General features: G+C 35.7%; 1 protein-coding gene and 2 non-coding genes across 3 annotated transcripts; 2 read left to right on the forward strand and 1 right to left on the reverse strand.

The window, feature by feature from the left end:
* Nucleotides 1-511: 511 nt before the first annotated feature.
* Trnai-aau (transfer RNA isoleucine (anticodon AAU)) lies at nt 512-585 on the reverse strand. The gene has a single exon. It is a non-coding gene; the product is annotated as a tRNA-Ile (tRNA).
* Nucleotides 586-12778: 12193 nt separating this feature from the next.
* On the forward strand, nt 12779-12852 carry Trnai-aau (transfer RNA isoleucine (anticodon AAU)). The gene has a single exon. It is a non-coding gene; the product is annotated as a tRNA-Ile (tRNA).
* A 34196-nt stretch (nt 12853-47048) lies between these two features.
* Nucleotides 47049-54380, forward strand: LOC145771059 (uncharacterized). Its single transcript, XM_082582803.1, has 7 exons — nt 47049-47235; nt 47585-47629; nt 48083-48280; nt 48421-48609; nt 49764-49904; nt 52801-52967; nt 54240-54380. Exons 1-7 carry the CDS (start codon nt 47049-47051, stop codon nt 54378-54380), a joined length of 1068 nt encoding a protein of 355 aa, XP_082438929.1.
* Nucleotides 54381-72089: the final 17709 nt, after the last annotated feature.

A 72089-nucleotide genomic window follows, 5' to 3' on the forward strand; every position in this document is an offset into this window, starting at 1 on the left:
AAAAAGTTGATTTTGATTAGACGTTGAATCAGTGCAGAAAGAAGGTTAGAAAGAAAAACAGTTTTGGTTTAACGGATTACATTCAAATTACGTATGAGCGTTTGTAAATGACCTGATTTTAATTATTTTTCATCTTTGCAGGAAATAATCTATTGTTAAGTTGCGGGAAATGTAGGGCCTATTAATAATCCTTATATTTGATTTTAACACGAAAAATTAACATCAACACTCCAAAGCGAAATGCGAAATGTTATATATGGACTACGCTACTCTACAATGCAGAAACATGGACACTGTCATCACAAATGGTTAAACAAGGAGGCTGCTCCGCCAGACCGACACTGATTGCAATAGCGAACAGCTCATCTTAAATTGGATACAAAATATAGCCTAATTCGAGGAAATTCTGAAGTTCGTTCAAACGCCAATGAAACTAGATTTTTTTTTTCATTTAGCTACTTCTTCTACTGAAAGAAATATACAAAGACTTTTTAAATCAAAATAAAATACATGGTCAGTACGGGGATCGAACCCGCGACATTCGCGTTATTAGCACGACGCTCTAACCAACTGAGCTAACCGACCAGTTTTTTACTGGAAATCTTGTTGTTTAATAAAACCTATGTGCTGACGGACAATAGGTCTATTGGTTCGATTCCAGGTCTTTCCGAACACTGTGTTGCATTCTTATGGGGAGTGGATCTTTCGAGTTTCATAACTTGTCATTGATTGGTGGGATCTTTTGGTGATTTTATTGGTATATGAGGTTTCACTGTTGTTTGGAATGTTTAGGTTGATTGAACATTTCGTTGTACTTTGATGAATCTTTTAATCAGTGGAATTGTTTTAGTTCATTGTAAGGCAAAACCCATGACTTGACCGAAAAAACTTAATAAATACTGCATTTAATTATCTTGAACACTAATAAATACTGTATTTAATCATCTTGAACACTAATAAATATTGCATTTTATCATCCTTTCAGTTAATGTTGGTTTCAGTAAACCTTTATTTCACCAGGTCTTCGTTTCGCTGTAACAGCGGCTTCAGCTAAAACTTTATGGTAAGGTTTGATAAATGTAACTAGCCTGGAGTAATAGCTTGGTCAAAACAACATAACTTTAGGCTTATCATGCAGGAATAAATTTTACACTTTTATTGTAGATGATGCTAATACCAGCTAAACAATCAACATTTCTTTTAAACAACGAGAACACCCAAATGAACAGCTATAGAACAAATTGTTGCAACGTATACTTCTACAATCTGAGGACTGGAAAAAAATCAACAAACCTAGCGCAATCTACATCACAAATTGTTACCTCAAGACAAGCATAAAAAAATACAAACTCCAGCAGAATGAGAGCACAAATTTTGCAACACGTAATGACACCTGCTGATAAAAACACACAAACAAATATCCAAACACAGATTTTAACGTTACAAATTTTGCAACACGTAATGACACCTGCTGATAAAAACATACAAACAAATCTCCAAACACAGATTTTAACGTTACAAATTATACAACAGAAACTTGTGATATTTTGTTATAGTTTTTTAAGCTTGTAAAAATAAAATTGCAATTTGTTGAAAATATTTTTTAAGTTTGTAAAAGAAAACTTAAGTTTGTCACTTAACATAATTTTGCATGTGTATGTTTTCATGTGTTAAACTTTCAGATTATAATTTGTTAAAACTGTTTTTTTATGTTCAGTTTGTAAGTTATGGAACTTATAAGTTTGTAGTTTGTTAAAACTATTTTTTTAAGTTGTAAATTATGGAACTTAAACGTTTGTTAAAACTAATTTTCAGTTGTAAATTATGGAACATAAAGTTTGCATCTCGTTAGTTAATGTTTTTTTTTTAAATTTATCAATCATACAAACTGAAAGTTTGTAGCTTGTTAAAAATATTTTTGGTTGTTGGTTTGTGTAATTAAAAGTTTGTGATTTGTTAAAACTATTTTTCAGTTTAATAAAAGTTGAGTTTGTGATTAATTTTCGTGTTTATGTTATTAGAATAAAACTTTTAGTTTACGATTTGTCAAAACTACTTTTTAGTTTGTAAAACAAAACTTAACTATTTTTTTTTTATTTAAAATAATTTTTCATGTTTATGTTATTAGAATAAAACTTTTAGTTTACGATTTGTCAAAACTACTTTTTAGTTTGTAAAACAAAACTTAACTATTTTTTTTTTATTTAAAATAATTTTTCATGTTTATGTTATTAGAATAAAACTTTTAGTTTACGATTTGTAAAAACTACTTTCTAGTTTGTAAAATAAAACTTAACTATTTTTTTATTTAAATTAATTTTTCGTGTGTATCTTATTAGAATAAAACTTTATGATTTGTTAAAATTATTTTTTTTTTAGTTTTGTAAGTTGCAGAACTAACATTTTTAATTTCTTATTTTTTTTTTCGTGCTAATGTTTTAAAAAAGTTTTAGTTTACAGTTTGTTGAAATAATTTTGTTTTCAGTTTTAAATTATGGAACTTAAAAGTTTGTAGTTTGTTAAAAGTATTTTTTAGTTGTTGGTTTTTGCAATGAAAAGTTTATGATTTATTAAATGTTTTTTTTTTCAGTTTTGTAAGTTACAGAACTAACATTTTTAATTTCTTAAAATTTTTATCGTGTTAATGTTTTAAAAAGTTTTAGTGTACAGTTTGTTGAAATAATTTTTTTTTATTTCTCTCAAGAATAATACATCCGCTTATTTACTCTTTTCTTTTTAAGATAAAGTATTTCCAGCAACCATAAGCTTACTCCCAGCAACCTTAAGCGTATTTCCAGCAACTTAAAGCACACTTATGATTTGCAAACTCTTAAATTGTTTTTATAATCTTAATCTAAAAATCATAAAACACTTTGGATGTGTCTCATGAGACTTTTAAATGACAACACTGTTTACTTAGGGTTTCACCTCCATTCGGTTCTGAAGGTTTTGTTGTTGAGCTGTTGGATCCGTGATCGATCCCACGCTTACATTTTTAAAACGGATTAGTGTCTTGTTTATACTATGGTCACAAGTATTTTTTTTTTCACATTTTCAACCCCTGTTATTTTTGTTAAACACACGCATGGTTTACTTTGTAGATGATAAAATTTTATAATAGTAGCCTAGTTTTATGAAGCATATTACTTTAAGTGATTTATATTTTCTACCTGCTACAACTACAATTTAATTTCACATTCATTCTTAGCGATTTAGAGATTACTTATGTATATTCTTTCTATTCCATAAGTACAATTCATCTGTAAAGATAATAATTACCTATAACTAACTGTTTTGAAATAACAACACATTATTTTTGAATGGTGGTAAGTTGTATTGCATAAATCAGTCTTAATGCTGTTTTATTAAAAACGTCTTTGGTAGGCTTCATATGCGTTGCATTTTACAAACTCCAGAACCACTCCACAAGATTGTTTAAGAAACAGAAGAAGTCACGGAGTTGCATTGTTTTGATGAAATGCTTTGACGGGTAAAAATTTTGTAGTAGGCTATTGACGTAAATTTACCATTCAAGGGTTGGTAGTTTATAAGTTTATAACACAAGATTCACTTTAGTTATAACTTAAGATTCACTTTAGTTTCCTTGTTGACTTGCATAAGTAACTAATCAATGTTGTTTTATGAACTTTCATGACAGGTTGCTGTTTCGTTAGGGTTCTTCAGTTTTATAACGCTCAGTGCTTAAACTGTTTTGTAATTATATCTTACCTAATATGTAACCTCTAACAAATATACCAAACTATTTTATCACATTGAAAGATGTTTTTCTAGTAACCCATTGTTTTATACGTTCTATATGCCTCTAACTTTATGTAATGATTTTTCCACATCTACTTATAACCTAATTTCAGTGAGGTAGGTACATTTAAGCCAACAACTTTCTATGAGTATCAATCCACAACTAAATTTTTTCACTTCAATTCATTGCTGGGTGAAAGCACACAAGCAGATCTCGGAAACAAAAGATTATTTTATACCAGTCCTAATACATTGTCTTGTATTACATCCAAACTTCAAAATTTATCTGTTACACTGATTGATTTGTATAAAAACGAACCCATAGTTCCTTAATTCCTATCAAATTCGTCTAACGAAGTGGATCTTACAACTTAATCGCTTCCCTTAATTGGATGACACCCTTTAATAAACTGCTAGCATCTCCTGTTTGAAAAGCTTAGGCACCTGCTATAGCACATAATTTCATGATCACGAGTTTTCACAGTTGAATTATGACTTTAAACGTCTTTGTTTTATCACAGTCAAAACATTTTTTAAATGAAATTGCAATAAACTGTTTTATGTTGTTTAAAACAGACGTAATATAACAATTTTTAGTTTGGTCATGCGTACTGAACACTAAGTTAAGGTGTTGATCTTAAGAACCAATGAACTAAAGTCCGCGTGGGATCGAAATCCCACATCTAGTATTTCGATTTTTGGGTTAATGTTTAGCACTTAATTCTGTTTGTTTTGTTTCTTAACCTCACGTCAGTTGCTTGTACACACGGTTGTGGTTTTTCTTAATCACAACAAGATTCATTTTTTCACATAAAAAACATAGACATCTAAAAATTTGCCAATAAGTCCCTTTTGTTTGCTCAGATTCCGACATAAATAGATGAAAAATCGCTTTACCTTTGATCTATTTTACTATTTTCTGACAAACAATCAGGTTTTAGCAACACTTTTGCAACAACTTATTAGGTTTTTACGTGTTTTCTAGCTACAATCTACTTATCACGAGTTTACTTATAATAAAAACGGTGGATAAAAATAAAGAAACTCAAGTTAGAATGATGTAACCTTCGTGATTTGCGATAATTTTGTGCCTACAAAATGTCAATTTTGAAACTGAATCAAAGTTAAACACATATAACGAATAACATTTTACTTGTTTGTATACAGAAATACCAAAAGTATTAATTATTTCCAACCATATAACGCCATCCATTCGTTTAGAATCGACATAACCCATTTTTTTAAAACAAGTTTGAACACGATTTATATGAAATTAGCGGTTTATTTTAAATCGATTACAATATCGTTTCAAATTGATTTTGTGGCAAAAATGTTTATTTATTTACATCACGTAAAAGTACGATTTTTTTTTTTTTTCATTGTGATATTGTTTGGTAAATTTTTGTTAATATCTCCGCCTCTTGTGTAACTTTAAGTGTTTTACAAGATCTAAACAAAAATCAAGCAGTCTGATGCATTTCATGGTAACTTTTGAACAGGTCTAAACCGGTTTTGATGAAAATATGCTTGAAAACACATGATGATGCTTTATTAAATGATCCACGTTTATCACCACGAGCCAAACCAGTTGCAATAATTTTGTTTCACAACATCAAAAAACTTTGTGTTCGTAGATTTTAACAATTGTTTGGTCTGTAATCGACTTTACCGGTTTGTTTACCATCAACTTACGTTTAAACATAAAAAAATTACTTGAACGCTCTACTTGGATACATAGTACCATAGCATTTACGCGTGATGGTTACTTTTAACAACTGCAAACCAATGACGCCAATTTATTCAACAGACCCATTAAGCAAAGATTTGTTTATCATTATCCGCAACTATTTCTATTGTCTTTTCACCACTGAATCAGCTCCTCAGACTTTCTTTTGTCGTATGTTGTGTAATGTTCATTTCTTAAAAATATGTTATTTGAACAATTTTCCGCTTTTATGCTTATCCTCATCTCAAACAGATTGCTTGTGAAGACCGTATATTTTAATAGTTTCCATATTTTAGTAAAGATTTCCATGTTTCATTTAACTCTTTTATCTTACCCCTACATCTAAACTTATTGTTTGGTTCCTCTTGAACTGTCTTTTGGTCACATGTTCCTTGTGCTTCATCTTTATTACCTTATCTCACTTAGAATACACTGGTTTGTGGTTAGTCTATGTAATTCCGACATATACACTTGGTACTAATTATTACTTCCAGACAGTAGATTCATCCTCTTTATCTTCAATTAATCTTACAGTACAACGGCTTTAATCTCTTCCAAACTCCTCTTCTTTAGTCTTTCTCTGATCTTATTGGCTCAAAACGTAATAAGTTTACCAACTAGTCTTTCTGTTTTTACATATTCATGGTATTTTACCGCCACTCGTGTGTTTTTCAGATATAAATCCAAAGGTAAAGCTTTAATTTTGTGTAACATTTTCAAAATAACGTCAAACGATTTTTTAAGACATGTACAAAATATCATAAAATTGTGTTTGAACCTAGAAACAAATAGAAAAAAAAAATGTATATCTACGTAATACTTTTCACTAAACACAGATGCAAAATTGTTAAATCACTCAGTTTTGATGATCACTGTCTGTTACACAACAACAATCTATCTTTTGCTTGAGTAAACGTTTTTTTCTTTTCTTTTAGATAAGTCACAATATCTGTACACACCTTTCCACAGTGATTGTCTACCAAAGTGGTGCTCCTTCCACAACACTTGTTCGAAATGTTTGTGGTGACGTACTTGTATTTAATATGATTGTGATATGCTAACTGTAAGCTATCAAACAAAATCTAAGACACTGTAAAATATATACCAAAAAGCATTTGTCAAGAAAAACTAGAATATACTATAATAGAAAACTACTTTAACATATTCTATATAATTTTTAATAGGTATAATATGATATATATATATATATATAATAAAAAATATAATAGAGAGGTATAATTTTATAGGATAATCTAGTTATAATATGTTTTTCTGCAAATACTCTTTGGTATATATTTTACAGTGTCTTAGATTTTGTTTGATAGCTTACAGTTAGCATATCACAATCATATTAAATACAAGTACGTCACCACAAACATTTCGAACAAGTGTTGTGGAAGGAGCACCACTTTGGTAGACAATCACTGTGGAAAGGTGTGTACAGATATTGTGACTTATCTAAAAGAAAAGAAAAAAACGTTTACTCAAGCAAAAGATAGATTGTTGTTGTGTAACAGACAGTGATCATCAAAACTGAGTGATTTAACAATTTTGCATCTGTGTTTAGTGAAAAGTATTACGTAGATATACATTTTTTTTTTCTATTTGTTTCTAGGTTCAAACACAATTTTATGATATTTTGTACATGTCTTAAAAAATCGTTTGACGTTATTTTGAAAATGTTACACAAAATTAAAGCTTTACCTTTGGATTTATATCTGAAAAACACACGAGTGGCGGTAAAATACCATGAATATGTAAAAACAGAAAGACTAGTTGGTAAACTTATTACGTTTTGAGCCAATAAGATCAGAGAAAGACTAAAGAAGAGGAGTTTGGAAGAGATTAAAGCCGTTGTACTGTAAGATTAATTGAAGATAAAGAGGATGAATCTACTGTCTGGAAGTAATAATTAGTACCAAGTGTATATGTCGGAATTACATAGACTAACCACAAACCAGTGTATTCTAAGTGAGATAAGGTAATAAAGATGAAGCACAAGGAACATGTGACCAAAAGACAGTTCAAGAGGAACCAAACAATAAGTTTAGATGTAGGGGTAAGATAAAAGAGTTAAATGAAACATGGAAATCTTTACTAAAATATGGAAACTATTAAAATATACGGTCTTCACAAGCAATCTGTTTGAGATGAGGATAAGCATAAAAGCGGAAAATTGTTCAAATAACATATTTTTAAGAAATGAACATTACACAACATACGACAAAAGAAAGTCTGAGGAGCTGATTCAATGGTGAAAAGACAATAGAAATAGTTGCGGATAATGATAAACAAATCTTTGCTTAATGGGTCTGTTGAATAAATTGGCGTCATTGGTTTGCAGTTGTTAAAAGTAACCATCACGCGTAAATGCTATGGTACTATGTATCCAAGTAGAGCGTTCAAGTAATTTTTTTATGTTTAAACGTAAGTTGATGGTAAACAAACCGGTAAAGTCGATTACAGACCAAACAATTGTTAAAATCTACGAACACAAAGTTTTTTGATGTTGTGAAACAAAATTATTGCAACTGGTTTGGCTCGTGGTGATAAACGTGGATCATTTAATAAAGCATCATCATGTGTTTTCAAGCATATTTTCATCAAAACCGGTTTAGACCTGTTCAAAAGTTACCATGAAATGCATCAGACTGCTTGATTTTTGTTTAGATCTTGTAAAACACTTAAAGTTACACAAGAGGCGGAGATATTAACAAAAATTTACCAAACAATATCACAATGAAAAAAAAAAAAAATCGTACTTTTACGTGATGTAAATAAATAAACATTTTTGCCACAAAATCAATTTGAAACGATATTGTAATCGATTTAAAATAAACCGCTAATTTCATATAAATCGTGTTCAAACTTGTTTTAAAAAAATGGGTTATGTCGATTCTAAACGAATGGATGGCGTTATATGGTTGGAAATAATTAATACTTTTGGTATTTCTGTATACAAACAAGTAAAATGTTATTCGTTATATGTGTTTAACTTTGATTCAGTTTCAAAATTGACATTTTGTAGGCACAAAATTATCGCAAATCACGAAGGTTACATCATTCTAACTTGAGTTTCTTTATTTTTATCCACCGTTTTTATTATAAGTAAACTCGTGATAAGTAGATTGTAGCTAGAAAACACGTAAAAACCTAATAAGTTGTTGCAAAAGTGTTGCTAAAACCTGATTGTTTGTCAGAAAATAGTAAAATAGATCAAAGGTAAAGCGATTTTTCATCTATTTATGTCGGAATCTGAGCAAACAAAAGGGACTTATTGGCAAATTTTTAGATGTCTATGTTTTTTATGTGAAAAAATGAATCTTGTTGTGATTAAGAAAAACCACAACCGTGTGTACAAGCAACTGACGTGAGGTTAAGAAACAAAACAAACAGAATTAAGTGCTAAACATTAACCCAAAAATCGAAATACTAGATGTGGGATTTCGATCCCACGCGGACTTTAGTTCATTGGTTCTTAAGATCAACACCTTAACTTAGTGTTCAGTACGCATGACCAAACTAAAAATTGTTATATTACGTCTGTTTTAAACAACATAAAACAGTTTATTGCAATTTCATTTAAAAAATGTTTTGACTGTGATAAAACAAAGACGTTTAAAGTCATAATTCAACTGTGAAAACTCGTGATCATGAAATTATGTGCTATAGCAGGTGCCTAAGCTTTTCAAACAGGAGATGCTAGCAGTTTATTAAAGGGTGTCATCCAATTAAGGGAAGCGATTAAGTTGTAAGATCCACTTCGTTAGACGAATTTGATAGGAATTAAGGAACTATGGGTTCGTTTTTATACAAATCAATCAGTGTAACAGATAAATTTTGAAGTTTGGATGTAATACAAGACAATGTATTAGGACTGGTATAAAATAATCTTTTGTTTCCGAGATCTGCTTGTGTGCTTTCACCCAGCAATGAATTGAAGTGAAAAAATTTAGTTGTGGATTGATACTCATAGAAAGTTGTTGGCTTAAATGTACCTACCTCACTGAAATTAGGTTATAAGTAGATGTGGAAAAATCATTACATAAAGTTAGAGGCATATAGAACGTATAAAACAATGGGTTACTAGAAAAACATCTTTCAATGTGATAAAATAGTTTGGTATATTTGTTAGAGGTTACATATTAGGTAAGATATAATTACAAAACAGTTTAAGCACTGAGCGTTATAAAACTGAAGAACCCTAACGAAACAGCAACCTGTCATGAAAGTTCATAAAACAACATTGATTAGTTACTTATGCAAGTCAACAAGGAAACTAAAGTGAATCTTAAGTTATAACTAAAGTGAATCTTGTGTTATAAACTTATAAACTACCAACCCTTGAATGGTAAATTTACGTCAATAGCCTACTACAAAATTTTTACCCGTCAAAGCATTTCATCAAAACAATGCAACTCCGTGACTTCTTCTGTTTCTTAAACAATCTTGTGGAGTGGTTCTGGAGTTTGTAAAATGCAACGCATATGAAGCCTACCAAAGACGTTTTTAATAAAACAGCATTAAGACTGATTTATGCAATACAACTTACCACCATTCAAAAATAATGTGTTGTTATTTCAAAACAGTTAGTTATAGGTAATTATTATCTTTACAGATGAATTGTACTTATGGAATAGAAAGAATATACATAAGTAATCTCTAAATCGCTAAGAATGAATGTGAAATTAAATTGTAGTTGTAGCAGGTAGAAAATATAAATCACTTAAAGTAATATGCTTCATAAAACTAGGCTACTAGTATAAAATTTTATCATCTACAAAGTAAACCATGCGTGTGTTTAACAAAAATAACAGGGGTTGAAAATGTGAAAAAAAAAATACTTGTGACCATAGTATAAACAAGACACTAATCCGTTTTAAAAATGTAAGCGTGGGATCGATCACGGATCCAACAGCTCAACAACAAAACCTTCAGAACCGAATGGAGGTGAAACCCTAAGTAAACAGTGTTGTCATTTAAAAGTCTCATGAGACACATCCAAAGTGTTTTATGATTTTTAGATTAAGATTATAAAAACAATTTAAGAGTTTGCAAATCATAAGTGTGCTTTAAGTTGCTGGAAATACGCTTAAGGTTGCTGGGAGTAAGCTTATGGTTGCTGGAAATACTTTATCTTAAAAAGAAAAGAGTAAATAAGCGGATGTATTATTCTTGAGAGAAATAAAAAAAAATTATTTCAACAAACTGTACACTAAAACTTTTTAAAACATTAACACGATAAAAATTTTAAGAAATTAAAAATGTTAGTTCTGTAACTTACAAAACTGAAAAAAAAAAAAATTTAATAAATCATAAACTTTTCATTGCAAAAACCAACAACTAAAAAATACTTTTAACAAACTACAAACTTTTAAGTTCCATAATTTAAAACTGAAAACAAAATTATTTCAACAAACTGTAAACTAAAACTTTTTTAAAACATTAGCACGAAAAAAAAATAAGAAATTAAAAATGTTAGTTCTGCAACTTACAAAACTAAAAAAAAAATAATTTTAACAAATCATAAAGTTTTATTCTAATAAGATACACACGAAAAATTAATTTAAATAAAAAAATAGTTAAGTTTTATTTTACAAACTAGAAAGTAGTTTTTACAAATCGTAAACTAAAAGTTTTATTCTAATAACATAAACATGAAAAATTATTTTAAATAAAAAAAAAATAGTTAAGTTTTGTTTTACAAACTAAAAAGTAGTTTTGACAAATCGTAAACTAAAAGTTTTATTCTAATAACATAAACATGAAAAATTATTTTAAATAAAAAAAAAATAGTTAAGTTTTGTTTTACAAACTAAAAAGTAGTTTTGACAAATCGTAAACTAAAAGTTTTATTCTAATAACATAAACACGAAAATTAATCACAAACTCAACTTTTATTAAACTGAAAAATAGTTTTAACAAATCACAAACTTTTAATTACACAAACCAACAACCAAAAATATTTTTAACAAGCTACAAACTTTCAGTTTGTATGATTGATAAATTTAAAAAAAAAACATTAACTAACGAGATGCAAACTTTATGTTCCATAATTTACAACTGAAAATTAGTTTTAACAAACGTTTAAGTTCCATAATTTACAACTTAAAAAAATAGTTTTAACAAACTACAAACTTATAAGTTCCATAACTTACAAACTGAACATAAAAAAACAGTTTTAACAAATTATAATCTGAAAGTTTAACACATGTAAACATACACATGCAAAATTATGTTAAGTGACAAACTTAAGTTTTCTTTTACAAACTTAAAAAATATTTTCAACAAATTGCAATTTTATTTTTACAAGCTTAAAAAACTATAACAAAATATCACAAGTTTCTGTTGTATAATTTGTAACGTTAAAATCTGTGTTTGGAGATTTGTTTGTATGTTTTTATCAGCAGGTGTCATTACGTGTTGCAAAATTTGTAACGTTAAAATCTGTGTTTGGATATTTGTTTGTGTGTTTTTATCAGCAGGTGTCATTACGTGTTGCAAAATTTGTGCTCTCATTCTGCTGGAGTTTGTATTTTTTTATGCTTGTCTTGAGGTAACAATTTGTGATGTAGATTGCGCTAGGTTTGTTGATTTTTTTCCAGTCCTCAGATTGTAGAAGTATACGTTGCAACAATTTGTTCTATAGCTGTTCATTTGGGTGTTCTCGTTGTTTAAAAGAAATGTTGATTGTTTAGCTGGTATTAGCATCATCTAAAATAAAAGTGTAAAATTTATTCCTGCATGATAAGCCTAAAGTTATGTTGTTTTGACCAAGCTATTACTCCAGGCTAGTTACATTTATCAAACCTTACCATAAAGTTTTAGCTGAAGCCGCTGTTACAGCGAAACGAAGACCTGGTGAAATAAAGGTTTACTGAAACCAACATTAACTGAAAAGATGATAAAATGCAATATTTATTAGTGTTCAAGATGATTAAATACAGTATTTATTAGTGTTCAAGATAATTAAATGCAGTATTTATTAAGTTTTTTCGGTCAAGTCATGGGTTTTGCCTTACAATGAACTAAAACAATTCCACTGATTAAAAGATTCATCAAAGTACAACGAAATGTTCAATCAACCTAAACATTCCAAACAACAGTGAAACCTCATATACCAATAAAATCACCAAAAGATCCCACCAATCAATGACAAGTTATGAAACTCGAAAGATCCACTCCCCATAAGAATGCAACACAGTGTTCGGAAAGACCTGGAATCGAACCAATAGACCTATTGTCCGTCAGCACATAGGTTTTATTAAACAACAAGATTTCCAGTAAAAAACTGGTCGGTTAGCTCAGTTGGTTAGAGCGTCGTGCTAATAACGCGAATGTCGCGGGTTCGATCCCCGTACTGACCATGTATTTTATTTTGATTTAAAAAGTCTTTGTATATTTCTTTCAGCAGAAGAAGTAGCTAAATGAAAAAAAAAATCTAGTTTCATTGGCGTTTGAACAAACTTCAGAATTTCCTCGAACTAGGCTATATTTTGTATCCAATTTAAGATGAGCTGTTCGCTATTGCAATCAGTGTCGGTCTGGCGGAGCAGCCTCCTTGTTTAACCATTTGTGATGACAGTGTCCATGTTTCTGCATTGTAGAGTAGCGTAGTCCATATATAACATTTCGCATTTCGCTTTGGAGTGTTGATGTTAATTTTTCGTGTTAAAATCAAATATAAGGATTATTAATAGGCCCTACATTTCCCGCAACTTAACAATAGATTATTTCCTGCAAAGATGAAAAATAATTAAAATCAGGTCATTTACAAACGCTCATACGTAATTTGAATGTAATCCGTTAAACCAAAACTGTTTTTCTTTCTAACCTTCTTTCTGCACTGATTCAACGTCTAATCAAAATCAACTTTTTAATACAAACCACTCAACTAAAACCGCTATTCTTTCAAAATCGCTATTCTTTCTAACCTTCTTGACGTTTTTATACCAATTCAACATCTAATTAAAATCAACTTTGGGGCTATGTTTCAGCTTTAATTATTCCATATCCAACTCAATATTAAACTTTGCTAACATATTTCAGTACAAATTATCACATCTAAACTTTACTAACATACTCTGACAATCTAACAACACAAGAAAAACTAGATAATGTTAACTGACTAAGAGTGCATTGTACCAGCTGCTTGCTAGGCTAGTTTATAAAAGTCTACTTCAGGAAGCAGGCTGAGTTCGTGCATCCACAACAAAACTGCTTATGATAGACAAATCTCTGTTTAGTGGACTTTAGACCTACTGGGTTATGAGAGTTTTACGCCTAACCACCACCAGCTGTGTAGAACAAAACGGTTTCATTAATATCACTCTTAACAGATTCGAAAAATAAGAAAGGTACTCATTTCAAAAACAATTATTATTTATCATATTTAAAAAAATACTTTCATAGAATGATGTCACGCGCCGAAATCAGATGGTGATACCCTACCTGTGGTGATACCCGGGGATACCACTTTCGTCAATACCCTTGGGTCTACCTTTGGTGCTACCACATCCGGTGATACACGGGGCAATGGACAGCCATCTCCAACTACTGCTGTCATCATTATATTGAATAAATTTCAAGAAATAAGAGAAGAAAAGTATGCTGGGATAGCGAAGGTGGATCTGAAGACACATCACTTGATCCATCGAGCAGATTCAAGTAAACTCATATTTGCCAATCATTGACCAAATTATTTTGTGTATGAAATCCCGAATTGCTGCATACGCTCGTCTTCAAATAAGATTTTAGTTTCTGGCGGAATTAAACACCATGTCTAACTGTAAAACTGAAGAGAGTGCTAAAACATTGCTTCACATATCCAGATGATCTAGAAGAATCACTGCCTGAAGAGATGATTCATTTTTCTGCACTGCTAAAACAACACCATTTTAACAACGAATGCAGCAAAGTAACTCAAATGTTTATTAGCTTCATCAATGAAAATAAGTTTATGTATGCATTTCCTAACGTAGCCTATTTGTTGTAGGCTACTAAGAATGTATCTTTTAATTGTCTGATGATTTCTAATTGTTCAGGCGAGCGCTCATTTTCAGTGCTTAAAAAAGTAAAGAATCAATTATGCGTTCACCCATGGGCCAGAAAAAGTTGCATTCCTTAGCTCTACTCTACATTGAAAACGAAATTTTGGAAATAATAGACACCAATGATGTTATTAACAGCTTTGCTTTGTCTAAATCCAGAAAACATGTGTTTTGAATGTGTTTAAATAAGTATATACTATACTTCGGGTATATTTTTTGTTATTTCATTTTAATTGTGATTGGTACAATGAGGGGAATGAAATATAGGCCTCAGATTACCATATAGCCCCAGGTCCCTCAAAACCTTAATCCGGCCCTGATCAAAGTCTACATCGATGGAATCCAAACGGCGTCGCTTCCTTGCCGGTGTTGATCCTTGCTGGCTTTCGTGCTCGTTTCTTGACGACGTTTGTTGAGAATGTTCTGCATGATGGCAAATGCTGATGTTGGCAAATGTTGATGTGTTTTCTTGGCAGTAGGTTTGCTGTTGATTTGAAACTAGAAAGGCATCAGAATTTTTCTGAGCAATATCTAATGAGCGAGCTTGATTAAAAATAGCATCGAGGGTTATCGCCTCTTCTCTAATATTTTCCAAGAGTCTTTGACGTATTGATGCAGACAATATCCCTGATATAAAAGCGTCACGAATCGCTTCATTACGGCAAACTTCCGCTGTTACGGCTTTATAATTGCAATCTCGAGACAGCCGCTTCAAGTTTAATACGTAATCATCTAATGACTGTTCTGCCTGTTGTTTGCACGTCATTAGCAAATGTCTGGCAAATATGAGATTATTTGATTTCACGTACAATCTTTCTAAAGTTCTTATTGCAAGGTCATAAGTATTACATTCACTGATGTAATCGTAAACATCCTTATCAACGTGGGCGATCAAAAATCGCAGTTTAACGTCATCACTAGGGCAACCAAAAGTCAATAAAGTCAAAATTTTTCTGCCTTGTTCAAAGTTTATAAAACGTCCATAAACTAAATTTCAGGCTGACACGAAGAGAGGTTTCAAAGTTATTAAGTAAAAAAAAAGTCAAATTTTATGGTTAGGTCAAAATTTTCTATTAACGTAGTTTTTGTTATCTCTATTGATATTTTATTAAAGCTATACAGATACTGATTTTTTGTTGCAATTTCTGTTGCTATTCTGACGTAATGATCTATTTGTTGCAATTTCTGAGGTAATAATCTTGCTTCGTCCACTACTGAATTGAACATTAAGTAGGCTAGGCGTGGAATGCAGATAACGTGGCCTTTGTTCTTGGTTAGGTGAATGCTCAAACCAGTATAAGTTTACAACTGTTTATTGAGTTTTAGCTTCCAGATGTTCTCAAATTTGTCTTTAGCTAGAAGTACAGTAGAATTCGCCTATAGTGACTTTGGCTATAGTGACACCTCGCCTATAGTGAATTTGGCTATAGTGACACTTCGCCTATAGTGACACCTGTTGCAAAGTCCCGTTTGCATACGCAAAAGTTGAGTAGCATTTGGCTATAGTGACACTTCGGTTATGGTGACACTTTTTCCGCGGTCCCTTCAGGGGTGTCACTATAGGCGAATTCTACTGTATAATACTGCAAAAGCCTTTCAGTAATTTCGGGATATTTAAAGACATACTCCATATTTATCGTTTGCCGTTTTTCGAGTTACTTTCATTACCTCTTCGTTAGCTGTGGTGTCGTTGAGTTTTCCACATTTTTCTTTTATTTTATTACAAAAAAAAGATATCCTTACCTAACGGTTTGATTTCTAATATGCTTTGTATTTCGCATTGGAGTTGCAAACGCATAAAGTTATTTGTCAAAATTAGGTCAAAATTTGTAAATTATAAAGTCAAAATTTCAAGTTTTTAGGTCAAAAAATTGGTTGCCCTAGTCATCACTGATCTCTGGTTCAGCTGGAAATGCTGCAAGAAAATTTGCGAATGTTCGATGCCAATGTTTCCACTCTTTGCTAGCTTGACTAGAGTTGGGATCAGCGCTGAACAAACTGGGCTTTATAAACTTGCTATCCATCTTCAATTAGTTTGTTAAATTTTCGTGAACTTATACATACTTTATTACGCAAGCTTATATTAGCTTTAACAAACTAAATGGAACATCTAAATAAATATAAACAAATGAATTAAGCTTAGTACTTCAGACAATAAGATTATCAACCTGAGCCACACCTCAACATAACAAGCAAGTAAACAGAGTGGGGGCGCCAACTGAACAGTTGCGTTGGCCAAAGGCATTATGCGTGGAACGCGGCCGGAGTTTCTACTGTAGCATACAACGCAAATTACACGACAAACAGCCAAACTCGACTGCAAGCTTTCTCAAAAGTTTCTTTCTTTCTTTCTCTCTCTCCCTCTCTCTTTCTCTCTCTCTTTCTCTCTCTCTCTACCACGCACGAAAGTAGCCACCTGGCTTAACTCGCACTCGAACTGTGTTCCCGTTAATAGTAAACTGAAAACCGGTGATGCCAGGTTGGTTTTTGAAAACAAGCAAGTGAATCTAAAAAACAAGCCCAAAAAAGCCAAATCAACACAAAACAAGCCCAATAATTTGCAACCAAACTGTAGCTACAGTTTACAGTGTTGCCTTTACCAAACTGTACTGTGCCAATATCGGCTGTACTGTGCCAACACCTTACCAAACTGTACTGTACCATTGCAACACCGGATTGCCATTATAAACTGTAGGCCTACAGGTTTGCCTTTACCACACAGTACTGTGCCAACACCGGATTACCCTTACACAAACTGTACACTTTGCCGTTACACAAACTGTACTGTGTCAGTAGGCTACCGGATTGCCCTTACACAAACTGTACAGTTTTGTCATTACCAAACTGTACTGTGCCAATACCAGATTGCCTTTAGCCAGACAAACACTACAGTTTTGCCATTACCAAACTGTACTGTGCCAATACTGGATTGCCCTTACACAAACTGTACAGTTTTGCCATTACCAAACTGTACTGTGCCAATACCAGATTGCCCTTACACAAACTGTACAGTTTTGCCTTTACCACACAGTACTGTGCCAGTACTGAATTGCCCTTACACAAACTGTACAGTTTTGCCATTACCAAACAGTACTGTGCCAACATCGGATTGCCCTTACACAAACTGTACAGTTTTGCCATTACCAAACTGTACTATGCCAGTACTGGATTGCCCTTACACAAACTGTACAGTTTTGCCATTACCAAACTGTACTGTGCCAATACCGGATTGCCCTTACACAAACTGTACAGTTTTGCCATTACCAAACTGTACTGTGCCAGTACTGGATTGCCCTTACATATACTGTACAGTTTTGCCATTACCAAACTGTACTGTGCCAATACCGGATTGCCTTTACACAAACTGTACAGTTTTGCCGTTACCAAACTGTACTGTGCCAATACCGCATTGCCCTTACACAAACGGTACAGTTTTGCCCTTACAACATTGTATCGGCCCAATACAGGCTTTGTATCAGACAAACTGTACCAATTTGCCGATACAATACTGTACGTTCCCGGTATTGGCCAGATACAGTGCAAACGTTACCGATACACCCGATACACGCCGACACAAATATAGTATTGGCCCAATACTGTGATGTTTGCTGGGTAGTGGTACGCGTGCCACAGGTTGGGCACCCCTGAGGTAGGATGTATTGCGCCTGCGTAGTCGAGTAGAAAGAGTCCTGCATGGCGGTCAGAAAAGCATCGGTTGCACTTGCATTAGGGTGGATCAAAAAATCCAAAAGTTTTATTTTTTTAAGCTAGTATGTCAAAAAGGTGCGACATACCCATAATAACATACATGCAAATTTTTTTTTAGTTTTGACAATTTTTTGATCGCCGCGCAAGGTTTTAATTTCCCTATTATCGGGTTCGAGAAAGTCTCCCACAAAATTTAATGTTATAATAAGCGAATTGTGTTTAAACAGATGCAGTTGGCCGTTTTATCACCATAGCTAAAATACTTGGTTGTGTATCTCAGTAATTAGCTGATGCAGCATTTGATTCTTCAAAAGAATTCTAGATATAATTATAAAAGAAGCTTTACAGTACAATTATTGGAATTTGATTGCACTGCAGGTTTCACAAGGTTTAATAAAAGTTATCTGCGCTTCTTACAGATTAAAAGACAGTTAACTTACACTAGTACCGGTAACCCAACTGGGCGATGGCCTAGGTTTATATTACTTGGTGCTTCCCTTCATCTATCTTCACCATTCAGCATATCAGTTTGACAGCACTGGTGAATGTAGCATTGATCTGGTCATGCGAAACCCAGGATGCTTGAACCACTCAGACACTCACGATGGCTGACAACAGCTAATTATTAAAACCCTTAGATTATATGTAGCGATAACAATCCGTATGAGAAACTGCAAACATTGGTTATGTTCAGTATCCGTGTTTATGCTCCAATGTTGTTCGCAATAAAATCACACTCATCTTGCAAAGATGGAGCTAGACACATTCACAAAATGATAACCACATCACGATATCTTAGTCAGAAGCACAAGAAAATTATCGACCCAGTTATACACCGCAACCCATAAGTTACTTTGCTCATCCGGAAAATGTAATTTTGGCTATGATAACTTACCATCTTCCATCGACCACATGTTCGAGAACTAGAGGCCTGCGTAAAGTGATGAAAGCTAGAGCTGCAAAACCAGTGGAAAAATACGAAAATTTAAAGTTCCCGCAAAGCTTAATTTTGATGTGCCAGTGAAATACTTCGAATTGATTAACTGGACAAATCTTCCTATCACGGAGCCTCCTGTAATTAAAACAATGGCGGATGCTGAGCTCCGGCTATTCATCATGATGGATGTAACTCTCACTGTATTTTTTCCCAAATTTCCATGTCACACGCAGGCTGTTGAATGGCTCATGAAGCTAGTTACCGACGCATCTAAAGCAGTTTGTGGACCGAAATATCGAGACGCCTTCATTCGTGCCCGAATTGCTTCTCGTCAGTTAATGCCAACATTTGAGTCTAAACGTGACTTTACTCACTTCAATTTGTAACTGTTTATTATATTGCTTGCAGTCTTTGTATGCATGAGCGCATAAATTAATTGGAAGTGACTTTACGAGTTAGCCACCTGTCAAATCTGTCATATAATGTTTAAGCTTGTGAGTCTATACTCGGCCATCTGATGGTGAATGTTAATAGGCGTTTACCTGTTGGAACCGCGGGTGGTCCATCCGCCAAGTCACTTCAAAATTAATATGCTGAAAAAGGGTGAAGTCAAAAACTCTTAATTACACACATTTTCATTGTATTTGGTGTTAGCCTATATTAGAATCTTTTGCCATGTTTACATAGCTAGTTAAAATCGAAAAAAAAATTGCCATGCAGTTCTTATATGTATGAGTGCCTAAATTTGTATGTCGTGGGGGGAGATCAAAAACTTGTTTAAACCTCTTCAATTTTTTTACATTGTGTTTTGGTGATATATTGGCAACTTTTGCCATATCTAGCTAATTAAAATTGAGAACAATTTTTTTTTGCCATTTTTGATCCACCCTAACTTGCATACATTGCAAATGCAATTTAATATAATTTTACCTAACATTAAATGCATTTATACAAGAAGCATCATTAGCGTGTTTAAATGCGTAGATTGGTGTTATTTGTATCAGTGTTATTGATACACTGCTGTAATTGTAATGTATGTAACCTAATGGTAATTGTAGCCTACTGCATGTAGCCTACTGTCCCAAAAAACTACTTTATTTGGTCTACACCTGGACCAGAAAAAGTTGTTGTCTGGGGTGTATCCAATATCTTGAAGAGCGGTAAAACAGTCAATGAGCAACGTTCTACGATTTAACTATAGCCAGACATAATTAGATCAAAATAGAATGAAAGCCAGTCATACTGCAACTAAACACCTGATGTAAATTATTGCAAACTAATCTGCAAGCACCGCCTGAATAAACCATGACCTATTGACAGGTTTTGCTTTGCAGTTGTTGGAGAATGGTTGCAAGTGGATTTTTTGATCCCGACTGGAGTAGTTGGAGTAATAACTCAAGGATACCCGACTGGACCTAACTGGATAAGTGGATTCAAAATATCATATGGAAATTCGACAGATCAAATGCAAGTGATTCAAGCTTCCACAGGAGGCGATAAAGTAAGTTAATCCTTTAACTACCGCGGGATCTTTAAAGAGCACAAGCCTCTCCCCCAAAAATATACACTGTTTGCAATCACCATAACTCTGGTCTGTGTTTGCCAAACTGCCTGGGTTTTGGGTTCTAGACCTGCTTTATTAGAAAGAGGAACTTGTATTGTTTAAAAGATGAAAAAAATTAGGCCTATTAGGTTTGTATTTGAACTTTTCTGCAATTTTTAATCATTTATAGGAAATTTGTATTTTTTTGAAGAGTGAAGTATATTCGGTTCTTTTTTCTCATAACGCAATAACATCGCTGCTACAACGTTTGTGTGGAAAGCCTGACACTTGCCCGAAAACTAGCGGTGAAATTTACCGCAGTTTGAAGTTTTCGTTTCATCTGTCCAAACGGGGCAATAATAATTATAATAATCGTGTTTTATTTGCGCCCATTGCGATAACATACAGTACACTGCGATCACAGATGCGATACAACAGACGACAGGAAGTAACGAAGTGACATATAGTCTTCGAGTCAGCTGCTCCCCTTATTTTGGCTTTGCCATTAAGTGTCTTTGCCAAGACACAGCCGCGTGCTCTGGAGCGGTGTCGAACCCACGTCCTTTCGAACGTCGCGCAGACGTTCTCACCACTCGACAACGTTCTACTGACGGAAACGAAAAGAAACAAAAAACTGACGGAAACTGAAACTGACCGAAACGAAATAGAAAAAACGCAAATTTTTGTAGTTTGTTAGAAATTTTAAGCGTTTTTAAGGCATTTTTAAGAAAAAATAGACGAAACTGTAAAAATATTTCAAAAGGCTGTAAAAAACGCAACAAATTTCATGTTTTTCTTTTTTTCCTTTCAGTTATCGTTCTCAAGATACAGCAACAAAATCAAAATCAATCCAAAATGCCAAGATTTTTTTGGTGGATTTTTTTAAAATTTAGTTTGAGCAAGGCTTTGATTTTGAACTGCTGTATTTTGAGAACGGAAACTGCTAGAAAAAAAATCAAAACATGAAAGTTGGTGCATTTTCAACAGTCTTTTACAGTATGTTTACAAATTTTGTGCATTTTTTTTTGAAAATGCCTTAAATCACTAAAATTTCTGACAAACTACAAAAAATTTGTGTTTTTTTTTACTTTTTTCGCTTCCGTTTAGATATCGGGAAAAAATCTTCAAACTGCGATAAACTTTACCGGTAGATGTCAGGCAAGTGCTACACTTGCAGCACAAAGGTTGTCACGGAGATATTGACGCGATATGCGAGGAAAGAACTGGATAAGCTTCACTTTGCACAAAAAATGACAGTTTTTTACAAAAAATGACAATTCTTTGTAAACAATTAAATATTGCAGATGAAATTTAAATACAAACCTAGTAATTTCTTTCAACTTTTAGACAATACAAGTCTTCCTCTTTCTAAAACAGTCAGACTCATGCAGTTTGGCAAACAAAAAGACCAGATTTATCTAATTATCAAATGACGTCAAAAATGACGTCACAATGCACGAGTATACTCGGGTTGGCGGGAGAAGTGTTAAAGGAAAACATCGAAAACAGTGGCAGTTAGGGTGAAAATCCTTAATTTTGAATTATGACTAAAGCGTTGTGTTTTGTATCATCAACAAATACTTTAAACTATCAACGAGAAGGATTGAAATTCCAGATAACAGTACATGCACCTCTACCAATATATCTTTGAATTATCAATTAAAATAGTCTCCCATGTTCTAACGGTAAATTTTGGAAACTGTTTGAAATGTAGGCTACTGTTAGTTCGCGCATGCCCAGGGTTGGCACAGTTAATACAGAAACATGACTGCAATTCTTAAAAGATAAATGCCACTTTTAAAGTATCGTAATAACTTTAACAAAAACAAAGTAAAAAAATACCAAACTAAAAGGTGACGCAATAATTTTGCAATATTAAAAACTTACCTTGCAATGTCAATGCAAAATGACTATTCTCAATATATCATTGGTTGAAACTATTTGAAATTTCTTTACACTTATATAACATGACGTGTAAAATTTCGTAAAGCCTTTAAAATTCGTTAATTATCCTGTTAGGATGTTTGCCACCACATCCTTTCATCTTCTGATTTTAACACCCTCATAAAAATCAATCTGTAGCGCGTGTTTACTTGGATTTTGTGATGAATTTATGAACAGCGTTTTTACATTGAAACTTTCCATTTGCATTAAACGTTGTTTTTGAAGAATTTTGAAGCGAATCGTGCAGATGGGAATACTCACGTGACAAATCGGTTTCCTGCTTCTGTGACCGGAAGATACTTTCGCCTCATTGTTGGTTCTTACCGCGGTGCCCTCCACTTAAGGATGGAGTATCTGCTGTGCTAAAGCAATTTATGTGACTGAACATAAAAGATGATGAATAATAAATGATTTTAACACCCTCATAAAAATCAATCTGTTGCACGTGTTTACTTGGATTTTGTGATGGATTTATTAACTGCGTTTTTACATTGAAACTTTCTATTTGCACTAAACGTTGTTTTTGAAGACTTTTGGAGCGAATCCTGCAGATGAAAGTGGAAGTACTCACGTGACAAATCGGTTTCCTGCTCCTGTGACCGGAAGATACTTTCGCCTCATTGTTGGTTCTTACCGCGGTGCCCCCGACTTAAGGATGGAGTATCTGCTTTGCTAAAGCAATTTATGCTGCTGAATGTAGCAGATGGTGGATGGTACATCTGTTATCTGATTGTAAAATTGCAAAAAAACAGTTTTGTGCAAAGTTATTTTTCATGTCAATAAAGTCTAGGTGTAATCATAAAAATTAATTCTGAATAAACGATGCAAAAGATTTGTTTGTTGTGCAAATTGGTTGCGTTGGGCTGTCAATCTTGAAGAATTAAACTATTTTGCCAAATTAGAATAAGCTATCGTAAATTTTCCAACAAAAATTAAACTAGCTATCAACGTAATGCATTGCGACCTAAATCAAACATAAAAATAAAAATCAACAGTTAATTCGAAATACAGTAGCAGTGTCGATGCTTTTAGTTCTATACAAACTGTTACTTAACAAAAGCAAACATTTGTTTATCCTCATCGCTACTTGGACTGTTCGAAACAAAAATGTTTTAAAACGCCTTTCTTCGTTTCTGCGCAAAACGATTGAGCTTGTGAAGTGGAATAATAACAATATTCTTGGGCTTGTGGAAGTGACAAAAATGTCAATGCATTTAATTAAAATTAGAAGTTCACGTCGAATGATTGTGTGAAATATAGCCCCGATAGCTCAGTTGGTTAGTGCGTTACTTCGAATCTCGCATCTTCGGGGTTTGCGCTTGAGCAACGCACGTTAAGGACTGCTTTCCATTCAGCGGAATCTAATGGATGGAATAATTCTCGACAACAACACTTCAACAATCGGAAACTTCACTCTGTCAATCTCAGTGACCGGGCCTGCGTCAGTGATTCAAAGCCTCTACATTTATGCGAAACTGCCAGGATTAAGCTCTGCAAGAAGCTTTCTCAGTCCGAGGATGAAGATTCAGTCAATCAAATGTCACAATTTTTTCCTTTATGTGTGGAGAAGTTGAAGGCATTTTTTTAATTGAAATTTTAAATCACTTTATTTGATTTCATCGCTGAAACTTCCTTCTTGGTTTTACTTCATCATCATCATTACGTTCCTTCCTCATATTGAGGGTTGGATACAATGCGCCATTGTTCTCGACCATTCTGCACTTTCATAAGTTAATTTTGTCCATTTAATGATGTTCGAAGTCCAAATCATTTTTAGTCTGCCTTTGTTTCTTTACTGTTTTTCTTTCCTTCTATTGGTGATCTTTGTAAAAAGTTTTGCCTTATTGTGTGTCCGAAATACTTCAATTTTTTTCTTTTGACTAATTGTAAGCAAATCATGCTTGAATTGAATTTGGATAATACTTCATCGTTAGTGATCTTTTGTTTCCATGAAATTTTTAACATTTGCCTATATGACCAGAGCTCAGACCAGTTTTGCTTCATATCAAGTATTTAGTGAAATATTTTGTTTTTTTCTAAGCATTTTCGTTTCGTCGTCAGCTCGAAACGAAAGCGGAATTCATGAAAATGTTTGACTTCAGAAAATACGTTACCATCCGATTTTAAGCTATGCACTTCCGAGAATAGTTAACACATAGGCTTACTGCAACCATCCAAACAAACATATTTCCAACATATTGCGAAAAATTGACGCAAAAGCCTGTCGCCCTACTTTGCCTCTATGCCGTTTTTAATTATTGTTCTTGTACGAGTTTCGTTCCATTTAATTCAAAAACACAACTTCGTTTTAGAACAATCCTAACATGTAGTGTTGCAGTTGTAGAACAACGCAATCGTCGTAATTTTGTAGTTACTTAAATTACACAACAAATGAATCATTTGCAATGAAAAGTTATTACAGTCAGTCATTTATTTTTGTTTGAATACCAAAACGAAACATACATAAAAAATTTAGCAGTCTAACAAGCGATGACCAAGCAAGTTCGATGCTACACAAAAATTTAATTTGCTGATTTGGGCAGTAGCTGAAATGTGCATGCTGAGTTGTTGCATGCCGAGTGGTCCGACTAGCGAAATTTTTTCGAGTGACAAAAAAGAGTCATGAAACTATGCAACTGATGACAGATTCGTTCATTTCACGGGGTTTGTTTTTGGCTCGTAATATTGCGTCATAATCAATAACCCTATCAGTAGCGACACGGAGTTTTATGAGGACGCCCACTCTAGTAGTGAAGTATTTCTCAGAAGGAAATGTGCTAGAAATTTGAAATTTGTTGACTTTTAGTTTTTGTTCTTTGCGAATTTTCTAAACTTACCCTGGTCATTTTGCTACCTTCCTACCCTTCACAATATGCATTACGTCTCAGGTGGCTAGACATTTTCGTGCAATGCTAGAAATAATGGAAAAATTCCACGCGGCATTACTTATATAGTAATGAGGCGCTTCTGTCTAGTTTACGATTTACTGCACCGAGGAGTATTTAAAGTCGAAAGAGTGACGTCCTCTCTGCAGTTATGTAATGCCCTTGGTTCACCAATTGAGCACTTTGCTAGCGGACATCTTGCTGTTGCATTGCGCAAAGCTCACTATTCCGGCAGTTTGAGCACTCAAGGATGGAAAGGAATGGAAGATTTTGATGATGGGATGGAAGACAATCTTCCATCATTCCATCCCAATTCCATCTTTAACTTTCTAACGCTTTATCAAGAGGCATGCAAAATATTACGTTGCTTGCTGAAATAATTCGATTTTCGGTTGGTATTAAACCAACGACACTGTTGCCTGACGAGTATTAAATTTTGTCAAACCTACTATCGTTAGGCATAATTGACCAATCAGAAAGCAATAAACGATTCACACTTTTCCCAAGAGGAGGAAACTTCCTGTCGTTTGACAACATTCCATCACACGACATTTGTGCTCTATGTTTCGAGATTCTTGTGGCTTTGTGCTTTTATTACACCACAGTGACGTAGCCAAGGGGGGTTTCAACCCACCCCCCTTGACACGCGTGTGACGTCACGATATTGAGAATGATGCTTTTAATGTCTTGATGTCTCTAAAACAAAGTTTGCCAAATTTCAAACAAAACTGCATTAAAAGAGCGAGTTTTGCCAATACCAAACATTCAAATATCTCAGCCAGGAATTAGCAACAAGAAAACACAAAGACTTAGCTTTATATCCGAAAAATGCGGAAGAAAACATGATCTTATCCTTTTGCTATGTCACCAGATAGTACCATTTCACAGAAATATTCATACCCGCATTTTTGTTGAACATACTTTCAAAATGCACCAAATTCAAAATATTTCTTCAAAATTTTCTGGGGGGAGACCCCTCAGACTCTCCGCCGCTGGGTGTCGTCTTAGACAGACACGCCGTCGGGCTTCGCACGCCGCCCGTTAAAACCCCCCTTTCAAAATTCCTGGCTACGCTACTGTTACACCATGTGCTTTATTATATTACAACTTGTGCTTTTATTGCACCAATTGTCCGCGCTGCTTCTCAAGTATTTTCGTACGTTTTTTATCTTCTTCACGTAGACTATTACTACAGTTTCTTTAACTTTGCTACGTGTTGTTTCTTTCTGTATTTATAGAATCAATCTACGCTTCTAGTTTTAACAACAAACGGTACGTAGGAAAATCCTTAGGAAAATCCTTAGGAAAATACTGCTGTTAAATTTTTAGCTTAAATTTAGCCTATGGTATTTATGTTTATTTGTGGCATATTCAACGCGGAGATTACAAAATGTGAAGATGGAAGATGGAATGGATGTTGGAAGAGATTTCTGAGATGGAATGGAAGATTTCGAAGATGGAATGGAGATAGAATGGAAGAAAATCTCAGGATGGAAGATGGAAAAAACATCTTCCATTCCATATGATTCCATCCCATATCCTGCGTCTGGTAGTACACAGCAAGAAGCAGAATAGACAAACAATGTCTTGAAAGCTGAGCAATGACATTATTTATTATTTATTTATCTGACCATGCCCTTGCACTACGAAAAAGCAGTACGAAAAAGCAGTGCTCTGGCACTGCCTGGCAAAAGCAGATTTCTGACAGTTGTTTTATTTCTTGTTTGTTTATTGCATGAGAAAAGCAGTGCTCTGGCACTGCCTAGCAAAAGCAAGACCTGAGCCCTGGCAGAGTCCTAGTAGATTCAAAGGGGAAGAATAGTGTAGCAAAGCAGTGAAAGCTGAGTAATGAGTATTATTTCTTGTTTGTTTATTTTGTGAGAAAGACAGTCGCCATACAAGGTCCTGTTAGTTGTCTTGTTCGGTTATTTTATGAGAAAAGCAGTGCTCTGGCAGTATGAGCCTTGGAAGATTAAAGACCTGAGCCTTGGAAGAGTCCTAGTAGATTCAAAGGGGAAGAATAGTGTAGCAAAGCAGTGCAAGCTGAATATTATTTCTTGTTTGTTTATTTTATATGAAATTGGCATTGTTTCTTGTTTGTTTATGCTATTTTATGAGACAAGCTGAGTCCTAATAGAGCAAGAGTCCTGGCTATGTCCTTAGCGTCTCGCAGCAGTGTAGCAAAGTAGTGAAAGCTGATTATTATTTCTTGTTTGTTTATTTTATGTGAAATCGAAATTATTTGTATCTTTTTTGTTTTATTTTGTGAGAAAGACAGTCGCCATGCAATGCTACGTCTGGTAGTACACAGCAAGAGGCAGAATAGACAAAGAAGGCAGTGTCTTGAAAGCTGAGCAATGACATTATTTATTTCTTGTTTGTTTATTTTATTAGAATGGAAAAGCTTAAAACACACCACAGCGTTACCGCTTGGTGCAAACAATTCCACCGCGTCATCGATGTCACAATCATTGCCTAATCCTAATATGTCTGGAAGAAATGAAAAGAAGTCGGTGCTTCCCCTAATTTTTCCGCTTGGGCCTTGATTTGATACTTTACTGTGTTGTAATGTGATACGTAAGGTTGTTAGAATGAGTTTATGATATTTTCGTTTAATATTACTACTTTTAACGTACGTTACAAGAACATGTTGTTCTGTTATGGAACGATGGTTGTTGATCAAAACTGGCCTATCACGTGTGAAACTGCAATGTGGTCCATCCACAATGTCCTGTGATGATATGTCCAATTGTCCAGTAATCACATGCCTGTGTTTGTCACATCTGTCAAGACGATCGTGATTAATTATTTGTTCAAAATTTCAATAAATCTGTTAAATTAAAGTCTATTTTCAGACGGTTTCACTTTGTATGTTTAAAACAAGATTCATCTATCTTTTGCCAACCATGTAATTTTAGCACGTATGAAAAATATTTTACCTAGTCTGATTCGATACAATTAAAGAATCCAGCTTCTGAAAGCTACAACTCTAGAAGACGTTTACTTTAGTTCAAATCAATTAATTGTTTTGTTAAATGGGAAAGCTGCAAACAATACTTGGAGGGGTTGCGTGACTTATGCAATGTCAATACGTCATAATTTTGTAGGAGGTAAAGAATTTGTTGTTAATTACTTCCTGTTCCGGAGGGTCAATAGCCCTCTTAATTTGAAATTGTGATGAATTTTGTAACTTGGCTGTCTGATTTACGTTACGTTAAATTGCTTTGTTTCTTTGTTCTCCGTGACGTGGCTTGCCTGATGGCCAAGACATTTCACCTCTAATTGTCGCTTTTGCCGCGTGCCTGGAGCCGTTGTTTCTGGAGACCATTTGCTTTTTGTGTTGGGTTTCAGTATCGGTAAAGCAAGCGAGAGGAATGCCAGGATAACTTTGCTATGTATGTGTGATTTCGGATTTAAGTTTAATCGTTGTTAAGAATTATAAGTGTGTACAAAAAATCAGGTTTTTATCCCGACTCAGTAAATCAATTCAAACTCAATAAATAAAAACACAAGAAACGATTGCAAATATGGTTGAGGCAGACATAGGAGGGATGGTTGAAAAGCAATGAGCTCCTTCAAGTCAGTTAACCTTCAAGTCATTCAAAAACTTAACAAATCTTGTATTCTTTCATCTTGATTCAGTTTGTACTTGTTTTGGTAAACCTCCATTTCGTCTCCGTGTCGTGAAGGTCAGCAACGGCTTTAGTCAAAAGTTTGATACTAATTGTTTGGAACTGTAGTAAACCCTGAAATTATCACAACTCAAGGTCTGAAACAGCCATAACTTTGTCGCAATGACATAAATTCAAGTTTGTCGTTTTATTTGTATTTTTGGAAATAACTTTTATATCTTACTGTATGATGCTAACAACAACTAAACAATGGCATGATAATATAACAACACGACGTGGTAAACGATCACTCTCTTTTACAATAAGGACAGCCAAATTAACACCTACAAGACATTTTTTTTGTAAGAACACGCAAGCACACCAAAAAAACATACCACAAGTCTACAAAATCCATTTATTCTGATGTTTTTACGAAGATGTTCGCTTTAGATTCTGTAAGAGACTTGCCTATCAAGTTTCCTCACGTATGATTCTGCATGAGGTGATAACCAGAGATGTGTTTGAAATTATCAGACATTGTCGATCTATGACGCGCTTAGGTGATGTTTACCAATAGGGTATTTAAGATAAACTTCTGAGTGTTGCAGTAATTGCAAGTTTTCTTTTAAACTACTTGTAATGATAAAAATACAAGATTTCTGAATATGAGAAACAAACACAAGTTTAGACAATTAATTTTGTATTAAAGAGACACACAAATGAACACCTAGCACAAACCTCATAATATATGGCTTTTAAGATGATAATAACAAACATGCGTTAAAGCGTTATCAATTTTTTGCACAACGTTTACAACGCATGACTTGACAAGCGGATGACTTCATGACAACTGGAAATTTCGTTTTTTATTTTTTATTTATTTTTTATAGAAAACCAAAGAGCTGTCCTTTAATTAAATTTTCTTTTCCAAATTTATAAGCACTTTTATAAGTTTTAATCTGTAATTTTATTGAGTAGACCTTTATAAGTTTTAGTTCGCGATTTTGTAAAACAAAAGATGAAATGTGCGGCATATGTTGAGAGGATCGTCAGACTAGCTACATCAATTGGTTGTTGAAGGTTGGGTAGAAAGAGAAAGGTCCAGGGAAAAAGAGACGAACTTGGAGAGTCGTTGTACAACTCGTCAAGCATCGAAAAGCAAAAGGAATAACAGAAGAACTAACAACTGAAAGTTTCGATTTTGTAACAAAACACATGTTGTCCTTTAGAAAATTGTTTAGTTTTCAATTTTGTAGAACAAAAGATAAAATTTGAGAGAGATATGTTGTGACGATTGGCAGACATCAATAATTTGGGTGTTGAAGGTAAGGTCGTCGTCGTCGTTCATATGAAGCAGAAATTTTGTGGTCAGCCGAAAGGAAGGATTTGGAACCAACTTTTTGTCAGATCGTCAAGTGTGCGGAGGCCTGTTATTCCGTTGGGAAGGAAATAGATAAGACACCCATAGACATAGCCGTAGGAGAGTAAAACATTTTGGGGGGGCAAACAAAATTTGCCCAAATTTTTCAAAGTTTGCACAAATTTTATCTTTGCGTATATATGTATTTCAAAGGCACAAAATTACTCACAATCTCTGAGGTAGTGCATTTAATAACTCTACAGGCATCAACTTGGCCGTGTACGAAAACACAGGCAACATAACATAGGCTACAACAGCAAAACAAGACTAACTTAACTTTAACGTGCATTCATAGACCTGTCTGTGTCCCAATTAAATAAACGATCAAATTAAAGCACTCCTATGTGGCACAAAAATATATATTAAGCCTAGCTGGATTCTACAACAATTTAAACTGACTTACAGCAATAACCGGGTAACAATTGATGAATATCCTTGTCAGATTATTTGAAAATCTCCAGCCTAACTTCACTAAAAGGCCAGACAAAAAGTAGCTCAATCTCTTCAATATAAAGATAGTCCAAAGACTCAGTATTTGTAAATTTGCATTGAAAAAAATCTAGAATGACAACCTATTTACTTATCAAACCAGTAACATTACTTAATCCATGCTACTTCAAACACTATAGCCTAAAAAGAATTTGACAGTTTATGATGCTATGCACATTGCACAATTGCACATCAAACTTGCACCTTTGAACAAAAATACTTTTAATAACACAAATATTGATATCATATTACAGTGAAATCATACTCAACGGTCTTACAGAACATCATTAGAATGATATTCTGATATTCTTACTTCATAATGAAGCAGCTACTCAAATTGCAAGCACTGAAGAAAAGCGACTCCCAGGTGGTAACTTCAAACTTAATCCTTGCCACAAAATATTACAGACCTCATTACCAACAGCACTATTTACATTGCCTGATGCACCAACTGCATGAATTGGATGACAAAACATGAACAACATAACATGTGTTTTTATATTTGATTGTTGTTGCTCTAATACTGATCATAGATAGTAGGCTAAATAGCTGAGCATATCAACCCCAGGACTAGCTAAGACAAACAGCAGTTTAAACAAAAAACTTCTTTACATAATAGAAAACAGTTAAACTGTAGCCAACAAATTACATGAAACCAAATGCTGGAAAATTTACAAATCATATTCATTTAATATACTTTTTCACTTTGTGCAGGCCCATGCGGTAGTTAGTTGCCGAGATCAAATGCCCACAAAAGTGGTGTATACTGTATATGTGGCCTCACAACTGTTGATTTTTAGAGTTTATAACAAATGCTTAACTTGTTTCGCCATATATAAAAATGATGAGCTATCTTTGTAGTATTTAAGTTAAGTTTTGTGAGCATAGCATAACTCATGATAAGATTAATTTATCCAATAACTAGATAATTTTGCTCATACAACTACATTAGTCCAAGAATCCAGTAGGGTTTCAAAATTCTACCAATGAAGAAATGTAAGCTAGTGTGTACTATACATACTGTATATATCCTAATGAATATCTGTAATAAGCCTACCTCGGCTCGCCAAATGCATTATTTTACATTTACTTTCTTTAGATAGTGAATCAAAAGTTACATTCTTCCCAAATTTCTATACCATATACAAAAGTTTTCAAAATTGTTGATGCTACATTTACATTCAAAGAAAAATGTTAATGTATTTCATACAAAATGCAACACTATAAAGTTACTAAACTGGTAAAATGTTGAAAACTCATGGTAAGAATTAACAAAGTGGCTATTTTTACACACTTGTTGCCATGCTTGCTTGTGAAAGGTGTTGCCAGAGTTAGGATTAACGTTTCTCAAATTAGGGCAGAATTTCTTATCTGGCAATGCTATTACGGCTATATTTACACTATTATAGTGTAAATATAACCACAGCCATGAATTAATTGATTCAATTAACTAGATATTTTTGCCCAAATGATTTTTACAAACAACTACATCACAGTAGTAGAATATTAAGGAAAAAACCCAAAAAACTCTCAAAAAGTTACCAGTACCCAGCAAGCCTTTAAATCTTATATATCTAATGCAGCCTATGTTTTAGTGAAAATCAGTGATAAACTTATATTTGTTTGCCAACTGTGCTCTTTTACAGTTACTTTTTGTAGTTTTAGAGTCGAAACTTATCATTTAAATGCCGAGATTGCAATTGTTTCCAAAATCGATGATAATGCATTTTACATTCATTGAAAAATATCAATAATGCATCTCATAAATTATATAAAGTCTATAAACTGGTGAGACTTCGAAACATCATGGTAAGATTGATTTGCCCAAATAACTTGACATTTTTGCCCAAATTCGCAACATTTTTTTTTCAACGAGGGAGCGACCGCCCCCCTGCCCCCCCATCTCCTACGGCTATGCCAATAGATGATGTGGTTGGCTGTTTGCTCCGTCGCACTGCACTAACACACAGCAGACACACACACAGTCCCTCATGCCCCAGCGTGTCAAGCAAGCATTGAAGCGGCCAACTCCCGTTCTTAATCGTAAGGTAAGGTGAACGAAGAAGATGCAAGGGAAAATGGAGACGAACTTGGAGAGGTGTTGTACAACTTGTCAAGCATCGAAAAGCAAAAAGAATAGCGTAGGAACTGACAGCTGAAAGTTACTTTTTGTAACAAAACACATATTGTCTTTTGGTTTATTTTTTTATTTCAATTTTGTGAAACAAAAGATGAAATTTGCGGACATATGTTGAGAGGATCGTAAGACCAGCTACATCAATTGGTTGTTGAAGGTTTGGTGGAGGGAAAGAGGTGTAAGGGGAGAAGGAGACAAACTTGGAGAGATGTTGTACACCAGTGACTGGTTTGTCAAGCATCGGGAAGCAAAAAGAATAGTGGAAACGTGACGTGTGGAAGCAAGTGACAAACCACCTTTGGTTCAAAGACGACACATGACAACGAAAAGTGATAATAAGGTTTGTTAAATGGCCTGGATCATGAGAGGGTATGCAGTGGTTTTTAACCAGGGTTCTGCCAGTAAGTCTAAGGGTTCTGAAAGTTTACATTCAAATCCGAGAGTCTATTTTATTATTATATGCATATTGTTTATATCCTGCAATTGCTCAGAAAGCGCTTCGACTTCTTATGCTGTTTTCAACTTCCTACTTGTGTGAGTTTGGATTTTCAGCTCTGACAACCATCAAGCACAAGAGACGAGCACAATTGCTGTCTGTGGAAGATGAACTTCGTGTGTGTCTGTCAAACACACGACCCAATATTAAAGACTCATGCAAGAAACACCAGGCTCAAGTTTCTCATTGAATTTGTTATGAGAATAAATGTATTTTTTTACAGTTTGTATTTTTATTGTACATAAATAAATCTAAACATGAGTATTTTAATTTAATTTTAATATTCAAACGAATGAATTTTTGAACAGGGGTTCCTCGGGCTTTTGTAATGTTTAATTGAGTTCCGTTCCACCAAAAAGGTTGAAAACCACTGGATAAGGTGTTGGTCTTAAAAACCAATTGGTTAACTTCAGCGTGGATTCGAATCCCACATCTAGCACAGGAGCGGATTCTGGTATTAACGTTAGGAGGGCGATGTCATTGACATTCAGGCATGTGATCAGCTTGGCAGAAACAACGACGGGGTCTCCCATAGAAAATTTAGGTTGAATTTGGTGCGTTCTGAGAGCAATTCGGATACAAATTATGAGAAATTTTACAGTATAACTTAAAAAACCCTCAACAATGCTGTTGTTTAACCAAGGGAGGGATGAAGAGCTGATGTGCCCTTGCCATGTCAAGTTGAAGCCTGAACAACCTAGCCGCATTTATAGTTGAGACTGACGGTTTCACTCTCGATTGTTTCACAGCAATTTGCATCCAGGCTGGATTGCCTTCTTCTTAATTTCAGCACGGCTCCTAGCTACTCCGATACCACCAATACACACCCAGTCACCCACCTGTTCCAATTCTAACACCAACGCAGTTTAACATATCTAAATGTAACTCCTTCATTTTGTTTAGTCGGCTGCATAGCCGAGTGGTGAGAGCCTTGGAACGGCAATCGAAAGGGCGCCGGTTCGACACCGCTCAAGAACATGCGGCTGTGTCTCTGGTAGGACACTTAAAGGCATGCCTGAAGGTGGACACGAAGATTGCTTCCTTGTGTTCCCGTCCACTAAATCTAATCTTCAACCACCGGGTGTAAGCCTGGATTCGACAAACAATTTTGTTCAGGAATAACACTTCAAGAACTTTTCCACTGACATTTGACTCATAAAATGATGACATGCCTTCAAAACAGGAATCATGAACATTTACAACTCTAACAAAATCTTCATGTCTCCTGTTCTGGAAAACGTAAGACACGCAAAGTGTTAATTGGGAAGAATGCGAGATATCTGTTGTTTCATCGAATACTACACGGTAATATTTTGCTTCTTCCATGTGCTTGAGAATGATACTTTTAATTTCTTCTCCACAGCATTCAATAAGTTCGTTTTGCTGATGTATGTAGCATTCGATTTTGCTGTTTCTATATGCAATTTCAATGTAGAATCGCCGCTGAGGACACGGTATCTCAGCATGTCGTGAGTTATTGGGCAATAATAGAATTTGCAAAAAGAATTTGAAAAAACATGCAAAAACAATAAATCGGTAATACCTGAAAAGGTGTTAACTGTTAAATATTATAACCTTAATTTAATCTGCAAAAAAAAAACATCAAGTGATTCTGGTCACTGTAAAAGTAAGATTTTCCGAACTGATTAAGAATCAACCCTAACTCTACTTGTTTTGAAAAGCTTTTGTGCACCGCAAAAATTAATTTAAAGAAAAGAAAGTTTATCTCGATGGGCGTCGAACCGTTGTCCACACGAACACAAGGCGCAAGATGAAACCAATGAACTAACTAAAAAATGTTTGCATTTACACGGTATTAAACCAAATTCTATGCAAAGTAACAAAAAGTTCGTGGGAAAAAAATTTCGCAGACCGGCACTGGATGACGACATTTACCCACCAGTCCAGAACGTTTGTTCAGAAGCTGGTTACAATCGGCCTTTAGAATGGCCAGTTTTTCAGCAAGACAAAGGCCACAATTATTGCGACCACCTCCACTGTAAATATCACTATCTATAACACCACTATCATAATACTAAAAATATTCTAGTTTTTTGTGAACATGTGGCCTTGTATGGCGAATGTCTTTCTCACAAAATAAAACAAACAAGATACAAATAATTTCGATTTCGCATAAAATAAACAAACAAGAAATAATAATCAGCTTTCACTACTTTGCTACACTGCTGCGAGACGCTAAGGACATAGCCAGGACTCTTGCTCTGTGAGAACTCAGCTTGTCTTATAAAATAAACAAACAAGAAATAATACTCAGCTTGCACTGCTTTGCTACACTATTGTTCTCCCTTTAAATCTACTAGGAAACTGTCAGGGCTCAGGTCTTGCTTTGCAGCGCCAGAGCACTGCTTTTCTCATAAAGTAAACAAACAAGAAATAATACTCAGCTTTCATTGCTTTGCCACACTATTGTTCTCCCCTTTAAATCTACTAGGACTTTGCCAGGGCTCAGGCCTATAATCTGCCAGGACCTTGTATGGCGACCGTCGTTCTTAAAAAATAAATAAACAAGAAATAATACTCAGCTTTCACTGCTTTGCTACACTATTCTTCTTCTTTACTAGGACTCTTCCAAGAAATACTGCCAGTATTTAAAATGTATCTAAAATGCCATATCTTGTAAAAAAATAGTCCAAGTTAAAATTTTAGGTTTGGTAGATATACCCACAATCATCATTTGTGCTAAAGCAAAAAATGGCTGTTTAAAAAGTTTTTTCTGTTGTTGTTGATCAGAAAACATAGAATGAAAAGAGTGATTTTGCTCATAAAGTGATTGGCTGATATAGTGACCACATGGGGAAATTATAGTCTTTCAAGCACCAATATTTGAAAACATAGCAAAATCGAAAATATGGATAAACTGTTTTTCTTTAAAATTTAATATTGTAAATTTGCAGAACTATTAAATTTAGGGCAAAGGTCATATGGAATTTTGTTTGGCAAATGCAGGAATGCAGCCGCACCACTTTAGCAATCATAAATGTGTGCTGCAGAATTTCTAAAATTCCTCAGCAATTGAAAAAGCATAAAAAACAACCCAATATTTTATGATAATGCTTGTTTTTATATAGTGCTGCATCCATTGCAGAATGCGTTGCTCCTCAGTGCTTTACAAAGTAGCTATATAGAGGCGCTAATGAGTACATCAACCAGAGTTGCCACTTTAAAAAGTTACATTTTATTATGAATTTATGACAAAATGGAGTGAAAATTTATGCCTATTTTTTATGATTTCATCTCAACTTTTATGGAAATTTGATGCTAACCGTCGACATTCACGCAAAGTAACATTGCATAAATGCTCTTGGAAAGGGTAGGCTATTAAATGATTAGCACAGGTAATGATAGCTCATTGTAGGTTATTTGTAATTGAATGCAGCCTTCTTGTATTAAGTTTATGCGAATAAAGCGAAATATGCAATAAAGGTACAGAAGTACTGGGCACTGGCAACTTACTATAATGAACAGTGGATACAAGTTTTGATTGCGCCAAACTGCCTAAAGTGCACTGTAGGCAGCAGCACTACAATGCACGAAATACCAGGAACTCATTGATATTGTGCAGTTGTGTGAGTTAGGGCAGGAAGGGGTTCTGGGAAGTTTAAAATTCTGGTGCTTCTGTGCTGATCGGATAAACATGATTAGTCTTGAATACATAGCCTACTGATAAAAGTATCCTTTCACAATCAAGTTAGTTAAATAGTTATCAAATCAACTGACGAACAACACTCCACTACTTGCGAGAGCTCCCGATGTTGGGGTTGCTCAGCGAAGGCAAGTCGACCCTTGTGTTCTACCAGAAACAACTTGGGTTTGCGGTACCGAAATAGAGCAAAATCCTGAAAGCGGATTAAGCTGTTTCTGTTCATTTTGACATAACTACTGCAGCCTACATCTTTACATGAGACACAGAATAAATTTAAAGGTTTAGCCTTTGATTTTTTGTTTGAATGGTTATTTGCTTTTTTTAACTAATTTTCTTTGATTTATTACATTAAAAATAATTAATAGCAAATATTATATAAGTCATTAATTTATATTGCTAGATTATTAGGCTATTTTATGTGTTTTTGCATGAATGGTCAATCTCTCTAGTTCAAACTATATTGCAGAATGCCTGAAATGATAGTTAAAGAAAAGGCACCAGCTAAATTATGATGGCTGTGTGGCGCTCGAGAGCTATTCTCTCTGACATAACGCGCGTCACTTCACTGACGTCAAGCCGGATTTTGGAACCTTCCTCTCCAATTAACAAATACCGCGTGCTCTCGGAATGCAGTCTTGCAATCAATTTTTGCATTATGCCTGAATCGCATTCCTACTGTACTTCATCGACACGTAGATCTACCGTTGTGTTGCGTTATATGGTCGCGTATAGAGTTTGCAATGCTTGTGGCTGCGCCTTCCCAATCAAAACCAGAGTTCTTTTTAAAAAAATTGAAACTATGATTCCTAATGTAATATGTGAAATGTAACAAGATGTAATACGTAAAATTCTATTTGTAATCAAGATGCAATTGTAAATGAAGTGAAAACGAGGTTCTTCAATTCCGAAGTTAAAGTTCGTTCCTTTGAATTAAGTCAATAATGTAGTACGACAGTAGGCTGAACTAAGTTTTGGTGGTGGAGTTATTAGCCGTTCGGTGTTTTCATTTTTGGTGTGTTTGGATTCTGTTCTTCGGAATTTAAAAGTCAAGTTAACAAACAACGCAATCGTGAAGAACTCTACTTGTGATCAAGCGTTACTCAGTGAAGTTCAGTCGATAAACAAGGCAGAAGAGAAGACGACTTCGTGTCCTGGTCACTCCTCGCCAGTTATGCCCAGGAATGTCGCCGCCTCTTTGACGGCTGTACATGAGAGTGCGCGTTGACTACAGCGTCCGCTACAGCTGAATGACATTTGATTCTACAAAACAATAATTGCTACTACTTTTGCCAGATCTGTTTAGTGCTTTATGAGCTCAGTTGCCAGTACAAAGCCTCTACTCAAACGTGGCACAAAAATAGGTCAAATTCGCACATAATGTAAACCAGAGGTCCCCACCCACCGGTCGCGACCCAGTATTGGGTCACAAAAAAGTTGCTACCGCGTCGCGAGAACACTCGTTCAAAATGGCTGTCAAAAGTGGGAGCTGGTTGTAGTAGGTACGTACTCAGTCATGACATAAATTGATTACAGTGAAACCTATTGAAGGGCCTAGTGCGAAAGGGAGGTATATCAATTTTTACCAAATTTGAGTTAAGTACGTCAGGAAGTTCATGAGCCTGCTGCGCGTCTTGTGCAAAAAGGCCGTATGTGTATCTTGAGAAATGAAGGTGATAGGCGAAGGAAAAAGGGGATATGTCACATAATTTTTTTATCATTTCAGCGCAAAAAGGATATATGTGTGAAATATATTCTTACTGCAAGCAACAGATTGCAACAATTGAACATATAACCTGCAAATCCTAGCTTATCCAAGCAAAGCATTCACGAAATGATTTGTTTTTTTATTGGAAACACTATCTCGTGTTTAATAAAGTGTTGCAAGCAGCTCATTTTTTAGCACGTGATGTTATAGGCTCTTGATAGAAGTGATTTCTGGAAACAAGATAGTTCGAGGTATTGTATGGAATGAATAGGGCATTTGGATCTTTATACCCTATACTAACGCCCCATTTTATACAGGTACTCCATCAGAAAATTCAAAAGAAAAGAAAAAAACACAAAGGCGGAAAAGAAACCTAGTGTCATGGATTAGAAACATCAAAAAGAGGGGGCACAATGCTGGGGAGAGGAAGCAAATATGTGAAGATAAGCTTTTCCCTGAAAAATGTAGGTTGAAGTGCTCCTCAAAGATCGATTCTCAAGCAAGGCATCATCTTTTCACAGACTTTTATTCAAAAAGTTATGATGCACAGCAGCACATTCTATTTGGATGTATTGAAAACTTCGTTCCTCGACATAAAAAAAAGGAACAGTAAAGAATCATGCGATGTCATTCTGATACAAGGTTAAAGTAGCTATGAATGAAAATAACCATATGAAATAAGCATACGTGTGCAAAAGAGCCTTGACTAAGAGAATAGATTTAATCAATGCTCAAATAAAAAAGGGAACTGTAAGTCCGAAACTTGATGGAAGAGGAAAGCATGCACACAGATCAAACAGGATCCCAGAAGCAGTAGTGGATGATGTTAAAAATCATATTGCATCATTTCCAAAGGACGAATCACACTACAGTCGAATGCAAAACCCATTTCGAAAATATTTACCGCTTCATTTGAGCATGACTAGGATGTACCAGGAATACCTTGATAAGTTACCGAAGAAAGAAAACGTTAACATGTTTGTTAAAGAAGGATAACAGGCACTAACAGGCACTAACCTCAACAAAAGAAGAAACAAGACTTAAGCAATGAAAACAACAATTTTAAAATGACCCATCATGCACTGAAATGAAGGTACCACCATCAGAGTCCCTCCCCCCAGGAAAAAACGCTCCCTTGTCAAAGTGGAAAACATTAAATCGACTCCAAACCGGTGTTGGATGCACTAAGTCTGCAATGGTGGAGTGGGGCTACGACACGGCCCAGTTGCATGTATCTGTGGCACCGAGCCCCAAACAGCAGACCACCTTCTTGTTTGCCCTCGGCTTGCCACCCGGTGCAGTAGGTGGAACCTGTCAGTGTATAACTCCGTTGCGGAAGAATGTGTCAATCTGTGTTGTATCAACGAACTTTAGAAGACTCGATAGAAGAAGACAGGCATATCTTCAAACAAAATTTAATCTGGGCTTCGGATCTCCAAAATCAGATACCTGCAGCACCAGTGATAATTTTGATGGAAAAGATCTGGAACAACAAAAAGTGCGTGTGAAAAATGCAGCAAAAGAAATGATAAAGGATAGTGAGGAAGCAAGAACTAATCCCGGAATCGTTTTGACCTACAACAAGCAATGCCTCTCCAAAAAATATGTACATCTGTTGCATTTTATTTGAGCCACCTTTGGATGTATAACTTCGGAGTTCACTTGATCCGAAAAAATGATGATTCGAGTAATGTGGAAGAAAACGGATTCGTGCACTCTTGGGTAGAGAATGAAGGAGGCAGAGGGTTGAACAAGATCATCTCATCTCTCTATGCTTTTATGTTAGAAGCTGAGGTACACGGTGACACGCTAATAGCTTGGTCGGATTCCTGTGGAGGTCAGAACAAAAACTATATGATGGCTTTTTGGCAATTTCTTGTTCAAACGTGGAGATTCAAAAAAGTTTTTCATAAATTTCCGATTGTTGGGCATAGCTACATGGGCTGCGACAGAGACTTTGGTCTCATTGAGAAGCAGCTAAGAAAACATCAGCTCATGTACTTGCCAGAGCATTATAGAACTGCCAAACGGGACACAAAACATCAAAACAAATTCCGTGTCTATGACATGGCAAACAATTTTTATGACCTTAAACTTCTGCCTGAACAACTTGGACTACTTAAAAGGAGCAAGAATACCTGTAAGGAAGAATTCTCTATTCAAAAAGTTAGTGTGATGCTCATCAAGGAATTCGGCAAAACTTGCTATAAAAACAATTTTGAGGATGAAGCATGGAAAACTCTGGATATTAGGCATAAAAGAAAAATTGCTGATTTCAACATTGATTCCCTTAGGTTGCACCAAAACTACTCAAGTGGAACTTTCAGCAAAAGTTTGCAGATATCCAGAAGCAAATGCCTTTTGTTCCTGATCAACAGCACTGGTTTTACTAGCATCTCGTACAACGTGATGCAGAAAAACATGAAGAGTAGGATGGCCGTAAAAGATCCAAACAGCTCAAACGAACTTTTTTAAAACAGCCTAAGCAAGAAATATATTGTCTCTTTGCTTTGTTCTTGAAATCCTGTTCTTGAGTGTGCCTTATCCCTTTTCATGTGAATAAATTGTTTTGCAAAAAGGTGATATGTCATTTCTTGCGCAAAATAAAGACACGCAACTTGTTTTCAAACAACAATAAACTGTACTGGCACACTTCAACAACCATTAAGGACCGACACATAACCATGAAATTTAGTATAATGCCAAGAAAAAATCAAGGTACAACGATATACTTTAACCTTCATTTTCTCAAAAGTGCGATTTTTGACATATCTTGTTCTTGCTCTAGGCCAGTGGTTCTCAACTCGTTTTTAAGGCGACCCAATTTAAAAAAAAATTCAGTTCAGTAAAATCTTGTGACCCAAGCAAATTGTCGTGGTATTTTAAAAGTCATACAAGATTGTGCTGCAAACAAACAGCACTACAAAAGCAGTAACTTTTTCGGAAAATATTATGTTTATCAAATCACTAATGAGATAGCTGTGCTGGCTTGCTGTCAGTGAGTTGTTGAAATCGAGGCGTTATTTTGCTTAGGCATAGCCGCATGTCGGCTTTAACTTCCAGCCGGTTTCGCTGTTTAGTTTTCAATGCACCCATGGCGCTAAAACCAGTCTCACAAAGCCAAGTTGTTGCAAATGGAATCTGTTTTTGAATCACTAAATTTGAAACTGTGAGATACACTTTGTACATGGAAGCCCAAAAGTGGATGTTTGCAGAATCTTTGGTGTATTTGTCTTTGAAGGACGCAAAAGAAATACGATTTGCTGCTTCTGTCTTTATGTCCATAAACTGTTCTGCAACATGGATGGGAAGTTGAGGCAGACCTTTTCTAACAAATGGATCAATTATCCAATCATTTTAGCTATTAAATGTTAAGAGATTCTCCATAGTAGTGCACAAATTTTTGGCAAACTGTTCCAGGTGTCCATTTATGGTTTTCTTAATATCAACTTCATTGCCACAAATATATTGCGTTAGCTGAGGAAATATATCGTACTCATCTTTGGTGACATAACTTTTCCAAAAGATGAGTTTTTTGTACTAAGCAGAAACTTTTGGGCGCGATCAATCACCGTAAAACCGTTGCCTTGCACAGATAAATTTAGAGAATTCAAAGAGTTAAATATATCGGAAAGGTAAGCAACTTTTGCGTTGAAATCTTGTTGCAAAAACTTTTCGGTTAATCTCACAAGTTCTGTTGTCTCGAGAGCAATCTCCTCCCTCAAATTACAAACTCGCTTCATGACACGACCTTGTGACAACCATAGCACTTTTGTGTGCAACAGCAAAACTTGATAATAATCAGAATCCATGTCAGTGCGCAAAGACGAAAACAAACGCCGATTTAGTGGACTTACTTTGATGAAGTTTACACACTTTACAACATCATTCAACTCTTGAGATAGCTTTTTTGCAGCAAAGGCCTCTCTGTGGAGAAAGCAATGAGTCCATACAGCACTTGAGGCTTTGTCTTTGATGCGTTTGACCATATCAGACTATTGTGTGGCCCAACGTGTGGACAACTGTGTCATGGTTTGTCCTACATAGTGTTCGTGACATATAGTGCACGTTGCAATGTCGTTGCAATTTTGGTAAGTTAATTTATGTTTGAGACTGAAATTTTGTTGGGTTTACATAATAATAATAATAATAATAAAAAGGAAAACTGTTAAAACTTCTTGACTACGATCATGCTACAAAGCATTCCGATGTCTCGACATGAAACGCTTCATGACTTTTGTTTATATTTTCCAGTTTTGTGATCGATCTCTTCACGTTTTAAAATGTTTTTATTGCTATTTTTTCGCCCAAGGTACAATATGCCTGAAAAACAAGCGACCCAAAAAGATAATCAGACGACCCAACTTTGGGTCGCGACCCATGCGTTGGGAACCACTGCTCTAGGCCCTTCAATTGGAATCATACACTTAATACGTATTAATCTTGCTTATGACCTGCTGCATACCTATGAAAGCTTAGGTAGATAGTTTGCTTTGTTAAACTATAGAGAAATAAAACAGAGTAACTTTAGCGGGTTTAACGTGATGTATTACACACACAAATATAACATAATTAAAATAAACTCAAACGTTTTCGACACGTACGTGTGTCCTCATTAGGAATTACATAAATCTGCAATATACATAAAATGAAAATTGTAAGGTAAATTTGACTTTCCACTATAACTGTAACTGACACTCTGGACTGAAGAGCACAAACTGAAAAAGTGATGCAGAAATGATTATGAGTAAATTATTCGGTGGGAAACAGATCACATGAAGTGTAAACTACAGGCATTTGACAAACAATTAGAATACACACAAAAGGAACGATGAGCCACTGGTCAACAACTGCCGGTTGAGAGACGGATTATTACGTTTGATTCTTAAGGCTTCCATGATCTTAGTCTGAAATTCAGATCTGCCTCGAGAGATGATTTTTAAATTGGTCGATCAAGACATTGTCAGTGCACGTTTCACAAGAAGCGATGTGCTCTGTAATTGCACTTTTGGTTGTTAAGTTTGGGTTTAAGTGCTTCCCGGCCCTCGTCAACGAATGTCTGATTGACGTATCAATGTATGTCTGGTTTGCGTCACGCAAAATGAAAGTAGTGGCGGATCCAGGGAGTGGGCACTTAGTTACGTGCTCCCCAAAAACAATTAAAAAATACAAAAAATCTCTACATTTACCTCACTTACTAGTAGCATTGGGAAAGCATGGTTTTAGCAATGGATTGAAGGAATAGTACAGCCAAGCGGTAAATTATTCAGGGCCATTCAAAAATCAAGATATTGATAACTTTAAGTATGTTGAAACCGGTATAAAAGTTAGACTTAATATACAAGTAGGTTTCAAACTTAGTTTTTCCTATTGCCAGTCTGCGAGACTGTTTTTATTTTAAAATGATAGAAAAAAGGTTGAGGATCGCTGAAGACAAAAACTATAAATCATTATTAGATAACCTTAGACTAGTAGGCTATATCTGATTTACACAAACTGTAATCCGGTCAGCTTTTGTTGAAAGATTAATTTGTGCGCGTCGTCAACTGTATTTCAATTTAAAAAAACTCGTCAATTTTTTTTTAATCTAAAGCAAAATAGCTTGTTGAAGACTACAGAAAAAAGCCAACATGGCTGTTTTCATGTTACAGGGCATAAAATTACAGTAAGTTTCAAACAGTCCGCCCCAATAGCTCAGTTGGTTAGCGCGTTACTTTGGAACGAAGAAGCTTCAAGATTAAGCGGCGCTAGTTCGACTCCTGGGGTGTGCGCTTGAGCAACGCACGTTAAGGACTGCTCTCCATTCAGCGGCATCTAATGGATGGAATAATTCCCCGGCAAACAAGACTTCAGCAATCGGAAACTTCACTCTGTCAATCTCAGTGACCGGGCCTGCGTCAGTGATTCAAAGCCTCTACAAGTTTGCGAAACTGCCAGGCTAAAGCTCTCAAAGAAGTTTTCTCAGCCCAAGGATAAAGATTCAGTCAATCAATCAAACAGACAAAAATTGATTCCTTTTGTCGTGACTAGAGATGTAAAAAAACGTTTTGTTTTTCTTTTAAATAAAAAAACGATCTCGTTTTTTTGTTTTTCATCGTTTTATTTTTATATTCGTTTTTTTTTTTTTTTTTTTTATCTATTTTGACTTTAAATGTCACAATATGTAGCAATTAGGGTAAACTCATTGCAATAACACAACAGATTATTCATCTGAGGACTCTGATCTTGCATAACTACTTCGTAGCAGACAAATAGACTCTTACTACATCAGATTTTTGTTAGTTTCATTGAATTTGTTCTTGTTCCGAAATAAAATAAGTTTTCATCTTTGATGTTTGTTTTGTATCTTTCTCCTGCATTGCGGGAATATAGGTAAAACTTTATACTTGTCCGGAAAAGTATTATGAAGCATTTATTCACTATGTGAACACTGAGCAGTGCTGAAAAACTCCACTTTAAAGGCAAAATTTCTTCATTCAGGGTTTGTAGTTACTAGCAATAGTCAACATGGATGGTGGGCATTTGAAAGGAACATTAACGTAAACCTTTTCTAACAAATGCACTTGCTTCTGACAGCTAAAAATATCAGTGATAAGATCTCTTGCATTATGTCACACATGATCTGCAGAAGCACCAATGACAAAGTCTCTAAGACCTTACAACACGTGAAAGGAATACTTCTGTTTCAACATCGGCAGCCGTGACCGTGTGGTTAGCGCGTTTGGCTCGCAGTCGAGAGTCTGCATGTTCGACTCCAGCCACCCGCACTTGCTGTTGTTTCTCTGGGCAAGAAACTTTACGATAATTGCCTCTACCTAGTGATCGATTTCGGATAATGGGTAGTACCAAATTTAAGTCATAAGTAGAGTAGACAATCGTTAACCCCCCTTTGGCACGCGTGTGACGTCACGATGTTGAAAATGATGCTTTCAGTCTCTTTATGTCTCGAAAACGAAGTTTGCCTAATTTTAAACGAAACTGCATTAAAAGAGCGAGTTTTGCCAATACCAAACATTCAAATATCTCAGCCAGACATTAACAAGAAGAAAACATAGAAACTTAGCTTTACTTCCGAAAAATGCCGAAGAAAACATGATCTTATGCTTTTACTGTGCCACCGGACAGCACTATTTTACAGGAACATTCATACCCACATTTTTGTTGAAAATGCTCTCAGAATGCACCAAATTCAAAGTAATTTTTCAAAATTTTCTGGGGGAGGCCTCTCAGACCCCCAACCGCTTGGTGTCGTCTTAGGTGATCATGCCGACGGGCTTTGCCCGTCAGAACTTCCGCCGTCAAAACAACCCCCTTTTAAAACTCCTGGCTACACCACTGCATAGCCATCTTGTTTTTACCAAAATTTCGTCAACCCATTGAGTGTGTACAAGAATTACCAGTAGGCCTACTGGTAGGCCTATTCTAACATCGTAGGCTTACTTCCATAAAGGGCGCTTCCATAAAAGGAAAATGAAATTAGCTCATCTACATTATGTCATGTATCAAATCGCATTAATTCAATGTTTGTCAGGTCTACTGCCTCAAACATGCCTGAGAATGAAGAAAAAAGTGAAACAACGTAGGACTATGCAAAAAACATATGCTGCCAAGCACAAGCACTTAGAAATTTCAGCAAAACAATAAAAATATTTTTACTAGTTTAATGTTTTTCAAGAGCACTATAATGAAACTAAGCTGCAAATTGTAAAAAAAATGCAACTTTTCCAGAAAAACATGAAAAAAGAACAATAAAAACAAAAAAACGCGTGTTTTTTTGGCCCAATTTAAAAAAACAAACAAAACGGTTCGTTTTTTTTGCATTTACATCTATAGTCGTGACACGTTGACAGCACAATTTATAAGGTTGCAGAGTAACAATTCTTCAAAATGTTGACTAAAGTCATCGTAATGTTGATGTTTGTTCATCTTGTTTGTGGAATAAACCTTTCAAACTTGTGTCTACCTCTTAGTCAAATGGTCGATCAACAACAGCAGGTACAATCACCATCTGAAGTTGTCCAGGGACGTGCGGGTAAAATGGGGCCTGCAGGCCAACCTGGGCCAAAAGGTGACAAGGGGGACATTGGACCACACGGCCAGTGCAATTGTGACGACAGCCCAAGAATTCAAGCTCTAGTCGAGCAGTTAAGAATCCTCAATGGTAAGTTGCTGACGTCACATATAACAAAATTGTGGTAGATCATCTTCGGCCAACATTCGAATATTTGTTTTGACAACACAACCAAATAAAAATGTATGAAAAATAAAATTAAATACAAAAATTTCAGTACTGTATTGTTAAAAAACTGTTTAACTTCGGTATTTGATTGTGATTGGGATTCGTGATAAACACAAACGATAAATATTGAACACGATTTTCGTGTTTGTAACATTTTTAAAACTTTGAAATTTTATAAAATTTAGACTGAAAAGGTTAAAATTGAATTTTTAGTTATCACTGCTTACTATTCATATTATGCAATGTGATCATTATGAAACTTGTTTTTCAGACACTGTCCAACAGCTTGCTAACGTCACCCAAAGTTCTCCAAATGGTATGTCACCATGAATAATTGTGTTGTTTTTATTGAAAGCTATCGTAGTTTTACATTACTTTGTCTGGGAAGATATACTGTGCTGTGTGCATATATTTATAAAATAGAACTACTGTGCTATTTTCAATTTTCTTCAATAATAAAACTTTCTTGAAAGTAAGACGTTTGATAAACTAAAAGTGATTAACTTGTTTTCAAAAACGGAAGGATTTTTTTAATGATACGACAACTTCTGAAACTAAAAATTAAAATGGAGAAAAATCTTTCCAAACACTTAAAAAAGTAAAGAAAATTCATTAAAAATCATAGTTAAAACAGATAAAGTATCCTGCAGCGAATTGTTTTGCATTTAAACTTATTATTTTCATTCTGCTGCTGAGCTGAAACACATAACAGTCCATTGTGGATGCGATTACAAAACAGCTTAGATAGATTTCAGTACATCATGTGCAGATATACGATGCCACGTACCTGACGCTCCTCAATTTGGTTCGGTGTTTCCAAATATTGCTGAAGTGTCAGTTGGAGCTACAATCACATACAAATGCGATGAAGGGTTCAGTATGGGCATTGAGCATTATACGGACAACCAACTGGTTGTTGCCTGCAAAGAAGATCTGACATGGACCCAGGAACGACCAACTTGTCAGGGTAAGTTTGCTTTGTGTTTTTCATTTTTTTCTTATGTTGTTTAACAACACAATGCTGTTGTAAATTTGAGCTTTTTGAACACCACTGCTGTGGATGCGATTGCAAAACAGTTTAGATAGTTTTCATTACGTTATGTACAGAAAAACGATGCCGCGTACCTGACGCTCCTCAATTTGGCTCGGTGTTTCCAAATGTTGCTGAAGTACCATTTGGAGCTACAATTAACTACAGGTGCAAAAAAGGATACGGATTTGTCGGTGTGGGTCAACAGCTGAACGCTACATGCAAAGAAGATCTAACATGGACTCAAGAACGACCAACTTGTCAGCGTAAGTTAGCTTTGTGTTTTTCATTTTTTTCTTATGTTATTTAACAAAACAATGCTGTTGTGAATTGAAGCTTTCTTGAGGTCGATGTAAAAACGGTTGATGAAGTTTGCTATTAGAAAAAAGCGGAGGGTTGGCGCAGTAGATAATATGGCGGCTTTCAAATAATGAAATGAAACCTGGCTCGACACCCTCTTCCAAGTTAGTTGTTGATCAACATCGCTAAAAAAAATAAAAAAAAAACTATAATGAGTGGGCTTTCTAAACAGTCGTAGAACCTCATAAGACGGTTTACACGCTTTGTTTATGATAAGTTTATTTACATTTTCGTTGGTCTTCAGGGATGTCAATGATTGAATTATTTATTTTGAAAAATCTTTAAAAAAAAATTAGTGTCCCGATTTGTTATCGCGGACAAAAAATTGCTCTCCGATGCTCACAATGCGAGTCCGACCGCGAACGCGCAACGCAAATAAAAATGGATATCTTATCGCAACAACCATAACCATTTATGGACTGCCAATGTGTTAGTATGTAATAATCTATGTTGACTACCGAGGCCCGACTCTTCAAGCCAGCTCAAGATACCAGCACATCCGACTATAAACAAAACAAAGCTTGTGGTTGACATCGTGGTAGGTAATGTAGCCCAACTTCAATTGAAACCTTTGCTTTCAGGAAATTTTCAGCTTCAGTAAAACAACGACGTAATCTGTGACTTGTGCAAAGTTAGATTGACTTACATGAATTAATGCACTTTTTGCCTTGATCCCTTTATCCGTCCCGATAGCTCAGTTGGTTAAATGACTGACTTCACAAAAAAAAAAACACGATCAAGTGGTGCTGGTCCGACTCCCGCGTAGGGTGCATCATTCCCCCTCATTTTAAAAAATCAACTTGTGCCATTGAGAAATTGGTGACCATTCTTGGTCAACCAAAAAGAATACGGGGTCACCAGACCCCCTACTACCACCTCCTCACCCCTTAAAAATAAGTTAAAAACTAAACAAGATAACTACGTAGAGTTTCATACTAAATTTATTGCAACAACTTGATATACTTCAAATATGCAAAGAAAAAACGTTTTAAAAAATGTCTACATACTTCGTAGACAAAAGGTGTAAGACTAAACATTTTTAGCAAGCGTATTGTAACAGAATGTGAGGCTGAATTGAAAGATGGTAGAATCAAGGACAACCAAATGTCAGACAGTAGTCATGTCGGCAACTCGTATCTACCACAATATGGTCGATTACATGAAAGCCGCGGATCGAGAACTTGGCATCCAAGCAGTCCATGTGAGTTTGTATGATGAAACATGTTAACCTTTTCTTGATGTCGCGTTACTTGTATATGACGTGAAATCGTTTACATCAAATTCCATCTTGATCCAACATTACATAGGAAATGTTTTCAAAGTTTAGGGCGAAATGATTTTAACCGTATACAAACAACAGGGTTTGTATATTGAGCGAAGGGTATATGCAGTCAGGTCAGCACAAACACACTCGGCTTAGACTTTTTCCATAATACGACTTCACAGCGCTGCACAGTGGTGTAATCTAGCCAACACAGAAAACTCCAAATATTTCAATACAGTAGAATTCGCCTATAGTGACTTTGGCTATAGTGACACTTCGCCTATAGTGACACCTGTTGCAAAGTCCCGTTTGCATACGCAACAGTTGAGTAGAATTCGGCTATAGTGACACTTCGGTTATGGTGACACTTTTTCCGCGGTCCCTTCAGGTGTCACTATAGGCGAATTCTACTGTATTATCATAAAAACATTTGTTATAAGATTTCTGCTGAAGAGTAATATCCCTACTCAAGGGGTGGGCGTAATAAGCATTTCTGTGTCATGTTAGTTTTCAAGTTTATGAATTGTCGCGTGATGTATTTGAATAATTGTGCTTTATATTTTAATTGTACTGCAGCCTGATAGTCGAGCAGCTTATTTCATATGCAAAATATGTGATACTTAGGCCTATCACAACACATAAACAAAACAGTAAATATAGGACAGAAGTAAAAAAGTTAAAAGTTTTGGGAAACCAGGTAGCCTAAGTTAATGTGCAACAAACTTGTTGTATAGAAGAGAAACTTTAAACTAGGGTATGAAATAGGCTATAGTGATGTACGTAAAGATTAGAGTTGCAAAATTCCCGGGAATTTTCAGAGCCGATACTTTCCATGAAAATTTTGGAAATTAGCGGGAATTTTGGAGAATTTTCTGAAACTTTTAAAACAATCTTAATTTGATGTTGAAACAGGAAAATAAAGACCTTATATTGTTTAGAATAAAAGTACTATGTATAACGAAAATACTTAAGAACATACAAACACATGGTGTAATTTAATAACTCCAAAAATTAATCATTACCAAACTGCTTTTTTTTACAAAGAAAAACAATACTGAGTCAGTTACAAAGTCGTTGTTCTAGTTACTGCCGGTTAGCATCTTCTCCTGCTCGACTTCTTCAGGTGATGTACTAATGACTGCTCAGGCAACGTTATCGACTTTAGAGTCAATTTCAATTTGGGTTGACTTGTCTTCACAGGGCTCAAACAATGCCAAGTTTGACCTGACTGATACTAGTTTTTCCACCCTTTCATTTGCGGGCCTATTGCGGACCTTGGTATGAGTGTTCCCAAATATGATCAGTATTTTTTTAAATATTGAAGAAGGAAAAAGTATGCATAATTAATAATTATGCATAAGCCTCATTCTGAATCAACACCAAATTAGTGTTTGTAATAATTAAAGAAAATAAGAAATGCTTAAGATAAGTTTTTGATATTTTTTCTAATTGATGAAATATTTTACAAATGTTTTAAACATAATAAATGCCAAATAAAAATTCCCAATATTCCCGGGTCCTTCAAAATTCTCGGAAAGTTTCCAAAATTTCCGGAAACTTTCCACCCCTTTACAACCCTAGTAAAGATAGAACCGTACATTTATTTATTATCGTCAACGATGAATACACAAAAATATTTTCTGTGGAAATAAATCCACATAGGTTAAAAGTAAAATCCTCTCATGGAAATGTGACGCTCTGAGGTTAACTTGCCAGATCACAAGGCTACATTTCAAACGATGGACAATATCGTTGTTTTTCAACTGCCTTTCCATCAGTAGCGATACCAAAGAGATTTTTTAAACTCATGGCTACCTATTACATTGTTATGACGTTACATTGTTATGATTGTTATGATACTCACCTATTTGTTGAATGGCTGTTTTCGTTGGACTCGGGAGCTGTTACCTGATCAAATGCAGAGGTTACAATTCATAAAATGCTGAATGATTGAATGAGTGAGTTGATTGCATTGAATTGACTGAAATATTGAATCGAATAAGATTGTGAATATGGAATGTATTCCATAAATAATAGAATGGAATTATATAAAGTAAAAAAATTAAAAGTTTTGAGAAACCAGGTAGGTTGAGGAGCAACAAACTTGTTTGATGTATAGAAGAAAAACTTTAAACTAAGTGGGCCGAATTAGGCTAATGGTGTACGCAAAGATCGAACCGAAGGCTACACAAATTTAATATCATCAACAACAATGAATAATTATTGTAGTTGTTTGAAAACCAGCGGATAATGGAGAAGTTCAACGGACACTTTTTTTTTTTTGTTAAATGTTTTTGTTTTTACCTCAGTCAAAAGTAACCTGGATTGTGCAATGTGTGCACGGTGCACCTCATATGTAGGTAGGATGTAGGCTGCGTAGTTGAGTAGAAAAAATTCTGTACGACGGTCAGAAAAGGCATCGGTTGCACTTGTATACTTAGTTTTTCACGGGACAATGAATGAGATGTTAGAAAGCAGACACAGAGACTGGCTTCCTGCGCACAATCAAAATTTTTCACTCACCTGGCAAAAACCTGAAAAGCCTACGACAAAATGCATATGAATGAATATGTCCAATGTTCATGTTATGTTGTTATATTTAAATGTCGGTGCAAATGCAATTTAAAATAATTTTGCCTAACATTAAATGCCTTAACAAGAAGCATCATGGCATGTTTAAAATGCGTAGATTGGTGCTGTTTGTATGAGTGTTATTGCTATACTGTAATTGCATGTAGCCTACGTCCCAGACAACTACCTAATCTGGTCCACACATGGACCAATCTACACCGCCTGATTAAGCCACGACCTGTTAACAGGTTTTGTTTTGCAGATGTTGGAGAGTGGTTGCAAGTGGATTTTTTGATCCCGACTGGAGTAGTTGGAGTAATAACTCAAGGATACCCAGATTCTTCTTACCGGGTAACTGGATTCAAAATATCGCATGGAAATTCGACAAATCAAATGCAAGTAATTCAAGCTTCTACAGGAGGCGATAAAGTAAGTTAAACCTTTAACTACCACTGGCTCTTGAAAGAGCTCAAAACGCCCCCTAAAAAATTCAGACTGCTTGTAATCACCATAACTCTGTTCTTTGTTTCCCAAACTGCCTGGGTTTTGGGTCTTTGACCTACTTTATTAGAAAGAGGAAGACTTGCATTTTTTAAAAGTTGAAAAAATTACTAGGTTTGTATTGAAACTTTTTCTCCAACTTTTAATCATTAATAGAAAATTTGTATTTTTTATTGTAAAGTTAAGCATATTCGGTTCTTTTTTTTGTCATAACGCATTAGCATCAATGTGACATTAGACAACGTTTGTGCAGAGAGCCTGACACTTGCCTGACATGTAGCAGTGAAATTTATCGCAATTTTAAGTTTTTGTTTCAGATGTCCAAACGTAAAGGAAAAAAAAATATAAAAAACGCAAAGTGCTGTAGTTTGTTAAAAGGTTTAGTCATTTTTAAGGCATCATCAATAAAAAATACACAAAATTTGTAGACATATTTCAAAAGTCTGTTAAATATACAACAACTTTCATGTTTTTTTTTCTGTCAATTATCCTTCTCAAAATACATCAGATCAAAATCAAAGAATTGCTCAATTAAAATTCGAAAATTGCATAAAAAAACAGTGAAAGTTAAAGGTTGAAATCTTTAATTTTGAATTTCACTAAAGCAATGTGTTTTGCATCATCAAGAAATACTTCGAATTAGCAACAACAAGGATTTAAATTCCAGATAACTGTAGGCTACAACTTTGTTTATTAATTAAAATAGCCTCACACGTTCTAACGATAAAGTTTGAAAACTCTTTGAAGTTTAGGCTACTGTCAGTTCGCGCATGCCTAGGATTAGCACAAATACAGAAACATGGCAGCAATTTTTAAAAGGTAAATGCCACCTTAAAGTATCGTAGTAACTTTAACAAAAACAAAGTAAGAAAGTAGTAAACTAAAAGGTGACGCAATAATTTTCCGATTTAGCTTACCTTGCAACGTCAATGCAAAATGCTAACTATTCTCAAAATATCATTGGTTGAACCTATTTGAAATATCTTTATTTCTTATACAATTTGTGTGAAATTTCGTAACGTCTTTGAAATTCTTTAATTATCCTGCTTGGATGTTTGCCGCCACATCTTTTCATCTTCTGATTTTTAAACCCTCATAAAAAAAAACCTGTAGCGCGTGTTTACTTGGATTTTGTGATGAATTTAGTAACTGTGTTTTTACATTGAAACTTTCCATTTGCACTAAACTTTGTTGTTTAAGACTTTTGAAGCGAATCCTGCAGATGGAAATACTCACGTGACAAATCGGTTTCCTGCTGCTGTGACCGGAAGATACTTTCGCCTCATTGTTGGTTCTTTTAACTCTGGCCCGTACTTAAGGATGGAGTATCTGCTGTGCTAAAGCAATTTATGATGCTGGATGTAGCAGATGGTGGATGGTGCAAAGAGAAAGTTCTGTGTATAGTTCGTCATGTCAATAAAGTCTAAGTATAATCATAAAAATTAATTTTAAATAAACGATGCAAAAGATTTGTTTTTTGTGCAAAGTGGTGACGTTTAAAATAAAGCCCATAAGTGGGCTATATAAATGAGCAGTAATTCTCCAAACAAAGAAGAAACAAAGAGTTATGAAAATGACGCCCATGTGCAAAGTATTGTATGTCATATCCTGCAATGACCAGCTGCAATCAAATAGTTACGCAGTGTAGAGTTGATATCAGTTTCTTAGAGATCTCACAAAAGGTCGGGCTCTCATTCTTGAAGAAATAAACTACTTTGCTAAATTAAAATAAGCTATCTTATATTTTCCAACAAAAATTAAACTAGCTATTAACGTAATGCTTAGATCAAACATAAAAATAAAAATCAACAGTTAATCCGAAATACAGTAGCACTGTCGACGCTTTTAGTTCTATACAAACTGTTACTTAACAAAGGCAAACCTTTGTTTATCCTCATCGCTACTTGGACTGTTCGAAACGAAAATGCTTTAAAACGCCTTGCTTCGTTTCTGCGCAAAACGATTGAGCTTGGAAAGTGGAATAATAACAATATTCTTGGGCTTGTAGAAGTGACAAAAATGTCAATGCATTTTGTTAGAATTAAAAGTTCGCATCGAATGATTGTGTAAATTTTTTTTTCTAAGCATTTTCGTCTCGTAGTCAGCTCGATACGAAAACGGAGCACACCAAAATCTTTGACCTCAGAAAATACGTTTACAATCTGATTTTGAGCAATGCACTTCCAAGAATAGTTAACACGTTAGGCTTACAAAACAAAGATATTTCGAACGTGTTGCGAAAAATTGACCCAAAAGCCCGTCGCCATATTTTGTTTCTATGTCGTTTTTAATTATTGTTCTTGTACGATTTTCGCTCCATTTAATTCAAATAACACAAATTCGAAGTTTTAGAACTATCCTAATATGTAGTGTTGCAGTTGTAAAACAACGCAATCGTCCTAATTTTGTAGTGACTTATTACATCACAAATGAATCGCTTGTAATGAACGCTTATTAGAGTCAGTCATTTATTTTTGTTCGAATACAAAAACAAATAAAATAAAACGAATACATAGCCTACAGTTTGCATCCAATGAGAGAATGCGAAAGAGCATAGACCTGGGTAGGCGTGAGAGGTCGTCGAGTCTGCACTCTCATACAAGTCATCTGTCAAATGTAATGAAAGCTTAAGCTTAGTTACAAATCGTCTGTCAAATGCCTTGCTGCAGTTTCCGGTAAACAATTCGAGTTGGCGCACGTTCAATGTTGGCTATTACATGTTTTCTTCAAAATGCATTTATACGTTTTGTGGATCATTCGCCACAGCAGCCCCTATCCTAATGGTTTAAAAGCAGCCCTATCAGTTATATATCAATGTGAACTATGAGCAGGTAAAAGTTGAGAGATGTTTAGATAAATATATTTCGAATATATCTTGACAGAATTATGTCATGATAGCCAACAAATGTACTTTTAGTTTCACGTGACAATATTTTTCGGAAAGTTTTAACGACGTGCATTTGAAGCAGTTGGGTGTGGTTTGGATATCTCTTTCAGATGATAAATGCCATAAAACGACATTTTTGCAAGAGGGTTTCTTTCTGTCTATAAGTACAACCGAATAAATAACACTGATGAGATCGTTGTTTATTGTATTAGTTTTAGAACTACTTTTTCAAGATCAATAACAAACGTTCAACAGAAGATGAGATGAAATGTGTTGTCTGAAACAATGATACTAATAAGTGATTTGGCACTTTGTTGGCACTGCCCGCGGTAACTTTCTAAAGATTAGTTGAGGCAGCATACATGCCTCGGGGAGTGTCCAGAAAGGTTTTGGGGTGTAGAAATCACGGGTTATTCGTTTTAACAAGTCGTTGACATTTCGATAAAGTTTAATGTAATTTCTTGAGATCCTTTACGATTTTTTGCAGTAACCTATTCATCTGAGATCCCACCAGATTTTAAATGTAAAAACTTTCGAGATTATCAACAATCAACACAATTATCAAAAGTGTTTATTGACTATGACAAGCACATCAGTTGAAAGCAGAAGAAACATCAGCAGTGCAGGATAGCAGCTCGACTTGCCATGAGTGATCAAGTCATGTCAAAACCTCTGTTGAATTTATGTTGTTTTGTCCAGGAAAATACCCAGTGGTTGAATATCTAGATTGAGTAACAGGAAGGCAAGGAGCAAATTAATGTTCATGTCCATCGTTTGCTATGGTCAAGCCAAATCAGTGGTTCCCAACCTGGGGGTAAATTACCCTCGAGAGGTAATATGCGATTTTACAAGGGTAACATGGTACCACACCATCACGCTAAAAATATATTTTGCTTTCCATTATATGATTATATGATAGGCTGTACGTTGCTCTCCATCTCACAAACGCAGCCGTAGGCTAACCGTCACACAGAAAACGATATTTTTCCTGTAGTGGTTGTTTCTAAAAACTTACTGAAAATTAATCAATAAAACAATATAAATATAAACATAATGGTTGAGTTCTTTTACGAAGTGAAATGTTGAGGGTAATACGTCATAATCGCTAGGTTTATTTGAGTAACGATTCAAAAAAGGTTGGAAAACACTGCGCTTATTGAATGAACAATTGAGCATAACAAGTTGTGCTTGACAAAGCTGTGTCATAAGCTATAAGATATCTTTAAATTGTGGGCTACAATGATTTCAACCTGAGAAAGATGTAAGATATTGACAACGGTATTGATGTTAATAGCAAACTTATAAATAACTTTTTCTGAGCAAACGACACAGTCTTACTTGCAAAGCCAAAGTGTAGTTTTCAAACTTGAAGAGATGCAGTTCCAAAAACTGGTGAAAATTATGGACTAAAATTGAACACCAACAAAACTAAAACGCCTGTAAAAGTATTTTTACTGAATCAAAGCCTTAAATTAATACGATAACAGCAAACTTGACGAAGTTCAAAATAGAATATTATTCTATTCTATGTTAAATTTAAGCATCAGCAATGTGAACCAGAAATTAAACATCGAACTAGATCAGTGGTTCTTAATCTTTTTGTATGTTTTACTCTTTTAACAAAGATGCTTATCAGATTTCCCCCCAATATGTAAAATGGCGCTCATTTATTAAAAAGCGAAAACAACAAATTACATCAGTTATATTTTATGCGACGGATGCGCTTACTTTTTGGCAAAGAGTTGTTTAATGTCTGGTAAAGTAGTAGATAATGCACAACAAATATCAGATTCAAGTCGGTTTCTTGCTTTAGATTTGATAGTAAGTAATGCAGCGAAGCCGCATTCGCATAGGTAAGTTGAAGAAAACGGAACCAGAATATTCAGAGCTTGAATACCTATCCTTGGATAGTAATGTTGCATTTCAACCCAAAACTTCTCTAGGTTGCAAGAGTGAAACTCATCTTTTGCAAAAGAATCGTTTATTAATTCTATTTATTCTTCTTGGATTGCTTCAGGAACATCATATACAAAAGGATTTCTTGCCACTTTCATCAAAATGCTGCCAGTATTTATCTCGGAAAATATCGTTCAAACTCATCCTGCAAGTTTTGAAGATGGCTGATGATTGAAATCTTTGATTGAAATCTTCTCCAGTTATCTCAGTCAAGCTGTGAAATGATGCAAAAACTTTATTTTATGTTCGTTGCCTCCAAAGATGGAGCTTTTCTACGAATGCGTTGATGGCATCAGCGTGCACGATTATGTTAGTTCCTGGGCCTTGCAGTTTCTTGTTTAGATAATTCAATGCTTCGAATATGTTAGCAAGGTAAGCTAAGTATGTAGAAAATCCGTCTCCACCAAATGCCGACAAATGATCGTGTTTTTGTTTTGCAACTAAAAACAACTTGGGTTTTTCTTTTATAGTTCGAAAATACGAGAGAGCATGTTCCCTTTTGACAGCCAGCGAACTTGAGTGTGATATAAAAAAATGTAGTAAGATCCATATCTTTACAAAGCTTGCTGAAGAGTCGAGTGTTGAGTGCTGAACTTTTCACATAACTTAATTAACGACTTTAATTACCACATACATATGTTCTTGAAGTCTTTTCGGAATGGCTTTTGAAACAAGCGCCGTTCTGTGAATGATGCAATGTGTTCCTTGAATTGCTGGGTTTTTCTGCTTTACCAGGGAAATCAATCTAGAGTTTGCACCAATCATGGCTGGAGCACCATCAGTGCATTCGGAGCACTCAATTCGGTTTTGTCAATAAAGTCAATTAGCATTTGAAAAAAATCGACTGCCTTTGATGTTGTTTCCAAAGGTTGGCAGAACAGAAATTCCTCATTAATCCTTTCATCTGCAACATATCTGACATAGACAAATAGCTGCGAGAGATTGAATACATCGGTGCTTTCATCCAGCTGAAGAGCAAAAGCAGTAGAGGAGTCAATTTTCGATAACACTTTGCTCTCAATATCATTCGACACTTTATGGATTCGGGATTTTATTGTGTCAGTGATATTGGTTTCATTGTTTCAGATGCTTTTTCTCCCTGCACCAACTTTACACTTTTCATTATGCAAGGCTATCACTTATGCAGTGGCGTACGCAAGATTTTCTCAAGGGGGAGGCATTGAGAGTAGCATAGCTAGGTATTTTGAAAGGGGGGGGGTTTGACGACCGGCGAGCGAAGCCAGACGGCGTTTTCGCCAATGACGACACCTAGCGGTGGGGGGTCTGGGGGCCTCCCCCAGAAAATTTTGAAAAATTACTTTGAATTTGGTACATTCTGATAGCATTTTCAACAAAAATGTGGGTATGAATATTCCTGTAAAATGGTGCTGTCAGGTGGCATAGCAAAAGGATAAGATCATGTTTTCTTCGGCATTTTTCGAAAATGAAGTTAAGTCTCTATGTTTTCTTGTTGTTAATTCCTAGCTGAGATGTTTGAATGTTTGGTATTGGCAAAACTCGCTCTTTTAATGCAGTTTTGTTTAAAATTAGGCAATTTTTTTTTAGACTGAAAGCATCATTCCCAAGCATAAAGAGACTGAAAGCATCATTCTCAATATCGTGAGGTGACACGCGTGCCAAAGGGGGTTGTAACACCCCCCCCACCCTTGGCTACGCCACTGGCCAAAGATATCCCAGACGTTTTTATGATATCCCAGTATGGTTTTAGTTTAGACTTTATTCATTTCTTTCTCACTATAATAGGCTTACAGAACACTATGCTACATTGGCATACCTGGGATGGGGTAGGCGGATTGGGCCATGTATTTCGTATTGGCTTAGTCTATTATATTGTTAATTGCTTTGACAGAGCAATGCAAAACGTATTAAATGTCTTAACCTACGTCGTTAAAATATTTTTAAGGGGGGGGGGGGGGGGCATGGCCCAATGGGCCCCCTGCGTACGCTAGTGCACCTATGTTATGTTGCTTTTTAGTCTGTGCCACAAGCAAAGCAACGGCATATGATGCATGTACAGCGGCTTTGTTAGTGCGCCAAAACATTCCTGTTTGGTTTAGTTTTGTCTTTTCAGACTGGACAGTTTTGACTAAAAACAGGACCAGTTTTTGCTCATAATACTTGAATGAGCATTCGCTAGGTGTTGATTTAAAGGAGCAGGTTTCATGGTAGGCTACTGTTTGAAAATGTTTGGTTTTTATGAACAACACACGGATGAATTTGAAGACCATACTCAATAAATATGTAAATCCAAAATCGAAATAATTGTCCTGGTACTTTCTCTTCTTTGGTGACATGCTATTTTGAATAAAGACTAAATTTTTAATCTGCGAATAAATAAAATTAATAACTTAAATCTCATTACTAAGAAAGGCTGAACAGCTAAGCTAGGCAGCAAAGAAAAGTTATAGTTTATTGGTTGATAAGCTGAGTAGCCAACCTGTCTGGGTGTAGGCTATAGCTCAGTGGCTTGGAGCGCCGCTTTAATGGCAACTATGATCCCAATGGCATTGGTTCAACTCTCGCCCGAGTTACGTTCTTGCGTCCTTGGATAAGATGCTTAACAGGCGATTATCTCTGCTTGGTGAATTCATGACAAGCAGCAAATTAACGAAGTACCAAACAAGAAAAATCAACAGGAACGCTTGGAACAACGTCAACTCCTAAACGAGGCTGGATAGTAGATAGCTGTCTTTGTAAATCTATCTGCAGCGCATGACACTGTCAACCATCGTCTCCTTATATCTAGAATCCTCAATATGACCGAGAACTAAGCTGATACAATCATTGCTTAGCAATCGCCGTTTGTATGTTTATTTTTGTGGCAAAAATAGCAGATGGAGACAGCAGAAAAATGGTCTACCACAAGGGAGTGTTTTAGCTCCCATCTTGTACAACATTTATACCAACGACCAACCAATCCATCCTGGTACAAGAAGCTTCCTATACGCTGACGATGTGTATAACAACGCAACACAAACACTGCACTTCCACGGAGAGAGTAGGCTACTCAGCGATGCTCTGGAAGGGCTGACAGCATACTACACGGACAACTACCTGCGTGCCAACACCAATAAAACCCAAGTCTGCGCATTCCACCTTCCCGGGATGCATCACGCCAACTAAACATTTCCTGGAATGGAACCAAACTGACACACTGTATGCATCCCACAAATCTCGTCGTCAAACTAGATAGGTCCCTCACATACAATCCCATATCGAAAAAGTAAGATCTGAGGTGGCATCTAGAAATAATATTTTACAGAAACTCGGAAACTTTGATTGGGGTTCTCTCCCTGATACAATACGGTCAACTGCTTTAGCCTTATGCTATTCGGTTGCTGAATATGCTTGCCCAGTTTGGGAACGGTCAGCACATGCTAAAAAATTGACCCCATATTGAACCAAAGCTGTCGTTTGATTACAGGTTGTCTCAAATCAACCAACATCACGTCGCTGCACATTCTGTCTGGAATTGCTCCCCTCAAAATTAGAAGAAGCGTGACCAGCAGAAAGGAAAGATCTTGCCAGGACATAGATTTGAGACACCCACTGTATGGCCAAACTTCAGCACACAGGCGTCTGAAGTCAAGAAAAATTTTCCTTGCCTCAGCTGTCCCATTAGGTCAAGACAATGTCGCCGCCAAAGTGGAGATTCAACTGTGGCAGGAGGGACAGGCAGCCGGCCGATATTAGCCAATAAGGAGCTCTCACCCGTAGAGGGCCTTCCTCCCCGAAAGCGTAAACCGTGGAAGTATTGGTGATGCCTCAACCACTTAAGAACTGGCATTGGCAGGTGTAAAACTTTGATGAGACACTGTGGGTGTTCCATGGGGAGCACGTTGCAAATGCGGACAGGAGAAAACAATGCAACATCTACTCAAACGCCCAGACCTAAAAGCAAGATGCTCTGCACAGGATTTGGCCGAGTTCAACGATAGAGCAAGAGCTTGCGTGATGCTCTGGGCTACGGCCGTGTGATACACGATGAAGAAGAAGAAGAAGAAGCGAGTCTGGATTCGTCATATAGTCACAGCGCCTTCATCGCTTTCTCGTAAAATGAACATAATAATGAAAAAGAAAGAAATTATTGCTAGTCTTCAAGAATTCCTTATAACTTTAGCAACCCGCAAACTTACAGTTATTAGTATAAAGCACTTAAAACCTTGCAGTTATCTCTACTTATTAATAAAGCAGTTAAAATTTGCAACCGCTGAACTTTCTAGCCCTTAACTGCACAAACATTAAACCAAAAACCACACTGTCGGCTTGCATGACACGCTACCTAAAAATCTATGCCATGATTGCTGAAAAATGTGATGCAATCAAACAGAAAATGACGAAACAATGAAGTAACTAGGAGATAAGGATGTTGCCAATAAAATCACTAATCGTTGGTGTTGTAGTCGAAATTTAATGTACGTTCACATTATGTAACTCGTTACCAGCGTCACTGCATAATCACCTTCAGACGTTGAAATTGATTACCACCGCACTGCGCGTCGTAATCAATTAGCGTTCTATACCAGGTTCCTCAATTGCATGCTTTGCATTTCTTTCTTGCTATATATTGCGCTTCCTTTGTTTGTACACTCAGGGTCGAATGCAGAAAGGTAGCTCAAAATAAGCCTAGCTTAACGCCAAGCTCTTCTCAGGCAAGCGGAGTTTTAGTCAAGCTCGGTTTAAAACTTGAGCGCGATGCAGAAACTAATTTGCAAGGTCGCTTGGCCAAGCCACTCTTTGAGCTGCGCTTCATAATAAAACTGGTTTTAAGCCACGTTTTTGACGCAAAGTGTGACGTCACTCGACTTGCCATGGTGATTTTTGACAAAGCATGTTGACAGCAACTAGCAAGCATGTAGTGATAGACAACAATTTGTAGGCTACAAGTAGCAGTTGTTTTTTAACAACATTGTAACTGAAAAATAGCAGTGAACCAAAACTATCTGGAGGTTTGTCAAGGGGCTAAATAGGGAGGGGTAGGCTATTAATAAAAATTAAAAGTATTATTGAAGTCTACAAAATGGCGAGAGAGAGATGATTCTTTATGAGAGCCAAAAAATCAACTAGCAAGTATGAACAAACAGCAACTTGTACAAGTACTGTAGAGTTTTTTCTTTTATATCTACAGAACTTCGTTGATACAAAATGGTTGTAGAAAGGCAGAGCCTCATCTTACTGAATGTATAGCCATAAAATAGCTTACCTGCATGCTGTAGGGCAAAGTGGGGCGTGTTGTCACAATTTTTACAAATCAGCATATATCTCGTTCTGTACCAATGGTATCGAAATGCTAGATAGTGCAATTGAAAGAGGTATCATTCGGCTTCTTTTAGCTACAGTTAAAGTTTTTCTGGATTATTTCGTTTTTACATAAATGCATGTTTAATGCAAGTGAATGGACTGTGACAACACGCCCCACCCCGGGGCGTGTTGTCACAAAATTTCTGCACATGCTTTATGACTAAAATATGACAGAAACCAACAAAAAATGGTTTTAATACAGGCTGAACGAATAAAAAATATGCGAAATGCAAAAAAATTTAATTTACAACATATTGGTAAAAATTTTATGCCCATTATCAAAAACAATAAAAATGTCATCTTGAGAAATGTGTCACTATCGAATATATGTGTGTATCATTATCTAATATTAATTTTTATTTCCTAAAAAAGCGTTGTATTTTAACAAATACGCATATTACCTCGTTGTATAAGCACAAATAATTTTTTATGTTTCTTAATATTAAAAATGCACACCTCGGGGCGTGTAGTCACAGCTGTGACAACACGCCCCGTGGTATGAAATCAGGTGGTTTCAACAACCATGTGTACATCTCTACTTGCATGTCTTATCTGTTTGGTATGATGAAAAGAGCAGGCTTCTTTTCTGATCAGTTATGATCATACCTTAGTTTTCCAGACCATTTTTAGTTTAGTTATAAAACCTGATTTTGCCCAAAATTCAATGGCACTCCTCATAATTTCTGCTGTGGTGACAAATTTATTAATCTTCACTGCTTGTAGGAAAGAGAACTGAAAACTATGCCTTCCATTGAAAACTCGTGGTTGTACGCTTGGGTTATCACATGGAAATCGTGCTGTGACAACACGCCCCTGTGACAACACGCCCCACTTTGCCCTACTACAGCCTCTGCAGGTATACTTCGGAAATAGTTTTTACAACAAAAACATAAAATTGCCGAAGTGATAAGCATTGGTTAATCATGCATCCAATATTTTGTTTTCTAGCAAGAGGAGGATAACAAACGTTTGTTTATTTTTTACCAGAAAACGGTTTACTTTTTAGCAATAACATACGGTACTTTATGGATACATTAGACTTGCTTGAAAGATTCATTGAAGATGAAGAACCAACGGTTAACTTATCACGCAGGATGATTAGGGATGCACAAAATCCATTTGATTATTACGATGATGACCAGCTTCATGCACGCTACAGATTTAGCAAAGCTGTTGTAGTAGAACTGTGCCAGCAACTATCCGATAGTTTCACAGAGCGAAGTCAATCCCTTTCACCAATGCTACAGTTGCTTGTTACCTTAAGATTCTATGCAACTGGACATTTTAAACTGAGTGATGGTGACTTGATTCAATGTCACCAAACGACTGTATGCCGTACAGTCAGGCCCGTAGCCAGCCGGGGGCCAGGGGGGCCTTGCCCCCCTGGCAAAATCCAAACATTCTCGAGCAACAGCTACAGATATAATAACTTTGCCCATTTAAATTTTTTCGCCCCCCCCCCCCCCCTAAAAAATTTTGGGCCCTCCTTGCTCTGCAGTCTGGCTACGGCCCTGCGTACCGGTACAGTAAAAAAATTTTCAGCGTACATTGTTGCAAGGAAAAACACATACATAAAGTTTCCATCATCGCCAGCAGAAATTCTAAATTCCAAACAGAAGTTTTATGGTATTGCCTATTTTCCTTGTGTGATAGATGCAATTGGTGAAAACGCTGAAATTTTCTGGAACAGGAAAGGCTATTTCTCAATAAATACCCAGTGCATTGTTGATGCAAAATTACGCATTACAAGTATTTTCGCATCATGGCCAGGAACTTCCACCGAACACACAACTTCACCGGAATCCTTTGAAATCCAGTTTGCAAAAATGCTTAAGTCAAGATCTGCCGCTGTTAAGTCGCCATTTTTGGCGACTTAAATTGGTGGCTCAAAACCTGAAATGAAACGAGTTTTAAGCTAAGCTTAAAGTAAGAATAGTTTCTGCAGCGCAAAACTCGGCTCAAGCCACTATTTAAGCCCGGCTTGCTTAAAACTAGTTTTGAGCTACCTTTCTGCATTCGACCCTCAGTTAAGTAAGTAACCAGCTCAGTGGTCGAATGGTTTCGCCTTCGGCTCTGGTGCTGGTAGATCTGAGATCGATTCCAGGTCGGGTCAAACCGAAGACTTTAAAAACGGTACCGATTGTGTTCTATCCTGCATAGCGCAGTGAGAATGAGTCGGGTAATAATGTGATAACATCGTAAACCTGATACAAATTAAAAATGAGCCCTGTCGCTAAAAGACCTTAGCTGTTGTAGAGCGACAATAAATAAAACCATAACATTATTATTATTATTAGTTAAGTAAGTACAAACCAGCTCAGTGGCCGAGTGGTTTCGCCTTCGGCTATGGTGCTGGTAGATCTAAGATCGATTCCAGGCCGGGTCCAACCGAAGACTTTAAAAACGGTATCGATTGTGTTCTATCTTGCATAGCGCAGTGAGGATGAGTCGGGTAATAATGTGATAACATCGTAAACCTGATATAAATTAAAAATGAGCCCTGTCGCTAAAAGACCTTAGCTGTTGTAGAGAGACAATAAATTAAACCATAACATTGGATCTATTCCTATAATTATTATTATTATTAAGTAAGTACAAGAGGTCAATGGATTTTCACTTACTTGTTTGGCTATAACTATTATCACTACATTTTGTATGTCAACAGTTTATCTGTCACTGCGACCTTACTTACTTCATTTTTATTATAATGTCTAAAAATACAACAATAGGTTAACAAACATCAATTAGCGAGGCATAACGTTACCCACACTACACGATAAAGGATCAATAAGCTATCAAGTTAGCTTCGAATTAGCAGTTAATCTGAACTAGAAAAGTAAGCTACAATAACTACAACTGGCACAATTTTTCTGTCCCGTCAACTGATGTGGATATTAATTGATAGCTCATTTACCCTATAAAACAAGGAGTTTACCCCAGTTTAGAAAGTGCTGAACTAGATTGACAAAGTCAAGCTTTAACACCATGGCAAATATCTTTAAAGATCGAAGGCTCTTTCCTAACCATGAAAATTGTTTGTTAAAATAGTTTGGTCAGCTTGGATGTATAGGCTACTAATGCAACACCCGATGCTATCTGCATCAACCGAAACAACCTTGAAGATAAAAAGTAGTTTTTACCATAGATTATAAATTCTCAGACAATTTTTCGAACCAACACAACAGTTCTCCAACATATACTACAAGATTTATCAAAATGAGGTAAACAAAATTCTTGGGCCACATAGCGAGTTAATAGAAGATCTACTGTCCATATTTTTTATGTCTATAGACATGAAAAATGTCCAGTGTAGTCCGGGAACATCATGAATCTGGGGTGGTAAAAGGATAGACCCTCGGCCCCGAGGCTCACACGACGACGACGACGACGATGTCTATAGATCTATAATATCATAATAACTTTGAATCTCGCATGATTAATAATGTACTAAATTTTGTGCAGTTATGAGAGATCAATCGAATGGTCCTGAAAATAAAAAACAAAATTGTGCTAAACAAGTTCCCGGGGTCTTTGTGTTCAAGCGACTTGCCAATTTGTTTGCATGGCTCTGACGCACGAAATTGCAGCACAGTTTAAATTTCATTTTTACGAAACATTAACCTAATAGGTATTTGAGTTAGCATTCGACAGGTACATAGTAGACTACTGGTTTGGCGAAGTAGAAACTGAGACATAAAATGTTGACTAAACTGATCGTAATGTTGATGTTCGTTCATCTTGTTTGTGGAATAAACCCTTCAAACTTGTGTCTACCTCTTAGTCAAATGGTCGATCAACATCAGCAGGTACAATCGCCACCCGAAGTTATCCAGGGACGTGCTGGTAAAATGGGGCCTGCAGGCCAACTTGGCCCAAAAGGTGACAAGGGAGACGTTGGACCACCCGGCCACTGCAATTGTGACGACACCCCGAGTATTCAAGCTCTAGTAGAACAGTTAAAAATTCTCAATGGTAAGTTTCTGACGTCACATATAACAAAATTGTGGCAGATCATCTTCGGCCAACATTCGAATATTCGTTTTGATAACACAAGCAAAAAAAATTATGAAAAAAAAATTTTACACAAAGACTTTCACAAAGACTTTTACTACTGTATTGTTAAAGAACTGTTTTAAAAATGTTTAACTTCGGTATTTCATTGTGATTCGTGATAAATATTAAAGATAAATATTGAACACGATTTCGTGTTTGTAAAATTTATAAAGCTTTAAAATGTTATAAAATTTAAACTGAAAAGGTTAAAATTGAATTTTTAGTTATCACTGTTTACTATTTATAATAATGCAATGTGGTCATTACGAAACTTGTTTTTCAGACACCGTCCAACAGCAACTTGCTAACGTCACTCAGCGTTCGCCAAATGGTATGTCACCATGAATAATTGTGTTTGTTTTTATTGAAAACTATTGTAGCTTTAGATTACTTTGCCTGGGATAACATACTGTGCATGTATTTATAAAATGGGACTACTGTGCTATGCCTAAATTTCTTAAAAAATTAAACTTTCTTGAATGTAAGACGTTTGATCAACTAAAAAGTAATTAACTTGTTTTCAAACATGGTAAGAATTACATTAATGATGAAACATCTTCCGAAACAAAAATGGAGAAAAACTTTCTAAATGCTTAAAAAAGTAAAGAAAAGTCATTACAAAGGTCAGTTAAAAACAGATAGAAGATATTGCAGCGAATTGTTTTGCATTTAAAGTTATTATTTTCATTCTGCTGCTGAGCTGAAACACATGATAGTCCACTGTATATGCAGATATACGATGCCGTTTACCTGACGCTCCTCAATTCGGTTCTGTGTTTCCAAATATGACTGAAGTTGAAGTACCAGTTGGAACTACAATTAACTACAGGTGCAAAGAAGGATACGGGTTTGTCGGTGTGGGTCAATCGGTGATCGCTGCATGCAAAAAAGTTTTAACATGGTCATGGACCCAGGAACGACCAACTTGTCAGCGTAAGTTAGCTTTGGTGTATGTAGAAACGGTTGATAAAGTTTGCTATTAGAAAAAAGCGGTGGAATGGCTCAGTGGATAAAGATGGTGGCTTTACAATAATGATATGAAACCTGGCTCGACACTCTTTTTCAAGGTAGTTGTTGATAGACATTGCTAAACAGGATAAAACAAACTAAAATGAGTGGGCTTTCTAAACAGTCGTGGAACCTCATTGGGTGGTTAACACGCTTTGTTTATGATAAGTTTATGTTTATTTACATTTTCATTGGTCTTCATTGACGTCAATAATTGAAACAATTATTTCGAAAAAACTGAAAAAAAAAATTCCTTTCCCGATTTGCTATCGCGGACAAAAATTGCTCTCCGATGCTCGCAATAATTTTACTTCGATTCTCACAATGCAAGTCCCAAAGCAAAGCTTGTAGTTGACATCGTGGTAGGTAATGTAACCCAATTTCAATTGAAACTTTTGCTTTCAGGAAATTTCCAGCTCCATTAAAACAACGACGTAATCTGTGACTTGTGCAAATTTTGATTGACTTACATGATTTAATGCTCTCTCTGTATTGATCCCTTATCCGTCCCGATAGCTCAGTTGGTTAAATGCTTGATTTCATAAACAAAAAAACTTCACGATCAAGCGGCGTTGGTTCGACTCTTGCGTAGAGTGCATCCTTTCCCTTCATTTTGGAACTTCTTGAGCCATTGAGAAGTGGTGACCATTCTTGGTCATTCAAAAGAATATGGACGTCACCGGACCCCTACCACCACATCCTCACCCCTTAAAATTTGGTTTAGTAAAATCGCTATAACTTAAAAGCTAAGGTAACTACGTAAAGTTTCATACTAAATTTATTGCAACTTCTTGATATACTTCAAATATGCAAAGAAAATAACGTTTTAAAAAATTTCTACATACTTTATATACAAAAGGTGAAGACTAAACTTTTTTAACAAGCGTATTTAATAGAATGCAAGGCTGGATTGAAAGATGGGAGAATCAAAGACAACCAAATGTCAGCCAGAAGTCATTGGGCCAGCTCGTATGGACCACAATATGGTCGATTAGATCAAAACGGCAGAACTTGGCATCCACGCAGTCCATGTGAGTTTGTATTATGAAACATGTTAACCGTTTCTTGATGTCGCGTTAGTTGTATATGACGTGAAATCGTTTACATCAAATTCCATGTTGATCCGACATTACACAGGAAATGTTTTCAAAGTTTAGGGAGAAATTAGCCTATTATTAAATTTTAATTGTATACTAAACGACAGGGTTTGCAGATTGAGCGAAGGCTATGTGCAGTAGGGTGGGCCGTTTTTGACTTTTTTTCGAAATTCAAAAACGGCTAGTCATAAAAAGTGGCACATGCATGAAAAAATTACGTGTGCAAAATTTCATCAGTTTGGGGGAGCATCTTCTGCCCCCGTAGGGGGGTCAAACTTTCAATTTTTTGAAAAAAAAAGGGAAATTTCACTTTCCGTTTTAACATAATTTTTTTTATAATTTTTCTACTGGCTAGTTATAAATTGTAAGTGGGATGTACCCAGAACTTTGCTATGTAAAGGCATGTTCAAAGCTTAAGGTTTACTGCCCCCGCATCGACGACCAAAATGCTGAATTTTCACCAATTTGAGATGCTATTTTGTCATTGCTCAATAAACAAACTTGTCTCAAAAGGGCGAGATGGTGTTAACGCTGTACGCTCATTTATGTTCTGTCCACTAACTTTGCAGGATGATACGAATGAGGTACGAACATCAGCCTACATATTTATGATAAAGAGTTACAAAAAAAATGAATAACCTTTTCTAGAGGTGGGCCTAAATTTCAGCAAAATTTGGACCAAATGAAACAATCTGCAAAGCAAAAATATTTGAAATCGGTTGTTGTAGCCTGAGTGTTCCAATTTTCTGCAATGTACTTTCCCGCAGGAAAATTGTGTCCCTGTTACAGAACAACAGTTCCTTCTTGATCAAAGAACAACTCGCATAATGGTGATTGATAAACATGATAAATCGGCCACAAAATCTAATTTTAAACATTTTCCGAGGAGAGTCGCAAGATCAGAACACTTCCTTTCTTTACGTGAAGACCCAGGAGCAGGCACAAGTAGCGCTTTGGTTAAAACACCTTTAACTTATTCAAGCTCAGAAACTTTGTCATCCAAAGGAGAACGCTGCGAAGATTTTGATTATCAACCCAGTTTTGCCTCGGAAAACCCCAGAAAAAGCATGGTTACTTCCAGTTTAGTAGAATTTTCTGAATCATGCGATCGTAGGCCTACTGGTATTTCAGATAGGTCTGCAGCACTTATTGCTTCATCATTTCTACAAGATGCGGGAGTTGTAACTGATAGCGAATCTCAATCAGTCATAGATAAAAGCAAAGTGAGAAGAGCGAGGAAAAAAATGAGGCTTACAACTCAAACGGAAAGTATCATGTGCATAAATTTGCAAAGCATATATTTTGATGGCCGAAAAGATTAAACTATCAAACAAAATGAAATTGCTGGGCGACTTCAAAAACATTTCGCAGTTGAAGAGCACAATACTTTACTTGAGGAGCCAAGTTCTCATTTCATTGGTCATTTTACTGTAGCCAACTGATCTAATGTGTCAATAGCTACCAGGATTCTTGAATATCTTGGATCCAATAAAATTAGCTACGATAATGTAATGGCAATTAGATGCGATGAAACCTCAATACACACAGATCAAAAAGGCGTCGTGATAAAGCTCCTGGAAGATCATTTCCAAAAGCCACTTTAGTGGGTAATATGCCTACTCCATAGTAATGAATTGCCTCTTAGGCATCTTAAAAAAGATATGGCAATACTAGCACACCTGATAGCTTCACTGGGCCCAGTATAACGCAGCTATCCACTGTCACACAACTAGATGTTGTAAAACATAAAGCAGTTCCAGCACCAGAGATTGAAATTGATGAAAATGACCTCAGCACTGACCAAAAATATCTTCTACACATGCACAGAGCAGTGAAAAGTGGAGATATATCAATTCATTTCGCATATAGGAGTCCAGGTATGATGAACCACTCAAGATGGTTGAACACAGCCAATAGAATTCTACGTTTATATGTTGCATCTAACGCGTCAGCTGTATTAGTGGAACGTGCTGTGGACTATATTATGAATGTTTATATTCCAGTAAGGTTTGCCATTATAAAGGAAAGCAATTTCACTAATGGCCAAAAACATTTCTTTGAAATTCTACACTCTGCTCAGAAGCTATCGAATAAAGCTCGCAATATCCTCATCAAAGTAATATAGAGGAATGTGTTTTATGCCCACCCTGAAAACATTTTGATTACAATCATATGTTATACCAAAGAGTATGTAAGGGAAATAGGATGGAGAAGAATTTTCAATTCAAGAATATTATCACCTCACAGCACTCGTCAGAAAAAATTCACCCTGTCAATATTGCAGTTCAGTTCCGAACGTTACTTTGAGATGATAGATTGGCAAAATATTCCAGCTACGGAACCCCAGCGATGCGTGGTGTTGACAGCAATGTGATAAAAGAGCACATCAAAACAAAGATGCCTTCACAACAGTTGTTTTCTACGTTTTCTCTGCCACACACAACAGATGCTCATCACATGTGGTGGACAGCGTTGAAAGAGATGGGTAGCCTACATTAAAGCAATATTACAATCAAGGAAAAAAAAAATCCTAGGTTCCAGTCAAAACAAGATTTTATGATTCATTAGACTTCAGCCAGAACTAAATTTGAGCAAAATCTGGGGAACTGGCCAAAAGACCTTGTTGTTTGTTGTATTTTTGACACAATTTCGTTTTTTTTTGTTAACACAAGTTCTTTTTTATCGTTACATTGCTGTCAAACAAAGTTTACTCTTGTATGTGGTTCT

The sequence above is a fragment of the Aplidium turbinatum genome, chromosome 5 (assembly GCF_918807975.1).
Source record: "Aplidium turbinatum chromosome 5, kaAplTurb1.1, whole genome shotgun sequence".
NCBI classification, from domain to species: Eukaryota; Metazoa; Chordata; class Ascidiacea; order Aplousobranchia; family Polyclinidae; genus Aplidium; species Aplidium turbinatum.

Bases quoted from the DNA above. Each gene is read 5' to 3' on its own strand.
- LOC145771059 (XM_082582803.1), top strand. From the start codon at position 47,049: ATGGTCGATCAACAACAGCAGGTACAATCACCATCTGAAGTTGTCCAG. The intron at 47,236-47,584 runs GTAAGTTGCTGA...CTTGTTTTTCAG, and splicing joins GCAGTTAAGAATCCTCAATG to ACACTGTCCAACAGCTTGCT. The intron at 48,610-49,763 runs GTAAGTTAGCTT...GTATTGTAACAG, and splicing joins AGAACGACCAACTTGTCAGC to AATGTGAGGCTGAATTGAAA.